Raw genomic sequence first — 72,089 nt, forward strand, 5'->3', positions numbered from 1 at the left:
TCTTCACAAACTGAAAGGTTTGAGGGTAGTACTCCTGAGGGGGAGCTATCTAAATCCTCTCCAATTCAATTGGAGGTTCCTCATGTAGGAACAACTCCCCTCACAACCCTAGCAGCAATTGCCTTTACAGTTGAAGCTAGGAGTACAATTGTCCATGATCCTGTCATAGGGGAGGCAAGCATAGCACATTTAAGTGCTAGTATGTTGCAAGACACACAGGGGTTTGAGGTTGGTGTACATAACAGTAACCCAGTCAAATCCCCTCCAATTCAATTGGAGGTTCCCACTACAAGTGGAGGATAACACACTGTCAAAACCACAGAGCAATCTGTGAGACAAACTGTGACCCTAGTCACATGTATTTCTAATGATTCATTCATCTTACAATCTCAAACTGGTATTTACTCTTCTGATGAAATGAGTATGGTTAGACCAATATGGATTACCTCTAATCATATGATCACAGACAACTCTTTTCAGCCACCTCTTATTTCTGTAAGTCAAACAACAATTGAGCCTTTCATGTGAGAATGGGAGAAAAGATTGAGAGAAAAATAGAAAGTAAGAGAGGCAGGATCCTTTCTGGCAAAAGGAGAGGTAGATGAGTGTCTGTATTTAGTAATCCTTGTGAGGAAACTCTGACTCTCAAAAGTCATGAGACTAGTGCAGTGGGAAGTAGTGAGACTACTTATTCAAAAGAACAGGGAGTTTAGGACCTTTGTTACTGACAGATTTATTCTGCAGATCTAAGTGAAACTCCCATTCTACTTGATAAACTCATCACCACAGATCTAACTGAAGCTTGAAGCTATAGACAGTGTTCTAAATGGACAATGACAGCAGCTTGAATAATGTACATCTAGCTGGATCTTTCTACCTGGAGATAATGTCAAAAAGGGGGAGAATATGCCAAAACAGCTGATGGATGTTGCCAAATAATCTATTTTTCATAGGGGGGGGAGAAGAATAAATCTAAATGCAATTCACAAAAGAAGACCAGATGGGGATGCATTTAACTAGAGTTTTGACATCATCAATCAGAACTTGTGCATAATTCCATAATGGACAAGTTGGGGGAGATTGTAATTTATAAGTGATGATGTCAAAGATCACTGGAGATAACAATATCATTAGTGTCTTTGATCAAATTCTGAAGCAAGCCAGATGGACATCTAATCTAAGGAGGAGATTAATGAACTGTTATTTTTGGTAAACAGTTAAACTTGGGGTTAGTCTTGTTAACAGGCATGAATTTGTGTTAAGCAATCTTCTCACAAATTGGGGGAGATTATTGTAAAAGACATGCATGTACTTTAACAAGACTAAGACATCTTGTCAACCCTAAGTAAGTTGTATTGTTATCTTATTTTGTATTTGTAATACTTAAAGTCTGTAAAAATGCAAAGGAGCAGACTGAAGTCTTTTTCCTGAAACAGTATCAAGCCTAAGGATTCTATCTGGAAGAAGATTAAGAAGATCATGCCTCAGAAGAATTTTGAAGAAGCTTGGAGTTGAATAAATCTGTTTGGAGAAAAATACTCTAAGTCAAGATCTCTACAAGTCACAGATTTAATGTTATAGAGAAGTCATTCGAGAACTCCAGAATGGCTTATCGAGAAGTGAGGATAGCTACTAGAGAACTCAGGAAGATATCGATAAGCCAAATTGAAGAACTGAAGATTGGAGATATCGACAAGTCATTCCTTCACTAGAGAACTCAGAGTTATCGACAAGTCTACATTCAGTAGAGAACTCTGAGTTATCGATAAGTCAAGTTCCACTAGAGAACTCAGAGATATCGATAAGTCTAAATTTACTAGAGAACTTTGAAATATCGACAAGGTGAATTTGACTAAAGAACTCTGAGACATCGACAAGTCAAGAAGCCACTAGAGAACTAAAAGTTATCGATAAGTCAAAGTGAAGATGTGAAGACTAGAGATCTCGACAAGCCTAAAATCTCTTATAGAGAACTAAAGACCTCTACAAGCCAAACTAAACACAGAATACTGGAGAGCTCGATAAGTCAATATACTTATCGAGATGTCAAGTGTATTGTAAACCTAAACTGGAGATCTCGAGGTACAATCTCAAAGTACAAAATTGTAGATCAGTTGAATATCCAAGATAAACAATCAACAAACAATCCAACAGATGGATTGACAAGTCTACAAAAAGCAGCTGGAAGAATGTGTAAGATCAATGGTAAAGATTAACTGACAGAGGAAGATTAAAGTGAACACGGGATGCTAAAGATATGCCAAGTCAGAAATGGAAGATCTGCTTTTCTATAAATAGAAATGACAAGTAACAGTTTAGAAAAGCTAATAGCATGTTTTATTATCCACTGTGTAAACCAGCAGTTAACTAAGTTATAAAGTTAACACTGGTCCTTTAGTTAGTTGTAACAATTTAGATCAGATTTCTTGTAACACTCTCAAATAGAAGCTAAGCTCTTTATCAACAAAGAGCCTAGAAATTTTGTAGCAAAACAGTCTTAATTTTAATATAAAATTAAGTGAGTTTTGAAGATTTGTGTTCTTTATTTTTCTGCAAGTTTAAATTCTGCAAGTTTAAATTCTGCATGAACACATTTCTCTACAAGAATCAATTTACTTTGTTCAACCATAAACATTCAAGAAAAGCTCAAAAACAGTAAAACAAATTCACCCCCTCTGTGTGTTATTCATTTCCTAACAAATATTTAGGAATAGACAAGTTGGAAGGTTACTTGATGTTAATGGTTTATTATATTGTGGTGTTGATAAAAGTTTGTGTGTCCTAGTTTTTTGGAAATGCTAATTTGTGTTTACATACATGTATGCGTGAGTATGTGGAGTGTGACTTGTAATCATGGACGGAACCGGTGATTGGGGTGGTGAAATTTTTTTCGGAATAACTAATATATATATTTTTATTTTTTATATATTAAATAAATTAATAAATATTATTTTTAATAACTTTAATGTACATAATATGCTTGAATTTGTATATCTAAATTCATAATTAATGTAAACATCATTAATTTTAGTACTAAATTCATAAAAAATTTAAATTTTTTAGGGGGCGAAAATTAAAAATATTTTTTTTTGCTACTAAAAATATAAATATGTAATTTTTTCATAAATTTTAATACTAATTTCACAATTAAATCGGAGTGGGGTCAGCCGCCACCTGCCTCCGTCCGTGCTTGTAATGATATTGTTTTATCTCCGTGAGTAGATGACAGTAAAATAACTTTGATTCTGTAGAAAACAGGTACTATCCTTTCCATTTGTTATCGTTTCTAGAGAGTGTCAAACATGTTTTTACTGAAATGGTCATTTAACCTGTTGTAGTTGCTAAACCTCCAAAACAGTTTAACTTTTTTCTCCATTTGCAGTGAATTCTCTCTCACGGTTTATCATATAAATGTTATAAGTCTCTCTCGATGTATATGAGCATGTCTATCAACTATGAACTGTACAGCTGAATAGAATGCAGACACTTCAATTCTACAAGACACGTGTATGAAATGCATGCAGGATGTGACGTGTCAAAAGAAAAATCCAGTAGTCTCTGGAATCTCTTCTCTCTTTGTGGTTTTTATATAATTATTTTTATTTTTTAAATAATTTTATACCAAGTTTGAGAAGTCTAATATTTACTTTCCAAATGATCATCGATATATATTTTATTGTACCGAATTTTTTCATAAAGTATATATCATACATTAAAATAAATTTTAATAGTTTAATTAATTGATGTAATCAGAATTTCGTTATCTACTTTATATAAAATTACATTTAAAAAATCTTTTTAGCTAAATACATAAAAAAATTCTTATATAATGCAAATTATACATTTGAATAAACTCGTATTGTTTTGTATTGAGGTACATATTCTTTAATAAAATAAATTGTACAAACATAACGCCAAACATGTAAATACATATTTATAATATTAAAGTTGGTCAATATTTAATAGTTTTTAAATCTAATTTCTAAATTAATTATTTTGACATTTTTTTAAAAAAATATAGATAGACAAAAAAATATGTTAAATTGCAAAATGAGTTGGATCAAAAAGAGATATTTTATAAAATGTGTGAGCTCTCCGAGATGAGCAAAAATGGAAAACTAAATAAAACCTTCATCCAGGCCCAAAAAACCCCAAAAACTAGACTAGTATTTTTTTCCATAAACCAAAAAAGGCCCAAAACCCCCCCCCAAAAACTAGACTAGTATTTTTGGCCGTAAACCAAAAAGACCAGTAGAGAATCCATGTGGCCATGCCTCTACAAAACCATCCCAATTTTTTCACAATTAACTTGTAAATTATTCTCACCCTCTTATATATATTATTAGTCAAAATAAATATTAATATATTTTAAAGTCTTAAATGTGATTGTATATGCATTAAGTTAGATAATATAAATGATAATTTTTTTAATAAAAATACATATTTTCTGAGACACGTTTTACATTTATATATTTATAACTAACATATGAAATATTTAAAACTTTGGTTTAAACAGTTTTTTATTATTATTATTATTATTATTATTATTATTATTATTATTATTACTACTACTAATACTATTAATATTAATTTTATTATTAATAATATTAGCCAGTTATCTTTTTTGCCACTTATCTTTTTAAATTAAAATATAATCAATTACTTATTTCAACAACATATTAAGTTTTTCTAATTCTTACCAGCTAAAACACCTCTTTTCCGGTCACATTATTAGTAACACAAATTATTATTTTTTCCAACTACAAGTTACTTTTTCTATTTTTTACACCTAAAACACCTCATTTTCCACAAACTTAATAGACTAATATACTAAAAAATTAATAATGTTATTATAATTAATAATAACTAACAAATTATCTCTTTTCATTTAAAACACATTATATTTTCCATTTTTGATAACCAACCCTCTTCATTTTCAAAGATAACATGATCAATTCATTTAATAAAAATAAATTATTATTATTATTATAAATAATCAACCAGTTATTCTTTTAAAAATAAAATTAATTATCAATTTACTCAAATTAATGAGATAATATTAAAAAATTTAACTCAAATTAAATTTAAAAAAAAAATATAACTGAAATAGATCATATATACCAATACCAAAGATAACCAACTCTGTAAACATGCCTGCAAATATTAAAGTTGGCTTAACAACATTTGTAAAATGCTAGAGGTACAAAATAAATTACTAAAATAGTTACAAATGACACAACATGTTGTTTGTCTAAATATAAATGGACCCCAGCAGTTACATTAATAGGATCGATTGAATTTTTTCATTTTGTCACATCACCCATACCATGTCATTTTGAGATAATTTTTTGTAACTTTTTTTGTGCATCTAACATTACTCACTGTTTAAAAGAAGAATTAACAATAGATAAAAAAACATACAGAAGAATCACATATTACATCATTAGGGTTTATCATATCCCCTTCTGATCTCCTCACATGTAGTCAATATTTAGGAATAAACAAGTTGGAAGATTACTTTGATGTTAATGGTTTATTATATTGTGGTGTTGATAAAAGTTTATGAGTCCTAGTTTTGGAAATGCTAATTTGTGTTTACATACGTGCATGTATGAGTTTGTGGAGTGTGACGGAAATGCTAATTTGTATTTACATACACGTATGTGTGAGTTTGTGGAGTGTGACTTGTAATCAGGGACGAAGCCAGAAAACGGTGATTGGGGTGGTAAATTTTTTATTTTTTATATATTAAATAAATTAATAAATATTATTTTTAAAAACTTTAATGTACATAATATGCTTGAATTCGTATATCTAAATTCATAATTATTGTAAACATCATTAATTTTAGTACTAAATTTATAAAATTTATATATTTTTGAGGGGGCGAAAATTAAAAATAATTTTTTTTACTACTAAAAATATAAATATGTAATTTTTTTCATAAATTTTAATACTAATTTCACAATTATAGGAGCTTGGGGTGGCGGCCGCACCCGTCAGTCATCCCCTGCCTCAGTCCCTGCTTGTAATGATATTGTTTTATCGTCTGGTATTATACATGAGTAGATGAGTTAAATAACTTTGATTCCGTAGAAAACAGGTACTACCTCCGTACTTTCCATTTATTATCGTTTATAGAGAGTGTTTGGCACACTTTTACTCGAATGGACGTTTACATGTGTTTGGGCCTGTTGTCAGCAAATAGTTATAATCTACTTGCTAGTAAATATCATGACCTTTTGCAGCCAGATATTGTTTTTTAGCTAAGTTCCTTTTATTGAAATCCCATCTTGAATCTCTGGTATGTTCCATTAACCTATGTTTGCCTAATGTCAATTATTTGATCTGTAACTAGGCTGCAGCTATCCCAGTAAGTAACCAGTAAGTAAATCTTAATCGTTCTTTGGAAATATTCTGAAGATATTTTCTATTTCAGGCTGGTGATTCTGCGCCTGAGGAGTTGGCAACTGCAACTCAAGTCACGGGCTCATACATGCCCATTGCTCGTGAGAAACCAGCTGTGGAGCTTGTCAAGGTTACCGAGGAGAAGAAGCCATTCAATGCCTATTCCAAACTTCGTGCAGAGAGGACACACGAACGTCATCTTGGCGCTACATTGAAGAGAGCTGCAGAAGCTGAGAATGGAGAGAAGAAGTAGAGTGTTCTACAGTTTTAATCTCTTATCCACCCTTAAATGTTTTGTCATCTTACATTATGAATTTTATCAGCAAAACTTGCTTAATTATTATAGGACATCTTTTCATGTCAGTGTTGGAGTTTTGCACGGATTTTGATATTGTGAGTTTGTAGTGATTCCTATTGTCTTTTCATTAAATTACAGTCGATGATTATAAAGTAATAAACTCGCTAAAGTAATATTTTTTCTCGGTCTCAACCCTATTACTTTAAAAAGGTTTAACTGTATCTAATACAATGACAACTTTAAAACCAAAGATAAGAGTTGCGGACATAGAAACTGTAGCGTGCTTTACGCTCCCTAATATTTCCAAAAACAAAAGTTTTTAGTTTAGTAAGTAGATTAGTATCTACCACAACAACATTAGTGTTTAGTTCAGTAAGTAGATTAGTATCTTTTCATTTTATCTGCAGGTGCTTATTTGACGATAGTCGGAAAGTATACAACTTATAACCCAAGTAGATCCTGTTATTATTTTATTTTTGAAGCCTACAAGCAGTCTATTAAATCTTGTTAAAGGTAAAATATGCGTGCTTAATTATCTAAAAAACTGTCAATGTTTCTGGTTTTATTATGACGTTGAATATTCTTCACAGAGAAGTTGTCAAAGTTGGAATTTAATCTTAAACTCATGTTTTGAGTTATTTTGTTTTATTTAGTTTTGATAATATTGCTGGCAATGTGTTTACGGCTGGAAACTGAAATTGCAGCAGTCCATCTTAGTCAAAGTTTGTTTCAGTATTGTTAGGAGAGCCCTGATATTGTGGAAGTCATGGAGTAATTTCAGGAGCACGTTTTCAGCATGATTGAGTAAACTTTGGAGTGGTGCCGGTTGTATTATATATATATTCTTTTGGTTATTAGTTTAAGATGGTAAAAGAGAAATAAAATGTAGTTTAATGAGTGTTTGGCTCTTGTATTGTACTTATATATTTTCATCTTATTTAGTCTGAATTTATCATTTCATTAGTTTTATTTTTAATATGGTATCAGAGCTACCGATCCTTGTGGCATGACAAGGAGTCGGGTGATGCACCAATTTCCCCAGCCAGTTATAGTGGAGGTGGGTTGGTGGCGATTGTCTCGCCAGGTGTATAGTTTTGACCATATGTTCGATAAAATACCGGACTGGGTTCTTTATCTTGAAGTTGGTTTAAAAGTGGGTTTTTTTGTTTAAGGTGGATTTTGGTGTTATGGGAGAGACTCTATTGTGTGTAAATCAGGTATTTGATTGAAGTCCCCGGAATAATATGATGGGAGAGGCTCTATCGCCGAGAGGTTTTGCATGGATAAATTATTGATTGTTTTCTGTGATGATCTCGTTGCTGGCTTGCTGCAGTGGTTTAAGTAGTCCAGGGGATTCAAAGCAAGTTTAGTGTTGATGATCGATTTTTTTTTGTTCCCTATTATCAGACGGAGCACGGTGGTACAGGGAGCCGAGAGAGGATTCAATAAAGAAGGTGATGAAAGAAGTGGATGGGAAGTGCAGAGCGAAGTGCAGGAATGTAGTTGGGTTTTTACAGGAGGTAGCTTGGTCAGGTTAAAGTGGCAGAGTAGAAAAGTCGTGTGCTTGATAACAAATGGTGGTGAACAGATGGGGTTGGCAGAAAACGAGAAAGAGGAATGGACTTTTGGAGTGTGAGTCCAGTTAAGGACGTGTGGAGTTTATGTTGTTTGTTCCGAGAATCGAAAGCCCATGCAGTTATGGCGAAGAGCAGAGCAATTATTCGGAACACGAAATTATGATTCTGTGGAGTTTGTCTATATGTTAGGCCTTGCGTGCGTGTTAGTACGGAGGAAATGGCAAGTTGCAGTGGAGTGTCCAGGTAAGGGTGCTGCAGTGAGGGTTTAGAGAGTTGAGCGAGTGATTTCTTGCATTGCTGATGGAAGGGCAACTTCAGGGATGGAGATCTAGATGTTCTCGATGATCTTAGTGATCAAGGGTAAGACATTTATTCGTGGTTAAATATTGAGGATGATGGGTTACAAGATGATGACTTTATGGGCATTGAAATTCCAATGAATGACCTGTCAACATTGAATCTGATGGTTAGAAGGTGCTTATGTTATATAGACCTGTTTATCATACAGTTTTACAGAGGAAACTTAATCACCATAATATGAAGTGACAAGTTACACAGTTGACCATGTTACTGCCCATTTGGTAATTAGGGTACAAATTTCTTTGGAGACCCCTGCATAAGTTAACGTCTGAACGAACCTTTCAGATTTTGTCAAAACTTGAGTTGATTACTTTAACTCATTAAAAATTAGGGCAACTCTAGGGTATATGCCAGCTGCTACAGATAAGCAAGTGTTGTGGAATGGTTTTTCATAATTGAGGAAGCATGCGAGGTTTGTGCATCCAGAGGTGCGGCCAACGTGCTGCTGAAGTCATAGAAATGGCGGACGAAGTTCAAAACTCGCGGAGTGGAGACATCAAATAAATCGCTGAAGATCTTGATGATATTGTCAACAATGTCAAAATTGGTGCACTAGTCTCCAATGAGGAAGTTTTGAGTTTCGGTAAGTTGTTTAATAACAAGCTTACATTAGACAACATTAGAAGGCCTCGATTATTTAATATGTGAAAGTAATGGAAATTACTCTGTATGAAACATACACATATTTGTATTTCATGCCATGAAAAAGATTGAAATCGATTTAAAAAAATCAGTTAACATACGTGTATCACAAATTAAAAACCTCATTGAGGCTGCGGAGCAAGATTATAGATAGGAAAAGGTTGGTGGGAATGTAGTCAAAAGAGCTTTAAGCTGGTGATAATGGAAATATAGTCAGTAAAAATATGTTTACTTAGGGAGATTTGTAAAAGAGCTTGTTGGCAAGTGGAGTTGTTAGGCTAGTCAAAATGGTCAAGTGATGCAAATGCATGTTGGAGTGTATTGCAAGTTCAGAAATTAAGGGTCGCTGCAGAATTGCACTTGTAGTGGTTGCTCGAATGCAGCTCTTGGCGTTCAGTTTTGAGGAGAATCATGTGACAAGCAGTCTGGTATTTGAGACAATGGATAATTCCAGTTCCTGAAATAACTTTATTTTTGTAAAGAAGAAGTGAGGATGACATGTGCCTGATTTTGGCAAGTGAATGACTTTGGTATGTCATGTCAAACCAGGAGGTTGGGAAGGATGGCACTGTTTGACTACGAGGATTTTTTTTATTTATTATCACTGTTTGCATGGGCTGCTGGCTTAGCGAAATGGTTGGTTCATATTAAAAGGTATCCTTGTTGGGTTGCGGCTGCAAGGTTGAAGGAGGTTGTTGTCCAGGTGTACATTGTTATTTAGGGTCTTCGCAACAAGTCCGGGATGTAGGTGTTTGGTTTGGTCTGGAATGGTGATGCAAATAAAATTTCTGGATATTGTTCTGGAAATTACGGGGCTCCTCCTGGCGGTCGTCACAATGGTTGTAGCAATAGAGGTGCTATAGATGGTGAACGCCCTCGAAAGGTGTATGAATGCCATAATGGATGTGACAGTGGTCCAAGAGGAAGCCAATGAGATCCGAAGAAGCTCTAGCTGAGAAGGCCAAAGGTCGGGTAAGAAGTCCCAAGAGAAGCCTTAGCAACAGCTAAGAGGACCGAAGGCTGGGAAGAAGTCCCTAGAGAAGCTTCAGAAACAGGAGCAGAATTTTTCGATGAAGTGATATTTGCATGGTTGGCATGTAGGCTAGATAATCATTGGATGATTTGGGTTTACCGGAAAAAAACAAGTAATGCTGATGAAGATTGTTAGACGCGCAACAAAATGCCAGACGGGCTGAGTTGAAAAACCAAACGGGTTGAAATCCTGACGGCTAAGTGGAAAGCCAAACGAGCTGATGTCAAGTTTAAGATTAAGGGGGTGATTGTTGGAATTTGATCTTAAACTCATGTTTTGAGTTATTTTGTTTTATTTAGTTTTGATAATATTGCTGGCAATGTGTTTACGGCTGGAAACTGAAATTGCAGCAGTCCATCTTAGTCAAAGTTTGTTTCAGTATTGTTAGGAGAGCCCTGATATTGTGGAAGTCATGGAGTAATTTCAGGAGCACGTTTTCAGCATGATTGAGTAAACTTTGGAGTGGTGTCGGTTGTATTATATATATATTCTTTTGGTTATTAGTTTAAGATGGTAAAAGAGAAATAAAATGTAGTTTAATGAGTGTTTGGCTCTTGTATTGTACTTATATATTTTCATCTTATTTAGTCTGAATTTATCATTTCATTAGTTTTATTTTTAACAGTCAATTGTTTATTACAGAGAAGTTGTGCTTTTGAGGCATAATTTTGTAACCATGCACAGAGAAAAAAATTTATCATCTAAAAAAAGTTTTTCGGAGTTGGGACTTGCAGAAGATCATTATTCTGACGAAGACCTAGTGTAATATCCGTATTTTTATTTTAATTATTATCTATTTAATATTTGTATTAGTTAGAAATAGATTAGAATTAGTAATAATAGTAATTTTTAATACAATTTGATTTGGAATAGAATTAGTAATTATATTATTAATTAGATTAGGGATAGGATTCTATTAATTGTGGGTTTGTGGGCCTATAAATATATATATATACAAGTTATGTCCTATTCTATGTCTTTTTAATTGGAGCCGCTCTTAGAGGCTAGGGTTTGAGAAGACAAGAAGATCTTAGAAGTTTATTCTTGTGTTATTCGATTGATCAAGGTACGAGAATCGATCTTTTCTTCTTCATAATCATATCATGTTCATCTTCTTATTTGTTTGTGCTGAAATTCGTATGTGATAAAATCAGCATCTCGTATCTGTTGTAAAATCCATAACTTATTCGTTTGTACACGGAATTCATTGATTCTTGATTTTCTGGAAAGCTTGTTTCGATACCTACAACTTCCATGTTTACATATTTTGTGGAATCAGCCTCTAACTATGTGCAAATATCCATTCTTTGTGACCCTTCAGATTTATGACGTGAACAGTTTTTCATACCTTCTAAAATTCGTTATAAATCGATCTTATGTCGGAAAATTACTCATGATATCAATCTGGAAAGCTTATGAAATTCTCTTTCATTATATGGTATACCCATTATATATTTAAATCTTTTAAATTGCCTAAATTGCCTTACAAATATTCTGGTGTGTTTATACTTATCAGCATAGTTGTTTCATGTTCAAAAATTCATATCTTCTTCATTATTCGTCATAAAATTATGATCTTTATAAATTATGAAACCTCTGAGAATTCTCTTTCATTGTCTAGTTATAGTCGAAGTGAGATCAGATTGTCTTTATTGTCTAAATTTGCCTTCTTTGTAATCTGTTCCTGAATAATTTCTGCTGTGATACCTGAACTTCAAAAATTCATAACTAATTCGGTATCAGTGCGTTTTTGATGAATCTTATCATTTTGGAATCCTTGTTAAATCTACTTTATTTCTCCAGTTGACCATTATTTCAAATCCTTAACTTATCTGCTGTTAAAATTCGAATTAGTATAAGTTGTTCACTTTCAATCGTATTTCAACAATCCGATTTAATGGTCCATCAGATGAGGTACGGATTTCGTCCCCTTTCTTTCAGTGCTACTCCTTTTATTATTAAATATATCTGATTCTTTCCCTTCATATTTTTATTCATTCCGTTCTTATTCGTTTGATCTCTGAAAATTATTTTAAATCTGTTCTGGAAGTTTTAAATATTTAATCTTGCGAGCTTTAAAATTATGTTTGTTAAATATCTGTTTAGAATATTTGAAATATCTGCTGCAAGTGATTCTTAAAATTGTGAAAATTATTTTATTTGAACCCTTAGAGTGAAATAGGGTATACCGAGTTAACCAGCTGTAGGGGTACTACAGCCATGTCATTGCGGCACCATTGGCATGACACTTCCATGGCAGTGTGATTGGTCATGGCGTATCCTTTTGATAGCTCAGGAGGAGAGCTTTGGCCATTGTGATATTTGTTTCAGGATACGTGGGTGCACCCAGAGTTTGATTTGTGATTTGATTCGACAGTGACGTTGTATATGCCGTACTCGTTAACTGGTTTGTTGCACACATTAGGTACCCTATGATGTGTGTATTTGTTATTTGTTTTGCTCTCGGTATGAAATATCTTAGCCCTCGTTGTTTCAGCCTGTTTTATTTAAACTTGCTGTTTTATATTAAACTGTCAAATGTTCATCTTGTTTTATGTTTTATAAATTTATTCCAATCCGTACTGGGCATTTGGCTCATGCCGTATTCTTCTTCTGGCAGGTACTTAGGGGGACTTTTGGGGTTGTGTGATGGAGAGCTACCCTTTATTTCGTTTTTAGGATTTCAGACTTCTATCATTATTTAGACTTAATTTCTTATTAGAGATTTCAGCATTTATATTTTTGGTTTAGATATTTTGAAGATTTAATATTATTTTTTTTTGAGATTTTAGACTGTTTAATTATTGTTAGAAATATATTAGTGCTCTGTTTGCAGGTTTTGGATTTTAAGTAATATTTCCCTTCTATTTTAAGAAGGGGGTGTTACAGAGATGGCATCAGAGCTTAGGTTCTTTCTTGTAGAAAACCTACTTAGGTTGACCTGTGAGTTTGGGTAGATGATAGGATGGGTGTTCCATTTAATTTCGTTTCATTATGCTCTTTATCGTTTCATTTTGCTTTGCAAGAATTGAAGGAGCAGTTGCAGGAGTTGTTGAATAGGGGATTTATCAGACCAAGTGTGTCTCCATGGGGCGCTCCTGTGTTGTTTGTGAAGAAGAAGGATGGTTCTATGAGATTGTGCATTGACTATAGGGAGTTGAATAAGGTGACTGTTAGAAACAGGTATCCTTTGCCACGCATTGATGACTTGTTTGATCAGTTATAAGGGGCGAAGTACTTTTCGAAGATAGATTTGAGATCTGGTTACCATCAGTTACGAGTTAGGGAGGAAGACGTTTCGAAGACTGCATTTCGCACTCGTTATGGTCATTATGAGTTTCTCGTGATGTCCTTTGGGTTGACGAATGCACCAGCGGTATTTATGGATTTGATGAATCGGGTCTTTCATGATTATCTGGATAAATTCGTGGTGGTCTTCATCGATGATATCTTGATATACTCTAGGAGCAGAGAGGAGCATGAGGAGCATTTACGTACTGTACTTGAAATTTTGAGGAAGAGGAAGTTGTTTGCGAAATTTTCCAAGTGTGAATTCTGGTTGGAGGAAGTGGCATTCTTGGGGCATGTTGTATCTGGTAGGGGCATTGAGTTGGATCCTGCGAAAGTCGAGGCTATTACTAATTGGCCCAGACCTAGCAATGTGACGGAGGTGAGGAGTTTCTTGGGTTTGGCAGGCTACTATAGGCGTTTTGTGGAAGGTTTATCTTCCATAGCTTTACCATTGACTCAGCTAATGAGGAAGGGAATTAAGTTCGAGTGGAATGATGATCGTGAGAAGAGCTTTCAAGAGTTAAAGAAGAGGTTGGTGTCAGCTCCAATACTTGTGTTGCCATCAGGGAGTGGAGGTTTTCAGGTGTATAGTGATGCTTCTAAGAGAGGATTGGGGTGTGTTCTTATGCAACATGGGAAAGTGATTTCTTACGCTTCTAGGCAGCTTAAACCATATGAGGTGAATTATCCTACCCATGACTTGGAGTTAGCAGCAGTGGTCTTTGCTTTGAAGATCTGGAGACACTATCTTTATGGAGAGACTTGTGACATCTTTACTGATCACAAGAGTCTCAAATACATCTTTACTCAGAAGGAGCTTAACATGAGGCAGCGGAGGTGGCTTGAACTTCTTAAGGATTATGATGCAAATATTCAGTACCATCCGGGGAAGGCGAATGTAGTGGCAGACGCTCTTAGTAGGAAGAACTTGGGGAGTGTTGCATCTCTCATTACTCAGCCGCACCTTATTTCAGATTTGGAGCGCTTGGGTGTTGAGTTGTATGTTAGAGGATCAAGTGGTAGTATTGCAAATTTGAAAGTGGAACCGAATCTTGTTTCAAGGGTTAAGGAAGCTCAGAAGAGTGATACAGGTTTGGAAGCTATTAGATCCGAGGTGGCAGGTGGAAAACAAACACAATTTCATTTCGATGATGAGGGTGTGATGTGGTTGGGTAGTAAATTGTGCGTGCCCGCAGACCCGACGATTCGTGAGGAAATTTTGAAGGAGGCTCATAGTTCTTCATTTTTTATTCATCCAGGTTCCACCAAGATGTATAGGGATTTGAAGAAGCACTTTTGGTGGAGTGGAATGAAGGGAGATATAGCAGAATTTGTGGGAAAATGTCTTACATGTCAACAAGTGAAGATAGACCATCAGAGGCCTAGTGGATTGTTGCAACAGCTAGATATACCAGTTTGGAAGTGGGAAAACATTACTATGGATTTTGTAACTCATTTGCCGAGGACTTTCAAGAAGAATGATGTTATATGGGTGGTGGTTGATAGACTCACTAAGTCCGCTCACTTCTTGCCTATTAAAGAGACTACTCCTGTTCATGAGTTGGCAGAGATTTTGCAGCGAGATATTGTTAGACTTCATGGTGTGCCGGTGTCGATAGTTTCTGACAGGGATACGAGATTTACATCGCGTTTTTGGAAGGGATTCCAGCAAGCTTGGGGTACGAGGCTTAATTTCAGTACAGCTTATCATCCGCAGACCGATGGACAGTCAGAGAGGACGATTCAGACATTGGAGGATATGTTGAGGGCTTGCGCGTTAGAGTGGACAGGTGATTGGGATAAATATTTGTATCTTGTTGAGTTTGCGTACAATAATAGTTGGCCCGCGAGTATTGGTATGCCACCATTTGAGGCTTTGTATGGTAGGAGGTGTAGGGCACCATCTTGTTGGGATGAGGTTGGTGAGAGAGTCATCGAAGGGCCGGAGTTAGTTAGAATTACTAATGAGAAGGTAGAGAAAGTTAAAGAAAGTCTGAAGGAAGCTCGATCTCGTCAAAAGAGTTACGCGGACCAACATAGGAAGTTTGGGGGATTTGAGCCAGGTGATCATGTGTTCTTAAAGGTGTCGCCTTGTAAGGGTGTGAAGCGTTTTGGTATGAAGGGAAAGCTTAGTCCGAGATATGTTGGCCCTTTTGACGTTATGGAGAAAGTAGGGGAAGTATCTTATAGAGTTGCGTTGCCACCACAACTATCTCATGTGCATAATGTGTTTCATGTGTCGGTTTTGAGGGGCTACAAATATCATCCATTACATGTAGTTCAGTATCCATTACATAAGATTAAAGAGGATCTTTCTTGTGAGGAGGAAGCTGAGGCTATCTTAGCTCGAGAGGAGCAAGTTTTGAGGAAGAACACCATTCCGTTTGTGAAAGTTTTGTGGAAAAATCATTCGGAAAGAGAGGCTACTTGGGAATTAGAAGAATCTATTCGTGAGAAATATCCGCATTTGTTCGATTCAGGTACGAGTTTTAGTTTCGTTCGATTCCGGGGACGGAATCCTTTTTAAGGGGGTATATATGTAATATCCGTATTTTTATTTTAATTATTATCTATTTAATATTTGTATTAGTTAGAAATAGATTAGAATTAGTAATAATAGTAATTTTTAATACAATTTGATTTGGAATAGAATTAGTAATTATATTATTAATTAGATTAGGGATAGGATTCTATTAATTGTGGGCTTGTGGGCCTATAAATATATATATATACAAGTTATGTCCTATTCTATGTCTTTTTAATTGGAGCCGCTCTTAGAGGCTAGGGTTTGAGAAGACAAGAAGATCTTAGAAGTTTATTCTTGTGTTATTCGATTGATCAAGGTACGAGAATCGATCTTTTCTTCTTCATAATCATATCATGTTCATCTTCTTATTTGTTTGTGCTGAAATTCGTATGTGATAAAATCAGCATCTCGTATCTGTTGTAAAATCCATAACTTATTCGTTTTACACGGAATTCATTGATTCTTGATTTTCTGGAAAGCTTGTTTCGATACCTACAACTTCCATGTTTACATATTTTGTGGAATCAGCCTCTAACTATGTGCAAATATCCATTCTTTGTGACCCTTCAGATTTATGACGTGAACAGTTTTTCATACCTTCTAAAATTCGTTATAAATCGATCTTATGTCGGAAAATTACTCATGATATCAATCTGGAAAGCTTATGAAATTCTCTTTCATTATATGGTATACCCATTATATATTTAAATCTTTTAAATTGCCTAAATTGCCTTACAAATATTCTGGTCTGTTTATACTTATCAGCATAGTTGTTTCATGTTCAAAAATTCATATCTTCTTCATTATTCGTCATAAAATTATGATCTTTATAAATTATGAAACCTCTGAGAATTCTCTTTCATTGTCTAGTTATAGTCGAAGTGAGATCAGATTGTCTTTATTGTCTAAATTTGCCTTCTTTGTAATCTGTTCCTGAATAATTTCTGCTGTGATACCTGAACTTCAAAAATTCATAACTAATTCGGTATCAGTGCGTTTTTGATGAATCTTATCATTTTGGAATCCTTGTTAAATCTACTTTATTTCTCCAGTTGACCATTATTTCAAATCCTTAACTTATCTGCTGTTAAAATTCGAATTAGTATAAGTTGTTCACTTTCAATCGTATTTCAACAATCCGATTTAATGGTCCATCAGATGAGGTACGGATTTCGTCCCCTTTCTTTCAGTGCTACTCCTTTTATTATTAAATATATCTGATTCTTTCCCTTCATATTTTTATTCATTCCGTTCTTATTCGTTTGATCTCTGAAAATTATTTTAAATCTGTTCTGGAAGTTTTAAATATTTAATCTTGCGAGCTTTAAAATTATGTTTGTTAAATATCTGTTTAGAATATTTGAAATATCTGCTGCAAGTGATTCTTAAAATTGTGAAAATTATTTTATTTGAACCCTTAGAGTGAAATAGGGTATACCGAGTTAACCAGCTGTAGGGGTACTACAGCCATGTCATTGCGGCACCATTGGCATGACACTTCCATGGCAGTGTGATTGGTCATGGCGTATCCTTTTGATAGCTCAGGAGGAGAGCTTTGGCCATTGTGATATTTGTTTCAGGATACGTGGGTGCACCCAGAGTTTGATTTGTGATTTGATTCGACAGTGACGTTGTATATGCCGTACTCGTTAACTGGTTTGTTGCACACATTAGGTACCCTATGATGTGTGTATTTGTTATTTGTTTTGCTCTCGGTATGAAATATCTTAGCCCTCGTTGTTTCAGCCTGTTTTATTTAAACTTGCTGTTTTATATTAAACTGTCAAATGTTCATCTTGTTTTATGTTTTATAAATTTATTCCAATCCGTACTGGGCATTTGGCTCATGCCGTATTCTTCTTCTGGCAGGTACTTAGGGGGACTTTTGGGGCTGTGTGATGGAGAGCTACCCTTTATTTCGTTTTTAGGATTTCAGACTTCTATCATTATTTAGACTTAATTTCTTATTAGAGATTTCAGCATTTATATTTTTGGTTTAGATATTTTGAAGATTTAATATTATTTTTTTTTGAGATTTTAGACTGTTTAATTATTGTTAGAAATATATTAGTGCTCTGTTTGCAGGTTTTGGATTTTAAGTAATATTTCCCTTCTATTTTAAGAAGGGGGTGTTACAGAGATGGCATCAGAGCTTAGGTTCTTTCTTGTAGAAAACCTACTTAGGTTGACCTGTGAGTTTGGGTAGATGATAGGATGGGTGTTCCATTTAATTTCGTTTCATTATGCTCTTTATCGTTTCATTTTGCTTTGCAAGAATTGAAGGAGCAGTTGCAGGAGTTGTTGAATAGGGGATTTATCAGACCAAGTGTGTCTCCATGGGGCGCTCCTGTGTTGTTTGTGAAGAAGAAGGATGGTTCTATGAGATTGTGCATTGACTATAGGGAGTTGAATAAGGTGACTGTTAGAAACAGGTATCCTTTGCCACGCATTGATGACTTGTTTGATCAGTTATAAGGGGCGAAGTACTTTTCGAAGATAGATTTGAGATCTGGTTACCATCAGTTACGAGTTAGGGAGGAAGACGTTTCGAAGACTGCATTTCGCACTCGTTATGGTCATTATGAGTTTCTCGTGATGTCCTTTGGGTTGACGAATGCACCAGCGGTATTTATGGATTTGATGAATCGGGTCTTTCATGATTATCTGGATAAATTCGTGGTGGTCTTCATCGATGATATCTTGATATACTCTAGGAGCAGAGAGGAGCATGAGGAGCATTTACGTACTGTACTTGAAATTTTGAGGAAGAGGAAGTTGTTTGCGAAATTTTCCAAGTGTGAATTCTGGTTGGAGGAAGTGGCATTCTTGGGGCATGTTGTATCTGGTAGGGGCATTGAGTTGGATCCTGCGAAAGTCGAGGCTATTACTAATTGGCCCAGACCTAGCAATGTGACGGAGGTGAGGAGTTTCTTGGGTTTGGCAGGCTACTATAGGCGTTTTGTGGAAGGTTTCTCTTCCATAGCTTTACCATTGACTCAGCTAATGAGGAAGGGAATTAAGTTCGAGTGGAATGATGATCGTGAGAAGAGCTTTCAAGAGTTAAAGAAGAGGTTGGTGTCAGCTCCAATACTTGTGTTGCCATCAGGGAGTGGAGGTTTTCAGGTGTATAGTGATGCTTCTAAGAGAGGATTGGGGTGTGTTCTTATGCAACATGGGAAAGTGATTTCTTACGCTTCTAGGCAGCTTAAACCATATGAGGTGAATTATCCTACCCATGACTTGGAGTTAGCAGCAGTGGTCTTTGCTTTGAAGATCTGGAGACACTATCTTTATGGAGAGACTTGTGACATCTTTACTGATCACAAGAGTCTCAAATACATCTTTACTCAGAAGGAGCTTAACATGAGGCAGCGGAGGTGGCTTGAACTTCTTAAGGATTATGATGCAAATATTCAGTACCATCCGGGGAAGGCGAATGTAGTGGCAGACGCTCTTAGTAGGAAGAACTTGGGGAGTGTTGCATCTCTCATTACTCAGCCGCACCTTATTTCAGATTTGGAGCGCTTGGGTGTTGAGTTGTATGTTAGAGGATCAAGTGGTAGTATTGCAAATTTGAAAGTGGAACCGAATCTTGTTTCAAGGGTTAAGGAAGCTCAGAAGAGTGATACAGGTTTGGAAGCTATTAGATCCGAGGTGGCAGGTGGAAAACAAACACAATTTCATTTCGATGATGAGGGTGTGATGTGGTTGGGTAGTAAATTGTGCGTGCCCGCAGACCCGACGATTCGTGAGGAAATTTTGAAGGAGGCTCATAGTTCTTCATTTTTTATTCATCCAGGTTCCACCAAGATGTATAGGGATTTGAAGAAGCACTTTTGGTGGAGTGGAATGAAGGGAGATATAGCAGAATTTGTGGGAAAATGTCTTACATGTCAACAAGTGAAGATAGACCATCAGAGGCCTAGTGGATTGTTGCAACAGCTAGATATACCAGTTTGGAAGTGGGAAAACATTACTATGGATTTTGTAACTCATTTGCCGAGGACTTTCAAGAAGAATGATGTTATATGGGTGGTGGTTGATAGACTCACTAAGTCCGCTCACTTCTTGCCTATTAAAGAGACTACTCCTGTTCATGAGTTGGCAGAGATTTTGCAGCGAGATATTGTTAGACTTCATGGTGTGCCGGTGTCGATAGTTTCTGACAGGGATACGAGATTTACATCGCGTTTTTGGAAGGGATTCCAGCAAGCTTGGGGTACGAGGCTTAATTTCAGTACAGCTTATCATCCGCAGACCGATGGACAGTCAGAGAGGACGATTCAGACATTGGAGGATATGTTGAGGGCTTGCGCGTTAGAGTGGACAGGTGATTGGGATAAATATTTGTATCTTGTTGAGTTTGCGTACAATAATAGTTGGCCCGCGAGTATTGGTATGCCACCATTTGAGGCTTTGTATGGTAGGAGGTGTAGGGCACCATCTTGTTGGGATGAGGTTGGTGAGAGAGTCATCGAAGGGCCGGAGTTAGTTAGAATTACTAATGAGAAGGTAGAGAAAGTTAAAGAAAGTCTGAAGGAAGCTCGATCTCGTCAAAAGAGTTACGCGGACCAACATAGGAAGTTTGGGGGATTTGAGCCAGGTGATCATGTGTTCTTAAAGGTGTCGCCTTGTAAGGGTGTGAAGCGTTTTGGTATGAAGGGAAAGCTTAGTCCGAGATATGTTGGCCCTTTTGACGTTATGGAGAAAGTAGGGGAAGTATCTTATAGAGTTGCGTTGCCACCACAACTATCTCATGTGCATAATGTGTTTCATGTGTCGGTTTTGAGGGGCTACAAATATCATCCATTACATGTAGTTCAGTATCCATTACATAAGATTAAAGAGGATCTTTCTTGTGAGGAGGAAGCTGAGGCTATCTTAGCTCGAGAGGAGCGAGTTTTGAGGAAGAACACCATTCCGTTTGTGAAAGTTTTGTGGAAAAATCATTCGGAAAGAGAGGCTACTTGGGAATTAGAAGAATCTATTCGTGAGAAATATCCGCATTTGTTCGATTCAGGTACGAGTTTTAGTTTCGTTCGATTCCGGGGACGGAATCCTTTTTAAGGGGGTATATATGTAATATCCGTATTTTTATTTTAATTATTATCTATTTAATATTTGTATTAGTTAGAAATAGATTAGAATTAGTAATAATAGTAATTTTTAATACAATTTGATTTGGAATAGAATTAGTAATTATATTATTAATTAGATTAGGGATAGAATTCTATTAATTGTGGGTTTGTGGGCCTATAAATATATATATATACAAGTTATGTCCTATTCTATGTCTTTTTAATTGGAGCCGCTCTTAGAGGCTAGGGTTTGAGAAGACAAGAAGATCTTAGAAGTTTATTCTTGTGTTATTCGATTGATCAAGGTACGAGAATCGATCTTTTCTTCTTCATAATCATATCATGTTCATCTTCTTATTTGTTTGTGCTGAAATTCGTATGTGATAAAATCAGCATCTCGTATCTGTTGTAAAATCCATAACTTATTCGTTTGTACACGGAATTCATTGATTCTTGATTTTCTGGAAAGCTTGTTTCGATACCTACAACTTCCATGTTTACATATTTTGTGGAATCAGCCTCTAACTATGTGCAAATATCCATTCTTTGTGACCCTTCAGATTTATGACGTGAACAGTTTTTCATACCTTCTAAAATTCGTTATAAATCGATCTTATGTCGGAAAATTACTCATGATATCAATCTGGAAAGCTTATGAAATTCTCTTTCATTATATGGTATACCCATTATATATTTAAATCTTTTAAATTGCCTAAATTGCCTTACAAATATTCTGGTGTGTTTATACTTATCAGCATAGTTGTTTCATGTTCAAAAATTCATATCTTCTTCATTATTCGTCATAAAATTATGATCTTTATAAATTATGAAACCTCTGAGAATTCTCTTTCATTGTCTAGTTATAGTCGAAGTGAGATCAGATTGTCTTTATTGTCTAAATTTGCCTTCTTTGTAATCTGTTCCTGAATAATTTCTGCTGTGATACCTGAACTTCAAAAATTCATAACTAATTCGGTATCAGTGCGTTTTTGATGAATCTTATCATTTTGGAATCCTTGTTAAATCTACTTTATTTCTCCAGTTGACCATTATTTCAAATCCTTAACTTATCTGCTGTTAAAATTCGAATTAGTATAAGTTGTTCACTTTCAATCGTATTTCAACAATCCGATTTAATGGTCCATCAGATGAGGTACGGATTTCGTCCCCTTTCTTTCAGTGCTACTCCTTTTATTATTAAATATATCTGATTCTTTCCCTTCATATTTTTATTCATTCCGTTCTTATTCGTTTGATCTCTGAAAATTATTTTAAATCTGTTCTGGAAGTTTTAAATATTTAATCTTGCGAGCTTTAAAATTATGTTTGTTAAATATCTGTTTAGAATATTTGAAATATCTGCTGCAAGTGATTCTTAAAATTGTGAAAATTATTTTATTTGAACCCTTAGAGTGAAATAGGGTATACCGAGTTAACCAGCTGTAGGGGTACTACAGCCATGTCATTGCGGCACCATTGGCATGACACTTCCATGGCAGTGTGATTGGTCATGGCGTATCCTTTTGATAGCTCAGGAGGAGAGCTTTGGCCATTGTGATATTTGTTTCAGGATACGTGGGTGCACCCAGAGTTTGATTTGTGATTTGATTCGACAGTGACGTTGTATATGCCGTACTCGTTAACTGGTTTGTTGCACACATTAGGTACCCTATGATGTGTGTATTTGTTATTTGTTTTGCTCTCGGTATGAAATATCTTAGCCCTCGTTGTTTCAGCCTGTTTTATTTAAACTTGCTGTTTTATATTAAACTGTCAAATGTTCATCTTGTTTTATGTTTTATAAATTTATTCCAATCCGTACTGGGCATTTGGCTCATGCCGTATTCTTCTTCTGGCAGGTACTTAGGGGGACTTTTGGGGCTGTGTGATGGAGAGCTACCCTTTATTTCGTTTTTAGGATTTCAGACTTCTATCATTATTTAGACTTAATTTCTTATTAGAGATTTCAGCATTTATATTTTTGGTTTAGATATTTTGAAGATTTAATATTATTTTTTTTTGAGATTTTAGACTGTTTAATTATTGTTAGAAATATATTAGTGCTCTGTTTGCAGGTTTTGGATTTTAAGTAATATTTCCCTTCTATTTTAAGAAGGGGGTGTTACACCTAGGTCTTCGATCAAGAGTTCATGGAAAATTCAAAAGGCTTAGAGTTGATGTTCTAAGTGGGGTTTGTAAAGCCTATAAAATGGGTCGATCAGACTCAAGAAAAATTGTTTTTGCAGCTAAAATGGGGTTGGCATTAGTAACTGCATCACTTCTAATCTTCTTTGAAAAACCATTGTCGTTTATTGGGACAGCGTGCATCTGAGCTATCCTCGCATTTATGGGGTTTGTTTGAACTATTAGGAGCTACACTTAGTAAGGGATTTAATCGAGTTGTGGGGACTCTGTTAGCTGGAGGATTGGCTCTTCGTAGTGCTCAACTATCCCCAAATGGCTGGAAAATTTTAAGAAGCTGTTATCGTAATAAGCATGTTCATTGCAGGTTTAATTTTCTCCCGTACGCGTGTTATGTTTGAATTAAGGATAGAACTTGGGACCAACACATTTAATCTAAGTACAAAATCAATGAACTATTTAATCTCATATCTGTTCCTTTTAATTAAGTCACAACTGATTACTTGGTATAAAGATTTTCCTTGTTATTGAATAGCTTTTTTATATGCATTCTGGATTTCAAGGTTTCTCTACTACCTATCTTAAACAATATCCGGCAATGAAGTAATATGAATACGGGTTTTGTTATTTCTTGTTGGCCTCCTGTTTGGCAAATCTTAAAATAAATATAACTTGTCATGGGGATTAATTCCGCTACTTGATGCTTCTCCTTCCTATAGGTTGCGTTAGTCGGTATCTGCAGTGTGTCGAATACGAGAGATTTTCTTCTAAAATTCTTACATATCAAGCCTCTGATGATCCATTATGCAGTGGGTACAGAGCTGTTGTACAGTCTTTAGCAACGAGATTCAGAAAGTTGGCACTGCGGGGGCTAATGTGTTACTTGAGCTTGGAACCAAGGTTGAAAAGATGGAAAGATTGAGCCCAGGGGATTTGCTAGCGGAGGTGCATGAGGCTGCTGAAGGGCTGGAAATGGCGATTGATGAAAAATCATACCTTTTGATCAATCCCGAGAATTGGGCAAGTACCAGCATGCCGGAGGAATTTGAGGACCCTAATCATTTACAAGACCTGAAGGATGCTGAAACTAGAAATTTGGTAATTTAAGATCAATCCACAGACCAAGGCACCCAAACATAATTGAAACTTCCTCTGTTGCACAAGTGTGATCATCTGAAGATGTGCTCAGGCACCAGCAATGGCCTTCACGTATAACTTTTATTGGTGATACTGTTCTTAATGAACGCGAAGAAAGGACATATGAAAGTGCAACTGCATTGTCATTGGCTACCTTTACTTCTTTGTTGATGGAGTTTGTAGCAAGGCTTTAAAACCTTGCCAATTCATTTGAAGAGCTTAGTGAGAAAGCAAAATTTACAGAACCATATTATGAAAACCATATTATGGGCAGAAACAGCTGATATATTTGTAGTGCAGAGGAAATAGGTCACAAGGAGCCACAGCTGCAACAAGTGCTGTACAAAACAGGAAAATAAGTTGCAGTACTTAAATTTAAGTTTTATCATCACCATCAAATAAAGAATGATCAGCATAAGCAGCTAGAAGATGTATAAGGTCTTCCAATGTTGTTGGCTATTGTTTTTACCAGGTAAAATAAGAGCTGCAACACGCAAATCAAGAGCAGCGACAAACTATCCTCATCTTCTGGCTCAATGATCACTATCCTCATCAATCTACAAAATAGGCCTTTGAGATGTTCCGCAAAGTAAATGATTCTGATTTACATAGCTTGGCTTACAACTTCTACACTGAACTGAGGTCGCAGTGAAGAACGGTCAGAAGCCCGTTGACGTATTTTGCAGGCATCTACTCTTGAATGTCAGAGTGTCCAATTGTCCGATGTATTTTTTTAGTCAAAAACAATCACACACCCATACTTGTCTTTGACAAGGTTCAAATTCATTCTCAACCGAGTGAGATACGACTACTCTAGATTAAATATTAAATATTAAATAAATTTATTTTATCATTTAAACTATGTATATGAGAACTTGAAAAATAGAAATATAATAATAATTTTGAATATAGCTATTAGTTATAGTTGATACTATTGAAGTACATGTTAGAGGTTCAATAAAATTTTAAATAATCATGATTTGGCTAACCATTTTAGCTAGGAGATGCTCTGATAGGTTAAACACCAAACTGATCAAGAAAAACAAACCTAAAAAATAAGTAATGTAGCTAACACGCCCAAATAACAAAAACCCGCATCCAAAATCCACGTGCAAGAACTTCATAACATAATCATAATCCATGATCACTGTGTACAAAACTTGCCTCAACGTTCAAGCATGGCAAAATTTATATGAAATCAGACTCAACGCTCAAGTATTATAAAATTTATACGAACTCAGCCTCAACGCTCAAGCATGGTAAAATTTATATGAACTCAGCCCCAACGCTCAAGCATGATAAAATTTATATGAACTCACACAAATGTGTTATGTTTGTATATTAATCTTAGGGAGTACAGTTTACCTCATGCAGAATAAAACTTGTACAAAACTCAGAAATGCATGAGTTTCAGTCAATGTTAATTCTTTCTGCTGTTCTATCTGCAGCACGCCAAATGGGTACTATATGAAGGCCTTTTTGGAAGTTAGCATTTTGAAAGAAAAAATAGAGTTTTGACTCCATTGAGACTTAAAACCCTCAACCAAACCTCCTAGAGGCCAGAGTGAGGGAGCATGAAGGGTCAAAGTACTACTAATTCTATTTTTTATATGTAGTTTGATTTTTCAGTTTTTTATATGTTATTTGATTTTTTTAGCACATAATTTTAAGTAATTTGACCGCATGGATGAAAAAGAAATGCTAAATAACCAAAATCGGTTCACAAAATCGTTTCAAAATGCAGGTGACATGTTTTGATTGGTCACCTCATAGTCAATTAGATTGACCCAGGTGCATTCGCATTAATATCTCCAATTAAAATAGCACAAAATGAAACATCACCAATTCCACATCATTTTACAATTATTTTTTGTACCCAATTTTGGGTTTCTAGCACTACTCTAGATAAAATAATAAATTTTAATTTTTTCCTAAATCAAAGCTTTAGTTATATATTTTTATTTAAAAATTATTATTATTTTAAGTATACAGTTAAAGGAGCAAAAAGTACATATAAAAAAGAGAGGGAGTATTTTTGGCAAAAGCAAATGACCTACTTTAGTGTTTTTCCTTTTTTTTAGTGAATTCTTCTGTTCATTGATGAATGATGATAGTTTTGTTATGAGGTGCAATGGAGCTGCAAGAAAAGTCCTTGAATTCAAGAAAGGTCTTTTAGATTCAAGGGCAAGCTAGTTCTTGGCTTGGCAAAAAAATCTATTACATTGACAATCAATTCTTCCAAAAATAGAGTTTATTCTCTGTCGTCAAAGGTCCTGGGTTCGATCATCGCTCATCCCGAAAATTTATGAGAACGGATACTCAGTTGCAAGACTATAAATCATATTCGTCAAAAAAAGAAAGAATTTTGGTAAACATCAGCATAATACCAGAGCACCTTTATAGAAGTTGCAATGAGAATGTTTCTTCATTTTATTCTTGTGCTAATCAAAACACATATTAAGCACATTGTCATATTAAAAGTCATCTGAGATGAAGACAGAAACCGAAAGTATATCAATGGAATCCTATAAAAGATCACAACGCACTGTCAAGGGAACTAATCAGCCCATCTTCAAAAGCATCTCCACAACTAGTACCGCGAAAACTCAAAGATTCATCGATTCCTTCCAATCGATCCTCGTCTGCATCCTCTGAGACTACCTGCAACTTCTGTTTCATTAACATAACCTGATCTTCCAACCAATTCTTCTCCGTCTTGTATTTTGTTGCAATCCGCCTCAGTGACTGAATAACATCTTTATCATGCAGTTGCTTCTCCTCAGCCAATCGACGATACTGTTTAGCCTCCATTTCAACCAAGCTCTTCTCGTTTTGAACGCGTAAAATCATTGCCATTGTTTCCTCAGCAGCTGAGGCAGCCGCCATTCTCTCCTTTTCAAGCTCCAAACAAGCAAGATCTGCCCTGTCCCTCTCAATCTTAACCAAGTTCCTTAACTTCACAACATTGAGTTCTTCTTTGTCATCGAAACAATTAGAATCATCATCGCCACGTCCTATCTTTCGTCGGTTTGGCTTTCTTGATAAGTTCAGTATTCCAGAAATGCAAGATAAAATCTTGGATTTGGATTTTTCAGTAGAACTACACTTAAAACTCAAAATCCCTTCATGATCAAATTGTAATAGGTTAAACGCCAAATTGATCAAGAAAAACAGACCTAATAAACAAGAAACTTCGCTAAAACACCCAAATAACAAAAACCCGCATCCAAAATCTACGTGCAAGAACTTCACCCATGAATCATAGTCCATGATCACTGTGCACGAAACTTGCCTCGAGGCTCAAGCACGGTAACATTTATGAAAACTCGAAAATGTTTGTGTGCATAAATTTATCCTAGAGAGTACAGTTTGCCTCATGGACAATCAAACTTGTACAAACTCAGAAATGTACGAGTATCAGTCAATTTTAATTCTTTTAACTGTTCTATCTGCAGCACGCCATATGGGTAGATTGGAGTACCATTTTTGACTTGCAACAGAGATTCAAAAAAAATGCATTAATATATAAAGGCCGTGTTTGAAATCTAGTTGTCTAGAAAAAAATAGTTTATTGGACCAAACGAGATGTTCCATTGAATAAAACCTCTAATATTGGTATTTGGTAATTAGCCGAGTGAACTAATAGTTGGTACTCACTCCGCTAATTTTGAAAAAACAAATTTGAAATAGTTTTTTCAATTAGATAATTGACATGTGTCTAGTAAAAATACAAACACTACCAAACAGTGTCTTTCAAAACAGCTAAATTCAAAACAGCTAAATTCATTCCGTTTAGTCAAAATAGTTTACTGAATCATCGAGTTAAAACGTCTAATTCAATCCGCTACCATTAGCCGCTAATTTCCAAACAAGAGGCTACCGGTTCGAATCACGGCGGGGCGTGTGACCGCGTGAGTGTGTTCAGTTATATACAAAGAGAAGGCATTTTAATATTTTCACCACCTGATTCATGTGTGTAATATCCGTATTTTTATTTTAATTATTATCTATTTAATATTTGTATTAGTTAGAAATAGATTAGAATTAGTAATAATAGTAATTTTTAATACAATTTGATTTGGAATAGAATTAGTAATTATATTATTAATTAGATTAGGGATAGGATTCTATTAATTGTGGGCTTGTGGGCCTATAAATATATATATATACAAGTTATGTCCTATTCTATGTCTTTTTAATTGGAGCCGCTCTTAGAGGCTAGGGTTTGAGAAGACAAGAAGATCTTAGAAGTTTATTCTTGTGTTATTCGATTGATCAAGGTACGAGAATCGATCTTTTCTTCTTCATAATCATATTATGTTCATCTTCTTATTTGTTTGTGCTGAAATTCGTATGTGATAAAATCAGCATCTCGTATCTGTTGTAAAATCCATAACTTATTCGTTTTACACGGAATTCATTGATTCTTGATTTTCTGGAAAGCTTGTTTCGATACCTACAACTTCCATGTTTACATATTTTGTGGAATCAGCCTCTAACTATGTGCAAATATCCATTCTTTGTGACCCTTCAGATTTATGACGTGAACAGTTTTTCATACCTTCTAAAATTCGTTATAAATCGATCTTATGTCGGAAAATTACTCATGATATCAATCTGGAAAGCTTATGAAATTCTCTTTCAGTATATGGTATACCCATTATATATTTAAATCTTTTAAATTGCCTAAATTGCCTTACAAATATTCTGGTCTGTTTATACTTATCAGCATAGTTGTTTCATGTTCAAAAATTCATATCTTCTTCATTATTCGTCATAAAATTATGATCTTTATAAATTATGAAACCTCTGAGAATTCTCTTTCATTGTCTAGTTATAGTCGAAGTGAGATCAGATTGTCTTTATTGTCTAAATTTGCCTTCTTTGTAATCTGTTCCTGAATAATTTCTGCTGTGATACCTGAACTTCAAAAATTCATAACTAATTCGTTATCAGTGCGTTTTTGATGAATCTTATCATTTTGGAATCCTTGTTAAATCTACTTTATTTCTCCAGTTGACCATTATTTCAAATCCTTAACTTATCTGCTGTTAAAATTCGAATTAGTATAAGTTGTTCACTTTCAATCGTATTTCAACAATCCGATTTAATGGTCCATCAGATGAGGTACGGATTTCGTCCCCTTTCTTTCAGTGCTACTCCTTTTATTATTAAATATATCTGATTCTTTCCCTTCATATTTTTATTCATTCCGTTCTTATTCGTTTGATCTCTGAAAATTATTTTAAATCTGTTCTGGAAGTTTTAAATATTTAATCTTGCGAGCTTTAAAATTATGTTTGTTAAATATCTGTTTAGAATATTTGAAATATCTGCTGCAAGTGATTCTTAAAATTGTGAAAATTATTTTATTTGAACCCTTAGAGTGAAATAGGGTATACCGAGTTAACCAGCTGTAGGGGTACTACAGCCATGTCATTGCGGCACCATTGGCATGACACTTCCATGGCAGTGTGATTGGTCATGGCGTATCCTTTTGATAGCTCAGGAGGAGAGCTTTGGCCATTGTGATATTTGTTTCAGGATACGTGGGTGCACCCAGAGTTTGATTTGTGATTTGATTCGACAGTGACGTTGTATATGCCGTACTCGTTAACTGGTTTGTTGCACACATTAGGTACCCTATGATGTGTGTATTTGTTATTTATTTTGCTCTCGGTATGAAATATCTTAGCCCTCGTTGCTTCAGCCTTACTTATTTTTAAAATTTTTGTTTTATTATAAATGGCTGATTATTTATTTTTATTTTTTTTGATCTCTTGTTTTATGTTTTATAAATTGTATTCCAAATCCGTACTGGGCATTTGGCTCATGCCGTATTCTTCTTCTGGCAGGTACTTAGGGGGACTTTTGGGGCTGTGTGATGGAGAGCTACCCTTTATTTCGTTTTTAGGATTTCAGACTTCTATCATTATTTAGACTTAATTTCTTATTAGAGATTTCAGCATTTATATTTTTGGTTTAGATATTTTGAAGATTTAATATTATTTTTTTTTGAGATTTTAGACTGTTTAATTATTGTTAGAAATATATTAGTGCTCTGTTTGCAGGTTTTGGATTTTAAGTAATATTTCCCTTCTATTTTAAGAAGGGGGTGTTACAGAGATGGTATCAGAGCTTAGGTTCTTTCTTGTAGAAAACCTACTTAGGTTGACCTGTGAGTTTGGGTAGATGATAGGATGGGTGTTCCATTTAATTTCGTTTCATTATGCTCTTTATCGTTTCATTTTGCTTTGCAAGAATTGAAGGAGCAGTTGCAGGAGTTGTTGAATAGGGGATTTATCAGACCAAGTGTGTCTCCATGGGGCGCTCCTGTGTTGTTTGTGAAGAAGAAGGATGGTTCTATGAGATTGTGCATTGACTATAGGGAGTTGAATAAGGTGACTGTTAGAAACAGGTATCCTTTGCCACGCATTGATGACTTGTTTGATCAGTTATAAGGGGCGAAGTACTTTTCGAAGATAGATTTGAGATCTGGTTACCATCAGTTACGAGTTAGGGAGGAAGACGTTTCGAAGACTGCATTTCGCACTCGTTATGGTCATTATGAGTTTCTCGTGATGTCCTTTGGGTTGACGAATGCACCAGCGGTATTTATGGATTTGATGAATCGGGTCTTTCATGATTATCTGGATAAATTCGTGGTGGTCTTCATCGATGATATCTTGATATACTCTAGGAGCAGAGAGGAGCATGAGGAGCATTTACGTACTGTACTTGAAATTTTGAGGAAGAGGAAGTTGTTTGCGAAATTTTCCAAGTGTGAATTCTGGTTGGAGGAAGTGGCATTCTTGGGGCATGTTGTATCTGGTAGGGGCATTGAGTTGGATCCTGCGAAAGTCGAGGCTATTACTAATTGGCCCAGACCTAGCAATGTGACGGAGGTGAGGAGTTTCTTGGGTTTGGCAGGCTACTATAGGCGTTTTGTGGAAGGTTTCTCTTCCATAGCTTTACCATTGACTCAGCTAATGAGGAAGGGAATTAAGTTCGAGTGGAATGATGATCGTGAGAAGAGCTTTCAAGAGTTAAAGAAGAGGTTGGTGTCAGCTCCAATACTTGTGTTGCCATCAGGGAGTGGAGATTTTCAGGTGTATAGTGATGCTTCTAAGAGAGGATTGGGGTGTGTTCTTATGCAACATGGGAAAGTGATTTCTTACGCTTCTAGGCAGCTTAAACCATATGAGGTGAATTATCCTACCCATGACTTGGAGTTAGCAGCAGTGGTCTTTGCTTTGAAGATCTGGAGACACTATCTTTATGGAGAGACTTGTGACATCTTTACTGATCACAAGAGTCTCAAATACATCTTTACTCAGAAGGAGCTTAACATGAGGCAGCGGAGGTGGCTTGAACTTCTTAAGGATTATGATGCAAATATTCAGTACCATCCGGGGAAGGCGAATGTAGTGGCAGACGCTCTTAGTAGGAAGAACTTGGGGAGTGTTGCATCTCTCATTACTCAGCCGCACCTTATTTCAGATTTGGAGCGCTTGGGTGTTGAGTTGTATGTTAGAGGATCAAGTGGTAGTATTGCAAATTTGAAAGTGGAACCGAATCTTGTTTCAAGGGTTAAGGAAGCTCAGAAGAGTGATACAGGTTTGGAAGCTATTAGATCCGAGGTGGCAGGTGGAAAGCAAACACAATTTCATTTCGATGATGAGGGTGTGATGTGGTTGGGTAGTAAATTGTGCGTGCCCGCAGACCCGACGATTCGTGAGGAAATTTTGAAGGAGGCTCATAGTTCTTCATTTTCTATTCATCCAGGTTCCACCAAGATGTATAGGGATTTGAAGAAGCACTTTTGGTGGAGTGGAATGAAGGGAGATATAGCAGAATTTGTGGGAAAATGTCTTACATGTCAACAAGTGAAGATAGACCATCAGAGGCCTAGTGGATTGTTGCAACAGCTAGATATACCAGTTTGGAAGTGGGAAAACATTACTATGGATTTTGTAACTCATTTGCCGAGGACTTTCAAGAAGAATGATGTTATATGGGTGGTGGTTGATAGACTCACTAAGTCCGCTCACTTCTTGCCTATTAAAGAGACTACTCCTGTTCATGAGTTGGCAGAGATTTTGCAGCGAGATATTGTTAGACTTCATGGTGTGCCGGTGTCGATAGTTTCTGACAGGGATACGAGATTTACATCGCGTTTTTGGAAGGGATTCCAGCAAGCTTGGGGTACGAGGCTTAATTTCAGTACAGCTTATCATCCGCAGACCGATGGACAGTCAGAGAGGACGATTCAGACATTGGAGGATATGTTGAGGGCTTGCGCGTTAGAGTGGACAGGTGATTGGGATAAATATTTGTATCTTGTTGAGTTTGCGTACAATAATAGTTGGCCCGCGAGTATTGGTATGCCACCATTTGAGGCTTTGTATGGTAGGAGGTGTAGGGCACCATCTTGTTGGGATGAGGTTGGTGAGAGAGTCATCGAAGGGCCGGAGTTAGTTAGAATTACTAATGAGAAGGTAGAGAAAGTTAAAGAAAGTCTGAAGGAAGCTCGATCTCGTCAAAAGAGTTACGCGGACCAACATAGGAAGTTTGGGGGATTTGAGCCAGGTGATCATGTGTTCTTAAAGGTGTCGCCTTGTAAGGGTGTGAAGCGTTTTGGTATGAAGGGAAAGCTTAGTCCGAGATATGTTGGCCCTTTTGACGTTATGGAGAAAGTAGGGGAAGTATCTTATAGAGTTGCGTTGCCACCACAACTATCTCATGTGCATAATGTGTTTCATGTGTCGGTTTTGAGGGGCTACAAATATCATCCATTACATGTAGTTCAGTATCCATTACATAAGATTAAAGAGGATCTTTCTTGTGAGGAGGAAGCTGAGGCTATCTTAGCTCGAGAGGAGCGAGTTTTGAGGAAGAACACCATTCCGTTTGTGAAAGTTTTGTGGAAAAATCATTCGGAAAGAGAGGCTACTTGGGAATTAGAAGAATCTATTCGTGAGAAATATCCGCATTTGTTCGATTCAGGTACGAGTTTTAGTTTCGTTCGATTCCGGGGACGGAATCCTTTTTAAGGGGGTATATATGTAATATCCGTATTTTTATTTTAATTATTATCTATTTAATATTTGTATTAGTTAGAAATAGATTAGAATTAGTAATAATAGTAATTTTTAATACAATTTGATTTGGAATAGAATTAGTAATTATATTATTAATTAGATTAGGGATAGGATTCTATTAATTGTGGGCTTGTGGGCCTATAAATATATATATATACAAGTTATGTCCTATTCTATGTCTTTTTAATTGGAGCCGCTCTTAGAGGCTAGGGTTTGAGAAGACAAGAAGATCTTAGAAGTTTATTCTTGTGTTATTCGATTGATCAAGGTACGAGAATCGATCTTTTCTTCTTCATAATCATATCATGTTCATCTTCTTATTTGTTTGTGCTGAAATTCGTATGTGATAAAATCAGCATCTCGTATCTGTTGTAAAATCCATAACTTATTCGTTTTACACGGAATTCATTGATTCTTGATTTTCTGGAAAGCTTGTTTCGATACCTACAACTTCCATGTTTACATATTTTGTGGAATCAGCCTCTAACTATGTGCAAATATCCATTCTTTGTGACCCTTCAGATTTATGACGTGAACAGTTTTTCATACCTTCTAAAATTCGTTATAAATCGATCTTATGTCGGAAAATTACTCATGATATCAATCTGGAAAGCTTATGAAATTCTCTTTCATTATATGGTATACCCATTATATATTTAAATCTTTTAAATTGCCTAAATTGCCTTACAAATATTCTGGTCTGTTTATACTTATCAGCATAGTTGTTTCATGTTCAAAAATTCATATCTTCTTCATTATTCGTCATAAAATTATGATCTTTATAAATTATGAAACCTCTGAGAATTCTCTTTCATTGTCTAGTTATAGTCGAAGTGAGATCAGATTGTCTTTATTGTCTAAATTTGCCTTCTTTGTAATCTGTTCCTGAATAATTTCTGCTGTGATACCTGAACTTCAAAAATTCATAACTAATTCGTTATCAGTGCGTTTTTGATGAATCTTATCATTTTGGAATCCTTGTTAAATCTACTTTATTTCTCCAGTTGACCATTATTTCAAATCCTTAACTTATCTGCTGTTAAAATTCGAATTAGTATAAGTTGTTCACTTTCAATCGTATTTCAACAATCCGATTTAATGGTCCATCAGATGAGGTACGGATTTCGTCCCCTTTCTTTCAGTGCTACTCCTTTTATTATTAAATATATCTGATTCTTTCCCTTCATATTTTTATTCATTCCGTTCTTATTCGTTTGATCTCTGAAAATTATTTTAAATCTGTTCTGGAAGTTTTAAATATTTAATCTTGCGAGCTTTAAAATTATGTTTGTTAAATATCTGTTTAGAATATTTGAAATATCTGCTGCAAGTGATTCTTAAAATTGTGAAAATTATTTTATTTGAACCCTTAGAGTGAAATAGGGTATACCGAGTTAACCAGCTGTAGGGGTACTACAGCCATGTCATTGCGGCACCATTGGCATGACACTTCCATGGCAGTGTGATTGGTCATGGCGTATCCTTTTGATAGCTCAGGAGGAGAGCTTTGGCCATTGTGATATTTGTTTCAGGATACGTGGGTGCACCCAGAGTTTGATTTGTGATTTGATTCGACAGTGACGTTGTATATGCCGTACTCGTTAACTGGTTTGTTGCACACATTAGGTACCCTATGATGTGTGTATTTGTTATTTATTTTGCTCTCGGTATGAAATATCTTAGCCCTCGTTGCTTCAGCCTTACTTATTTTTAAAATTTTTGTTTTATTATAAATGGCTGATTATTTATTTTTATTTTTTTTGATCTCTTGTTTTATAAATTGTATTCCAAATCCGTACTGGGCATTTGGCTCATGCCGTATTCTTCTTCTGGCAGGTACTTAGGGGGACTTTTGGGGCTGTGTGATGGAGAGCTACCCTTTATTTCGTTTTTAGGATTTCAGACTTCTATCATTATTTAGACTTAATTTCTTATTAGAGATTTCAGCATTTATATTTTTGGTTTAGATATTTTGAAGATTTAATATTATTTTTTTTTGAGATTTTAGACTGTTTAATTATTGTTAGAAATATATTAGTGCTCTGTTTGCAGGTTTTGGATTTTAAGTAATATTTCCCTTCTATTTTAAGAAGGGGGTGTTACAATGTGCCTACTCAAAACAGAAATCTATATATTCTTTATAAGCCATTATTGTTTATTGTGTGTGCTAACTGCTGAGTTTGTCAGTTTGTTAAATGAAGTATTAGTAAAAAAAACTATGCTGCAATACGAATCTTTATAATCTAACAGGTAACAGCTCATGTAATTATGCTGATGTAGCCAAGAATCAAAAGGTGCAGAAGAAATGGTCGTTTACTTTTGTCCCACAACATCGATAATTTCCGACAACTTTTAACGTTTGATTAAGGTATAAAATGCGATATAGTCTGATCTCAATCCGGTGAACAAAAAAATTATTACTGATCTGGGAGAAGGATGAATGCAGCTTAAATCTGGATTTTTATCAGGAAGACTACATAATAATGCATACATGCAAACTACTTCGAAAATGTGACAATCAGACACTACAAGTTCAGATACAAATTGTATCTGAACTTGGAAAAGAATGAGCTATATAACCAAGGGAAAAGAGATGCAAATAGTTTAAATAACATAAACCATAGCAAATACTTAAGGAACCGAGTGATTTTCAAGTTCAACGAGTACAATCAGTTTTAAAAAGTGAAGGGGGTGTATTCAGTTCAAGACGAGGAGTATAGCTTGGCCAATTTTAACTGCTAACGACTCTTGAGGACCCTGTACGAGAATCCGAATATGTACTTGTGGTAGTTGAATAATTCAACGTTGGCATTGTAGATGCAATACTAGGAAGTGGAGCTTCAAAGTTCAGCACTTGAATCGCTTGCCTTATTGAAGGTCGGAGCTTGTGATCAGGATGAGCACACCATAGCCCGACAATCAACAAGCATGTCAATTCTTTTTCATCAAAGTCTGCAGACAGTTTTGGATCAGCAGCTTCAAGAATCTTTCCTTGTCCATAAAGCTCCCATACAAACTCAACAAGTAATACCTCGCCTTGTTTACCTCGAGGGTTGATAGGTTTTCTCCCTGAAGCTATTTCTAAGGCAACAATCCCGAAGCTGTAAACGTCTGTTTCCTTGCTGGCTCTGCCTGTCATGACATACTCTGGTGCCATATATCCCATTGTCCCTGCTAGAAGTGTTGTTTCAATTTCCTTTCCATGATCTACAAGTCTAGCTAACCCGAAATCTCCAAGTTTTGCATTGAAATCTGAGTCCAACATTATGTTACTTGATTTAACATCCCTATGGAGAACACATTGTTCCCATTCTTTGTGCAGATAGAGCAATGCTGATGCCAATCCACGAGCAATGTTATACCTCATCATCCAAGTCAAGAACATGTTGTCCTTGAAAAGATGGGAATCTAAGCTACCATTAGGCATAAACTCGTAAACAAGTAGAAGTTCCTTTTCTTCATGGCACCAACCGATTAGCTGCACCAAATTTCTGTGTCTTACTCGACTGATTATCTTTACTTCTGATGCATACTCCTTTATTCCCTGTTTAGATCCCTTTGATATCCTTTTCACAGCAACATAGGAGTTTAATTGACTCAAGAAACCCTTATAAACCCCTCCGAAACCCCCTTGTCCAATCTTTTCTGCTTCTGCAAAGTTCTTTGTAGATGTAGATAGCGTCTCGTATGAATACTTCTTTGGTCCAGTTTCATTTTCAAATTCATAAGGAACCATGGGAACATCCTTTTCCATATTGTTAACTGCTTTCTGATTTCTTTTCGCCTTGAACCAAAGAAAAGCCGCCCCTGTGAGCACAATGCATGCTAGGACACCTACAACCAACCCGACTACTACTACTTTTTCACTGTTTTTCCTTCTTGGACTTGAACTTACAGTTACCTTAGGAGCAATTTCTGGAGGGTTACTGGTGACAGTATTGATACGTATGTTTGAACTAAAATTCCAAGAATTTATGGTATGTATTTCTGAGGTAAGTCGTCCTGTTGCAGCTGAAAAGCCAAAAATAACTTTTTCTGGTAAACACTTGCTCAGATCAACTTCATACCAAAGACTCTCTATGGAAGGCTTGCTAATATTATCCAAGAAAGATGTGAACAGAACAGTTAAGTTCTTGGCCGAAGAATTATAACTAATCCAAGCTCTATTTATAACACCATCTGGAATGCGATTATTCCATCTCACAGTTTTAACAGATGTCACTGAGTTAATATCTATACCGACATGATCATAGGGAGGGTCTCTAGGGTCCTTGGGATTAACGTGAGTATCAAACTCCACTGCTACAAATTGAGTAATCGGTAAGTTGGCACTCTCGTTAACATATACAAGGCCAAGGCCAGCACCTTGTTGCTTCCAAGGCATGGTGAAACCAACTGGTGCAAGGAAAAATGTCATCCCATCTGAATAATCATCTAGACCTTGTGAGTTGATTTTGAATGAAAAATTGGAAGAGAAATCTGCAATGCTCCCGGATTCCTTGTCCCATAGATGCATTGCCTCAAAATACGTGGCTATGCCAGAACTTTGATTTAAACCTCTGTCATTCTGGTTGAGGGTCAATTGGATTACAGGACTAGAGGCTGTAGCATTACCATCATAGACTATCCCTTTGGTGTTTGGATTAAAAGTAGAGTAGCTAAACGAGATTTGAGCACCACAGGAGATTATAGAGTAGTGAAAAATGATCAAGAAAGTATGGTACTGAATCTTGATCTTCAGTAGATGAAAGCAATTTCTAAAACTGCAGAAAAGCATTATTTTTTTAGCTGGATCAAGATTCTTGCACCAAGTTCAGTATATGTTTGCACGAAGAATATATCAACCTAATGTAATACCAAAAAATCTAACTACTAAAAATTAAATCTTTAATCTGAGAAGTGGCCTGCATATTTTGGTATCTTCTGCAGTGGCCTGCAGTTATGACGAATAACCAAGTCTTCTACTTGCGTCTTTATAGATAATAATAGCAATAATAATTCGATTCAAATATACGGACAAAGGAAATGATGAGAGTTCCAGTCAGACTTTGACGAATATCTGATGATTTAATGCATACAGATAACGAAAGAATGGTCATTTAACTATATTAACGACGAAAATTGCCAGGGAAGATAAGATATCTCAATCAGCTAGCATAATCTCATGAAGGTAAACTTTAGAATTGACAGCAGAATCCAGAATATGTAGACGAAGCACGAAAAGACAGGCAGGCAAGGCCAACAATATGAATAATGTAGTATAGCATATCTGATGAGAAAGAACATTACCTCTCAAGCTAGCAGCCGTGCACACTGAATACATATCATCACCAGGGGCGCATCCAGGATCTAAACTCCAGGGGACACCAACCATATTTTGTGAATGCGTCTTTATATTTTTCAATTTTCGGGAGGCACTTTCATATATTTTCAAAAAAATTAATGATAAAAAAGTAAAAATTTTATTTTAGGGGAGACAAGTGTACCCCGTGCCCCTTACTAGATCCTTCCCTGATAACACCATCAGAAATTAACAAACTTTCAGAAACCTTTTAATTTATCAACTTGAAGTTTATGTGAATTTTGCACTTCTACGTTCGAGATCACCAGGAGATATCTGCATAGATACATTTTGGCAATTAATTTGAACTTCATCGACAAAACAAAGATTACTGAACCTTAAACAATTTTATATCAATACAATAAGAAAGATTTAAGCTCCGTTTCAATTGCATCCGCTTCTAATACTACATAATTATAATATTTTTCTTCCAGATTTGTCCACAAATAAGAGTCTCAAAACAGCACCTGCAGACTGCAGTCCATCGCCACCATTTTCCGCTTATAATCCTACACAGCAAAACATACTTTCTTCAAACCTCAAAAAAGAACAGAGCAACAAGAAAGAAGAATGGTTGAAAATGTTAACTATATGATCCTATATTGGGGCCTTCCTCTAATACCTTAAGATTTTAGATGAGCTGGTTACTCAACATGGTATCAGAGCTTAGACTGGTGGGAGGATTAAGGTTCGATTCAAAAGCTATCAAATTAAAACTTAATGCCATGCCAGCCAGTAGTATGTGGTTGAAGTGAAGCAATGCGCCATTTCAAATGGTCGCTATGAAAAAATACATGTACAGATCTATGGCAACTACCATGAATTGCAGATGAAGAGAGTGACTGGAGCTACGTAGAGACCAGAGGATAGAAAGCCACTGCCTACAACTACAAGCCTTTACATGTAATGGGAAGTTCTTAATTTGCAACTGGTATCAGCAACTAAAGATACAATGCTAATAAAACTAAAGTTTTTAGTTCTCTAGAAACATTTGCAGCTCCATCATTGTTCATTAGAGGCCTCAGATATTCTGAGAATAATGTGAAGATTTCTACTCCCAAAATGCATTAGAGCATCTTCAATCCTAACAGGATATTATATCAGTCTATTATATCTAACATAAAATATGTATCACTTTAATGTTAAATCCTGTTAGTTATAATTTTAGATAACGAAAGACAGACCACTAAATCTATTGAATCATTTACCATATGTAATCCTAATTCTAGCTCATTTTAATTATGTCATTTATTTATAACATGAGCATCCTATATTAAATTATTTTTTCAATAAAACTAAAGTTTTTAGTTCTCTGGAAACATTTACAGCTCCATCATAGTTCATTACAGGCCTGAGATTTTCTGAGAATAATAGGAAGATTTCTACTCCCACGGTGCATTAGAAGATGTTGGTCTTGCATCATAGCATATTTCAGAAATACGAACAAGTGTATGACACCGATTCCTATCGGGCCTCGTTGATTTTTTGTACATATTTCATTTTACTTTATCTTATCGCGTAATAACAAAACGTCGTATAATAATAAAATAACAAAATATTTTTAACCGTTAATTTATCGATTCAAAAAATAACGAAAAAGAAAATATTATCCTTTTCGAGGGGTACAATTATTAACGAGACGAATTCAACAATTAGACGAAACAAAGCCGCACAAATCTTCGAGAGATAGACCGACAAGACGGTTAACAACATCAATACAAATATTATCTGTAGACAATTGTAGGCAGCTGGAGCATTTCTCATCAACTATCCTCGTAGCTTCCTGTTCTTGCCACGTGTCCTAAGGCCACATCTTGTATATTACTGCCACGTATTCAAATTAGAGCTCCCTGTTACTTTCGCTTGAAGAAATAAATAGATAACTCCAGAAGTCACACAAAGCCAAACATATAAACTAGCTAGTTTTACATCTACTTGTGTTGTTATCTTCAATCAACATCAATATTAGTCTCTGTTTAATTTGTATAAAAATTGAAAGATGGGTAAACATAGTGAAGAGCCCAAGTATGCTTATCCTTATCCTGCTCCTCAAGGTACTTGAATAATCCACATCATTTTTCAAATTTTTCTTCATTCTTATAACTATTTGTTTGCTCGATTTTACTCACATTCTACTGATACGGGAGTCTTGATTATGTGTTGAATAGTTGAATATCCGTAGTGTTACTTCTTTTTATGTAAAAGTTCCTATTTTAGTATGTAGTAGTATTCCTATTATTATTGGTTTTTCTCGTTTTTCTTAGGATTCTAGTGATACGGGAGTCTTGATAATGTGTTGAGTATTCGTAGCTTATATCAGCTATAAGTGTCCGACACGGATACGTGTCCAAGTATTGTACTCAGCTATATTTTGAAAAATATACATATTTTTAGTCTAAAATAAGTGTCCAAATCCGAGTGCACATGTCTGAGTATCAGAGTGTTCGACACAGGTACTCGAAGGTAAAATGAAGAGTCCGAGAAATATAGTTCGTAGCGTTACATTTTTGTGTAGAAGTTGCTATTTTAGTATATGTAATTCAGTAATTGTGTAGCTTATTTTGCCTAGTTCAAAACATGAGTGTTTAAATTACTCGGACTCTACTGATACGGGAGTCTTGTTTCAATATTTTGACACGTAGGAGGGAGTTATTACCAACAAGGGCATCCGCCTCCTCCGGTAATGGCGCCACCTATGTACATGTCTGCTCCTCCTCCTCGGAAGCGTTCTGGTCTTCTTGAGGGATGGTATGTTTATTTCTGTAGTCCCCTATGACTTTTTAGTCAAGTTGTTTTGAAATTCTGGTTCCGTAACTGATTCCTTGTATTTCAGTCTCGCGGCTTTATGTTGTTGTTGCCTGATGGACTCGTGCTGCGATCCGGACCTCATGTTCATGATGTAGCTTGATGGATACAAGGCGTAACAATTACACTAATTTAAGTGAGTTTGGATATGCAGTATGTACCAAATTGGCATCTCTGGTTTATGGAATAAAATTGTTATGTTTATTAAAATAAGAGATAAATGCACTTTGCACCCTCAAACACAATTGAAAAAACAATTTTGTACCAGAACTTTCGAAAATACAACTTGTACCCCTCAACTTCAACTTACTAATTCAGTATGCACCCTTTTGCAGATTATAATTAAAATAATAAGGGGTGAAAAGGGAATTTTATTTTAAAATGTAAATAAATTTTAGTTGGAATTTCAAAAATAAGTTAAAATATTTATAAAAATGATTTCTTGTATATTAAATATTAATATTGATCAGAATATTTTCATTAAATGCACTTTAAAATCATAATGATGTCAAAGACTTTAAAATGAAATAATTACATTAAATTAAATATATATATATATAAAAAAATATTTTGAATTTAATTTTGGTAGAATTATATAATTTTTGGCATTAATAATATTACTAAAATTCAAAACTCAACTATATAATATTATTCAAAAAAATTAAAGATATTATTTTATAGCTATAATAATAAATTCAATTTTTATTATAATCTGAAAAATAAAAAAATTAGTTTAGTTAATATTTTACTAAAATTCTCATTCTACCCCTTACTTTTTTAATAATAACGGTCAAAGAGGTGCTTTCTGAATTGACAGGTTGAAGTTGAGGGGTGCAAACTGAGTTTCCAATAGTATTGATACACATTTGTTTTTGAAACAAAATTATAGGGTGCAAAATGCAATTTTCTCTTAAAATAAAGAGAGACCTAAAATCTGTGATTTTAACATGGGTAATGCTAAAGTATCGAAATTAAATATAAAAAATAGTGACAAACTCTATTTGCCGTTCACTCGTTCGGTTATTAAATTCGGCTTAGTTTGCTGCTTTCCATATTTTGTATGGAACGTATGTTACTACTTTTTTTGACTAATTTGGCTTATATGCCTTATAATTGAGTATTTGTCTTAACAAATTTCGGGGTGAGCGATAATCGAACCCAAACTCTGATACGGCACTCAGCGAGAATCGAAGTCAAATACTGATAGGATAAGAGATAAATCTTTGTTTTTGGCCCACCGTACAGGCTACTTGCCGGCCGGAGAAGTCAAAACTACCGTTCTCATTCCGTCAATTTCGAAGCTTAAACAACCGTTAAGCATCAAATTTATTATTTAAACAAACTTCTAATTTTTCTAAATTCAAACAAAAACACGAGGATTCCAAAAATTGTCGCAAAAATGTGAAATACAAGTATCACAATCACTTTTGAATAATAACATGGAACTCCGCCTGGATAGCGCGTCCGTGAAATTTATTTATTTCTACTGAGAAAAATTTATAAAAAAAATTGGTATTGAAATTTGGCACTCGAACATCCCTTTTACATTTAATTTAATTTGACAAAATTAAGAGGAGTGTATTCAATCAAGATTTTAAAGGATTTTTAAATTCATGGGTATTCAATATAAATTTTGAAAAAACTTCAAAATCCGGAAATGTTCAATTTAAATTTTAAAAAATTCATTAAAATCTGAGTGTATTCGGTTTAGATTTTAAAAAAATCTATCAAAATTTCAGGGTATTCAATTTAGATTTTAAAAATTCAACTGAAATAATATGGTATTAAAAATCCATAAATTTTGTTTTATTTTAAAAATATGTGGATTTTGATAGATTTGGTAGTACATTTTTAATCTTTTGAAATCTCACCAAAATACATAAGATTTTAAAGGATTTCTAAAAAAATTCAGAAAATCATAAAAACTCTGCCAGATTTTTTTAACATTTAAAATCAACGAAAATCTTGTAAAATTTATAAATTATTATCAATCTTTCAAAATCTCAAATAAATACACTCCTAAATCTTGATAATAATGAAAAATGATAATAAGAAAAAAAAATCAGGGATCACCCCTCTCCAAATTCAAAATGAAGATTATTTTCATACTTGCCAAGAAGCAAAACATAAGCTTGAATGAATTCGAGGTTCATAAACAGAAATCGTAAACGTAAAAGAAAGCTGAATCTATGATATACACAATACAAATTCAATTGTACAAACCTTAAGATACATACATGTATACATACAAGAAGATGCAGATCAATCAACCAAACTCCGCAAGATCTAACATGCAGTTACAAAGGTTTTTGTAAGAACATGATGAGAAGATCTGATCATCTCATCTCCCCAACTTTTCTCTGTGTATAAATTTACAGTACATGTATGTATAATAAAGGCAGTCCACCGTTTTTGAATTTTATATAACGTGCCGTCTAGACCTAGTGAGTGCTCATGGTAGTTGTGGTGGATGGGGACCACCTTCACAATAATGGTAGAGCAAAGCCTAGGGAAAATATTTTTTTTTATTTAATTATTAATTTTTTTTAAAACTTAGCATGTAACTTACGTTTTACTTTTTGGAATCACTAAACTTATGTATGTATTGAATTATACTCATTTCATGTAAATTTGATTTTTTATCGTTAACACAACCAAAATATAATGTACATGTTACGGGAATTTGGACAACCCAGAAACTCGACGATGTTCCAATGACTGACAGCTATTCGGTCAAATTTAATTAATAGTTAAATTGACTCAGTTTTTTATAATTTTTAGTCCAAATAACTCAATACAAACTTAACAACTGGTATATAGTAACAATAATCATTACCAAACTGCTTCTCGACGATTTCGTCAAGTTCAAAAAAAAATCATGCGAGAGTAAAATTCGGCAATCCAAAAATTATACAAAATTCAATAAAACTTGATACGTATAAACCAATACACTTTTATAAGGCTACTACACTAACTTAAATTTAACAAACGATCACTCAATCACCCGAAAAAATGAAGAACACATGTGGGGTAACTATTTCGACGAACACAAAATTATAATCCAAAAATTACGAAAAAATACATACAAGATCAAAGTTGAACGATTTATGCAAGCATAACTCTAAAATATGTGATTGACTAACCAAGATGAAACCCTAAATTAGGTCGAATTTGAAAATTTGCCCCAATCAATCTTTGTTATGAAATTAGGTAGAAGATTTCACAACGATTGATTTGATTACTTAAACTCCAAATTTCAACTCTAAATTCACTTTCAAATTCGAATTTGATCTTCAAGATCACCGAGAACACTTAGGTTTTTTTTAAATACATGTTATTTCTAATGAGTTTTGTCTATGCAACCGGTCAATTTTAACGTTTTTTAGACAAAATAACAGAGTGATTTAAAATTAAAAAAAATGTTACATTATTGCTCGCAAAAGTAAAATATTTAGTTCAGTGATTAATTTCCAAATATATATAGTTGAGTGATAAATTATTCGTCAAAAAACAAGCAACTTATAGCAAATAATTGACTAACTAGAATGATTGCTTAAAATATTGAAGGAATGTTTAATTTGGATTTGAAAAAATTGACGAAAAATTTAAGATAAAATATGATACAATGCATATTTATCACAAGCAACGTTGTTGGTAAATGATTCAAGTTTTTCATTTGGATTAAATGATTGAGTATGCTAGAGACACAAAATAAGACACGCATGATTATTATAAAATGATACTTCTCGGTCTCGCTGAGTTGTTTATGTATACTGTTTGTACATATTTCGAGATTTCAATAAGGTACATTTTTATAATTTTTTTTTTAAAAAAATTTGAATAAAAGTTTAAACATAAAACTTTTTTTCAGATTTTTTTTAAAAAAAAATTATTATGGAAGTATACTTTAAATAAGCATTGAAAAGCGTGTCGAAAAATAACGTAAACAATACAGTGAGACTGAAGGAGTACAAAACGATGTGACAATATAATAAAATGTAATTAGTCCTATTAATGTAAATGTAGGTGTTTATTTATGAAAAACAATTATCATCAATCCTAATTGATTTGTCCAATTTGACTTTTGTACCATGTAACTCCGTTGATATTTTTCAAAACTCCGTTTTGTGAATAAAAATTTAAAAGTTGAAAAATAATTAACAAAATATTCCGTAAATTACTTAAATTACGCATAAAAGTTAAACCAGACGTATAAACTGAAAAGCAACAGTACAAAAATCATCCTTCTATCTTTCATTCTGGCCCACTATATAAAGTTACTTGCCGGCCAAAAAGTGCCGTTATAACGCCGTGGATCCAAACCTTAAGCCACCCTTAGCCCACCAAAATTTATGGATCAAAAACATTTTCAAACCAAAAAGATAACAAAAAACCATGGTTCATAAACACAAATTGTAAAAAAAGAAAGCTAAAATTCAAAGATGATACATACACTTACAATCATACTTCCTCTCTCGTCCTACCATCGTTAACTTTGTTCAAATTCTCCCTGTCGATTTGAACAACCGTTAACAATCCAATGAGACGGAGAGAGTATATACAAACCTTCGTTAACGTTGTTCAAATTCTGTCTGTCGTAATTTGAACAACCGTTAACAATCCAATGAGACGGAGAGAGTATATACAAACCTTTAACATACACACATACAAGAATGATCTAGCTCATTTTATCAACCCCAACTCCAGATCTGCTACAAAAAATTTGCCATCTTGAGAGAGAAATGAAAATGAGAAGTAAATATGAAAGAGAATATGAGATTTGGTTTGATAATTTCTAAATGTTGAACAATAATTGTAGTACACCTTGTTTGAATTTTATATCTGCCCACAATTGGTGTAAACGGTTGTTGGGCTGTCATGTGGGCCCTACCTTATAATAAATACATTTGGAAACAAACAAACTGTCACCCACATGTTTATTTCATAATTCAATAATGCCTTTTTCCTTTTACTGCCTCAAAGCATCTTATTTTTACTTTATTATTCACTGTTAGCGTATCTGTATTCATATTTACGCGTTTTGTACCGTAGAAATTGACTATTCCGAGTGAGCATTTACCGGTTCAGAACCGAGAACGAAACTGAACCGATTAAAAATTATGGTTTCGGTTCGGTTCTTAATTAATTCTGGTCCGATTTAATTTTTGTTTCTCCAGAAATTTTGGTTCTCGGTTTGTTTCCAATCTATCGTAGTCCTCCCTCAATTTTTATTTCTAAGTTCTGTGGTAGTATAGTTAAAAAATAATTTTAAAAAAATTTTCTTTTAATAAATTAAAATTTTAGTTGTTTATTTTTATACATTAAAAAAATTAAACATTTACAATTTTAACTATACAATTAAATGACTTAGAAATGTGTGCAGAAAAATCAAATGTCATATATTAAAAAAGAGGAGTACTTCATAACCGGCGAAGTTCTGGAATCGTAACTAATTGATTTCACTATATTAACAAAACTTAGTTAATATTTCATAAATTTTAATATATCAACATTATTTATAATGTATTTAAACATTAATTTGTAAAGATAATCAGATGTCAAAATCTAATCAAATTCTTTTTAAGAAAATGCAACCAAAAGAATTTCAAAAAAATCGTGAAATTGTTAGAACACTTACTATAGTTACGTAAATATTTTAGTACATATTTCAAAATTTCATTATATATATGTAAGGAGAAAATTTTCAAGAATATATAAGTTGTATTAATCATTTGTTCTTGATAATTTTTTATCAAATTTACAAAGTTTATGTTTTTTATTCACAAAAGAAATTGTCCAACATAATATCAAAATAATAGCCATACATTTAATCCTTTTAGCTCTCCATAAGTTTAGATATATAATGAAAATATATTCAGCGTGTTTTAATAGAATAATGGTAAAAATAAATCCCAAATTCTATACTATTTTCTCGCTATTATCCTCAAAATTTATATTCAAATAGAAAAATAATTAATATTTAATAATTGTAAACATAAGCATTTTTTGGAAAACAAACTCAATTTTGTACTTAAATTTAGTAGACATCCATTTTTACTGTCCGAACAAGAACTGAAGTACGCTATACACACGGACAAGTAGGCCCCACAAGAGCATTGCTTACGAATCAAGGTTATATTTTTCCACATCATCCTCTTAAAGGCCCACACTTCAATATCAATAAACACTCCACTCTTGGAACTTCCACTTGATCATTCAACCACAATCCGCCACGTGTCCTTATAAACTCATCTCAGCCGTTGATTACATGTGGTAACGGGCAGAACTCAGGACACCAAACAAACTCATATTCACCGTCCGATCAAAATTGATGTCAATCCAACGGCTGAGAAGCTGCCCGTAATGCTCACGGGCAGATCTGATTTCCTTTAAGAAGCCATCCCCCAACCTTTCATTCTTCGCTCATTACACAAACCCTAGTCTCCCCAAACACGCCTCCACATATACTTACACCTATAGACACAAAAAAATATTATAAATTTTTGTGTTCTATACGACGTCGTTTTCGGGTTTTATCATCGGAATTTCAATTTCATGTTTTCGTCGCCGCCGGAATTGGACCCGAGAGTCGCCGGAATTGGTGAGATTCATGATTCATGGCGTCGACGGTGATGAGTAGCCGGAATGAATCCAGCTGGGGACAATCACTTGGAAAGTTCATGACGAAGACGATGCCGATGACAAACGCTGACTCTAACCCTAACTCTACTACTAATCTTAAACATCTTTCGAAATCTTCGAAGAAGAAGAAACAGTTTAATCCGTTTAACGGGCGTGATGAGTCACCGGGTGTTACTCAAACGGCGCCTGAAGATGCGTATTCGTATAATCAAAGAACTTTGGAAACGAAGTCACGAAACGATGATGGTTTCAATCATGCAGCTGGTGGCTTTGTGAACATAGCCGTATCGAATTACTCGAAAGCGGAGCTGAGAGAAGTTAAGAAGAAGCTTGAATTGGAGCTTAAGCGAGTTAGAGAGCTAAATGATCGGATCGAGTCGAGGCAATTGCAGTTGCAATTGCCTCCGAGATCTAGTCATGAGTCGAATCAGAGTCAATTTCCTCCGAGATCTAGTCATGGTAAGATGAAGAAGCTTTCGGGTCAGAAGCGGATGTTACCACTCGGTCCACCGCTAATTCAGAGTCAATTGGAAGAAAATGTGGTGGCTCCGAGTGCAAGGATAGATGATATTGAAGAGATGATGAAGTCGTGTAAACAGATTTTGATGAAATTGATGAAGCATAAGCATAGTTGGGTTTTTAATAAGCCTGTTGACGCCATGGCTTTAGGTCTTCATGATTATCATTTGATTGTTAAGAAGCCGATGGATCTTGGGACGGTGAAGATGAATTTTGGGAAGAATTTTTATTCTTCCCCGGTTGAGTTTGCTTCGGATGTGAGGTTAACGTTTAACAATGCAATGTTGTATAATCCGAAGACGGATGAAGTTCATCGGATGGCAGCTCAGCTTTTGTCTGAATTTGAGACGAAGTTTGGTCCGATCCAAGATAAGTTGAACCAGATTAGTTCTCGTAAAGAACGGAGTGGCGGGTTTGTTAATGTTAATAGTGAGTTACAAGGGAGTTCGTGGAATGAAACTGTGATACCTAATTCCCCACCGAGGCCGAAGAAGCCTAAGACTAGTTTGGTGAATTCGATTCCACAGAGGAAGGTTGAAAGGATTCCACCTGAGCCATTGCCGAAGCCAATTCAGTCTAGTAGTTCTAACCCCTCGAATTCGAATCCCCGGTTAGCTCAGTCACCAAGGATTCCTCAACCGATGCATAATCCTTCACCAGTGCATAATGCTCCACCAATGCGTAATCCTTCACCAATGCAGAAGCCAAATCTGTCTAGTGGTTCAAACCCCACGAATTCGAATCCGAGATCAGCTCAATCACCTTTGCCAACTCCATCTCCGGTGAAAGCTCAGCCGACTAAGCCAGCTAAGCAGGCTGGGGCAGTAAAAGGGGCTTCTACGACGAAGCTACCGAAGCCCAGGGCTAAAGATTCAAATAAGCGAGATATGAGTATGGAAGAGAAGCAAAGGTTAGGAGTTGGGTTGCAAAATTTACCCCAAGAAAAGATGCCTCAGTTGGTGCAGATTATAAGGAAGAGAAACGAACAATTAGCTCAAGAAGGCGATGAAATTGAGCTTGATATCGAGGCACTTGACACTGAAACACTTTGGGAGCTAGATAGATTTGTGACTAATTGGAAGAAACTAGTGAGCAAGACAAAAAGGCAAGCTTTGATGGAAAACTATTCAGCTGTTCAGACAGTCACTACGGATACAGATGAGGTAATGTCGGCCGCTTGCTCTTCAAATTGGTCACATTGTTGATGCCTATTATCAGCTATGCTGATTGCTATATTTTAATTGTTTTGCAGGCTCCCGTTAGTAATAGAAATGATGGAAGTGCGAAAAAAATCAAGAAAGGAGATGGGGATGAGGACATTGACATTGGTGATGAAATGCCGGAAAATAGTTTTCCGCCTGTTGAAATTGAGAAGGATGATGGTGGGCATGGTCAGGATAATGGGATTAAGAATGGCCCTGGAAATGGTAATGCAAGTAGTAGTTCGAGCAGCTCTGGTAGTTCTAGCAGTGATTCGTCTTCTTCAAGTGGTATAAGCAAATATCTTGTTGTATGTTTGTGTATTAGATGTAATGTGATTGTGATTGTAGTTGAGGAACTTATTTACAATGCATATGTTAAACAGATTCAGAATCAGGGAGTTCTTCAGGTAGCGATTCAGACGCAGATGAAGCACAATCATAACATACAAGTTTGGTCTGGAGGCACAAAGCATTGTCTTGACAATGAAATTTGATCGAAAAGACACAGATGGCACCAGAATGCCAATTTAATCAGTAGTATCTTGAAAATGTTGTTAGTGGTTGTTTTCAGAGGTACAAATTGTAACAATGTATGTTGTATTTGTCATGATAATACTGTTATTTGGGTTACAAACTGAGCCAATTTCCATTTTATAATTTGCAGAGCATCTCTTGAAGTTGGTGATGAGTTGCTTTTCATTGTTACTGGAAGGAGGAAATTGGGAAGTGGAGTATGAAACATTGTTGAGTTGCAGTCTTGGATTCTATTTATGTGAATCCCTTGAAGATTAGTAGACTAGGGTATTAGATTTTTAGTTGGTACTCTTAGGTTCTTTTGTACAGATTATTCACACTATCTAAATGTAGTACAAGTTCTTGATCCTTGCATTTCACTTGAGTTGGATTTTGTTTCTCAATTGTGATAATTCAAGAATAGAAAAACCCAAATACCCAAATGTGTATATAAAGTTTGGTTGTTTGGTGAGAGCATCTTTCATCTTTCTTTACATCTTTCTAAAGAAAAGAGGAAAAGTGCAAACCAAAAGAGTTTGGTTTGGTATGAAGGTGGAGAAGATGGTGAGAATAATGAAGTGGAGACACATGTAAATGATAGTAGTAGTAGTATTGTAGTAAGGTTGGAAAAGATGATAGAAGCCAACAATAATATAGCAAAAGTTGTTGCTCTCACATGCTTTGTGCTTTAAATGATAAAGTTCCCACCATCTAGCACTCTGTGAACATGGGTCATCCAGACAGCTAACCTATTTTCCAGCTGTTAGCCAACTGGTAATCTGAAAACTCTTGAGATTATGGTGGCCATCAATCCAAAGTGTATAAATGTCGTGGCTTGTTTTTTAGCCAACTGGTAATCTGGATTGTTTTTTAGCCAAATAATATAACAAATTAGAAAATATTTTAATTAAACAAGCAGTAAAATTCCCACTCGGGTCACGGGATTGCCTCGCGTACACGAAATACCGAGACAGGATTGTTCGGACTGTATTAAGCATCCTATGAAGGGAGCAGCTTGAGTGGTCAGTTATGTGATGAAAGGTATATATAGGTTTTTCAATCGAAAAATTCTGGTTCAACATAATCTTGGAGTTGACCTCATTCAAGTCAGTCTCCTTTTAGTAATAGTAGTGTCTAGTGCTACTTATATTTATCTGTAACTTGCGTTTGTTTAATTTGTCAAATGGGTATTTGAATATTGAGTATCCTCATGTTTCCCCCACTTCTAGAATCTATTACTCATAAACAGCTCATGGTGACAGTGACAAACCTGTATTACATATTTAACTACTCAAACAATTGTACACACACATACCATACCACAGAGCAAGAGGACCAGAGGACTTAAAGATATGAGACAAATAAAAAGTTCAAACAATTAGAAGACTAAATTAAAAACATAACCCTTTGCTACATCTTAAGGCCCCTGCCTTTTCTAATATGCTGATGGTGATTATAGTTGCGTTAGTCCTGGCATCAGCTGTGAATTTCGCGTTCCGCTTTCGACTTGATTCTTGGAGACCAATCAAGGATCTTCCTTTCGTTGTTTATCGGTTTTTAATGCATGATCTTCCATCTTGAATATCCGATTGTAGTTCAAAGGATTTCAATGCAATTCCTTTGGAGATCAATGTTTCAAGACAGTGTTGCTAAGGAATCCGGAAAAAGAGGATCAGCAGGGCTTAATCGTATGCCCAGAGTTTCTGCAGACGACAACTTGATCAAATAGCTTTGGTGATCATTCAGAAACTTATGCTCTGTTTGATATTGCTGTTAAAAATTATTGTGTTGTTGAAAAAAGTGTTGTTATAAAAATCAGTTGACCTCTGTCCCATTGAATTCTATACGTTACTTTTCGGCACGTTTTTCAATACTCATTTAAAACATAATTCCACAATATATTTTTTTAAAAAAAAAATTCTGAAAAAAAGTTTCATGTTTAAACTTTTATTCAAAAAAAAAAGTTTGAAAAAAACATTACAGAACTATATTTTATAGAGGTCTCGAAATACGTGCAAACAGTGCATGTATAGAACTCCACGGGACGGAGGGAGTAATTTTTTTGATATATATATGTATTGATACAAAAAATTAAAAATAATGATGTTCTTGGTAAGGTTTGATGATGAAATTACATCTGTTTCCCGCAACAGTTGAAAAACAGTTTTTTTTAAAAGTATGGGGGACATACTTTCTCTAATAACAGCTTTTAGGGCAAAAGCACTTTTTGGAAAAAAAACTTTTAAATTTTAACAAACAGTTTTTTAACTGCTTTTCAGCGAAAAACTGTTGTTGCTGTCTGCAAGAGCAATACCAAACACACAGTTAGATTGCTTTCTCTCGAGTCTTGATGCATCTGTAAGATGAGCTACACCCTGCATTTGCATGCAACTGTGCTACTGAGAGTGATCCTTGCCAGGTATTATCAATCATCAAGCAGGCTCTGTACTCAAATAACTGGATGCTAAATTCTATATTCCTTTACCAAGGCCCAAAAAGATTGTGTGATATCATCTTCATGCAACACTAAGAATAAACAGATTGAGGACTGAGAATAACCTGCCCGGGATGTATTAAAATGAACTGTCTTTCTAAGGGGCACACAATAAACACTAAATTTTACGAGTTTGGTGCATTTTTATTGGTGGAGTTGTTGTAAATGCAGGGGTCCATCAATATTTATGATTAGAGGATCAATCAAAATGCACCAAACTCATGAGAGTTAATACTTATTGTGTGCTCTTGGCCACACATTAGAAAACCCATAAGACGAAATAAAAATTGACACAAATATTGGTCAGCAGAATATATTTAACAAGCATGATAGGAGTCAAAATTAGCAGCTTCAGAGGCTTCAGCAAGGAGTCAAAATTAGCAGCTTCAGAGGCTTCAGCAAACCATTCTTAAAGAAGCCAAAGTGAGCTATATTTCAAGACAGCCCCCCTAAACCCCAGTATTATCAACATGTACAGAAAATTTAGACATTCAAAATAAGAATTGTTATATGAATTATCAACCCCAGACCTCGATATACATTCCTGAAAATAATTTTGGATCCTTTTTCAATGTAGAGCAAGTAAGCAATCCACATTGCATTATCAACTGACATTTGGAACAAAATAAATTTTCTTCATGGATGTGATTACCATACAAGTAGTAACACAAGGCCTTATCAAGTAGTGAAACTACCACACTTATATTATCAAGTTTTAAATACAAAAACTCCTAAAAACCATCTAACTAGTTAGGTAACTATAAATATCGTAAGTACCGACTCCACAGGGAAGATGTCTGCTAACATCTATTTCTTCACCTCTTCATAATCAGCCTCTGGTGCTTGATCACCGCCCTGAGAACCTCCAGCTGCACCACCACCTGAACCACCTCCACTCATATGTTGTCCGATCTTTGAAACGGCTTTGTTTGCAGCATCGATCTTGGCTTGGATCTCCTGGACACTGTCACCTCCTGCTACCTTTCTCAAATCAGCCACTGCAGCCTCAATTTCAGATACAACATCAGCTGGAATCTTGTCTCTATACTCATTCAAGCTCTTCTCCACGCTGTAGGCAGTTGTATCAGCAGTGTTTCTAACATCAATAAGAGCCTTTCTTTCCTGATCCTTCTGGGCATGCATCTCAGCTTCCCTGACCATCTTCTGAATTTCGTCATCAGACAGACCCCCAGAGGATCGGATAGTAATCTGTTGCTCTTTACCCGTGGTCTTATCCTTGGCAGATACAGTGACGATACCATTGGCATCAATATCAAATGTGACCTCTATCTGAGGCATACCCCTTGGAGATGGAGGAATGCCGACAAGGTCAAACTCACCTAGCAATTTGTTGTCAGATGCCATCTCACGCTCACCTTGCAGCACCTTAATACCTACTTGAGTTTGGTTGTCAGCAGCAGTTGAAAACACCTGAAACGAGAATTTCGAAGTCAGCATCACGCAAAAAAATATACTTGTACCTACCCAGAGATAATTTACGCAGATAAAATACAGACTACAGAGATTAAAGCTAAAGAACAACAGAAACATTGACTAAAAAAAGCAGGGTTTAAGCAATCTAGTGATACCTGACTTTTCTTTGTCGGGATAGTTGTGTTCCTAGTGATTAATTTGGTAAAGATACCACCTAGTGTCTCGATACCAAGTGACAGAGGAGTGACATCTAGTAGAAGCAACTCCTTAACATCACCTCGAAGTATACCACCCTGGATTGCAGCTCCCATAGCAACTGCCTCATCGGGATTCACCCCCTTGCTAGGGCTCTTGCCGAAGATTTCAGAGACTATCTCCTGTACCTTTGGAACTCTGGTCATCCCACCGACAAGAAGAACCTCATCCACCTCCTTGGTTGATATGCCAGCATCTTTCAGACAGTTCTTGCATGGGGACCTGGTCCTTTCAATCAATGAATTCACCAAAGCCTCAAATTTTGATCTAGTTAAAGTAATATTTAAATGCTTTGCACCAGACTGGTCTGCTGTAATGAAGGGCAAGTTGATTTCAGTTTGTGAGGTAGATGAAAGTTCAATCTTTGCTTTCTCAGCTGCTTCACGGAGTCTCTGCAGAGCAAGTTTGTCCTTAGACAGGTCTATATTGTCAGTTCTCTTGAATTCGTTCACCAAGAACTCTAACAAAGTGTTATCAAAATCTTCCCCTCCCAAGAAGGTATCACCATTTGTGGATTTCACCTACATGAAAGAAATGTCAGCACACAGTAGATCAAATATATAGATATAGACATAGGACCAATTTGCATACCTCAAATACACCATTCGATATTTCTAAGATGGAAACATCAAATGTGCCACCACCAAGGTCAAAAACGGCAATTAGACCCTCTTTATTGTTCAATCCATAGGAAAGTGCAGCTGCAGTAGGTTCATTAATAATTCTCTCGACATCGAGACCAGCAATACGCCCTGCATCCTTGGTGGCTTGCCTCTGTGCATCATTGAAGTATGCAGGAACAGTAACCACAGCTTTGGTCACCGTCTTACCAAGATAAGCCTCTGCGGTTTCCTTCATCTTAGTCAGAACAAAAGCACCAATCTGGCTTGGTGAATACTGTTGACCATTGGCCTCAACCCAAGCATCACCATTGGGAGCTCGAACAATTTTATAAGGAACCATCTTCATTTCTTTCTGTGTTTGTGGGTCATCAAATCGTCTGCCTATTAAACGCTTGGTCCCAAAAACTGTATTTGTAGGATTGGTCACTGCTTGACGTTTGGCTGGTGTACCCACCAAGAGCTCTCCTTTATTGTTGAAAGCTACCACCGAGGGTGTGGTTCGAGATCCTTCAGCATTCTCGATCACTTTTGCAGCCTGAAAGTAAAATGGTTCAGTGAACACATTCACGTCTGTCCTTCAAAGGCATACAGTACTATAGTTTTTCCAACAAGTAAAAGCCTACCTTTCCCTCCATGACTGCAACACATGAGTTTGTTGTACCCAAGTCGATTCCAATGACATCATTACCAGCAGGTTTTGTGCTATTTATAACAAATAAAATGAGCCATGGTCCAACGGGAGAGAAGAAAACAGAAAGTATATTAAAAAAATACAAATTTCGAAATAGAGTTACCTGAATGGTCTGACCAGACTGGCCCAATTATGTGATGTAGCCCATGAAGTTTTTGAACTTCCGGCTACCTGCAATCAGGAAAAAAACGATATAGTTAACACAAAACTAACTCATCAACCCGAAAATAACCATCCAACTAAAATAAATTGTCCACATACACCAAATTACAAACATAGTTCAGCCTCATAATACAAATAAAAGAAACCAAATTTCTTGCAATAAACATAATATGTATCCTAACGACGACTAACAAGATTAAAAAAGAAGCAAGCTACAACTAAACAAAGATTAACACCTAATATTACAAAGACAAAAATAAGAAAAAATTCCTCTTCTAGAGATGCAAACAGTTCCGACAATCACATAAAACAGAATTGACATTTTTTTTCGTCTCACGTTTCTTACCATAACTCTCACAAACAATTAAACAGAGAGAGCAGAACCATAAAGGGACAACAATGCCCACACACACTCATTATATGTTTCTAAATTCTAAAACCTACACGATATCTTTTTATTTTGCTTACCTCGTAAAAATATGTACTATACATAATAAAACCATCTCATTTAGCTCGTCTTTGCTCTAATTATCACTTTATCGATAACTTTCAATATCAACATAATCAAATAACAGAAATTCAAAAAAACATCATACAACGCAACAAATAACATGACGTCATCAAACAAAACGATCACAAAGCCACAAAAACAAACAAATAACACAAATATATCGAAAAATCCCGCAACTTCATTCAATTAAAAAGAGTAACAAAAACAAGTAATACATAATTCAAATCAAAATCAAAGTAATTAAAAATCAAAGCACAAAAATCATTTAAAAAATAAAATGATTTATCATTTAACAAACAAAATGATCACAGACTAATATATATAAGAATTGAAAAAAAGTCAACAAAGTGTTGCCGGAGGTCAGGAGTTCGACTCCTCGCGTGTGCGTGCGTAATTAATTAGCAAAAAAAAGGAGACATACAGATAGAAGAGCAGAAGAGAGTTGTCTACGACGAAGAGATCTGAGCAACACAGCAGCGGCCATGACTCAATTTAATTACACACAGTTCGTGTATGTATAGGTTTTATGGGGTTTAGGGTTTATGAAATAGTAAGATGATGAAAAGGGGTTGTGTGTAGGTGGCGTTAATATATTAGCTGATGATGTGTTGCTTTCTAGATCCATCCACTCTCTTCTATTCCTTTTTTTTTAATTTAGTTTGGATTAATTTTTATTATTCTATATCAATTTAATAAAAAGAATTATGCAAAATTTAAGGGGGACGAACTAAAAGAGTGTATTTAATTGGGATTTTAGCGGATTTTCATAGTTTTTTCTTTTGGGAAAAATTAATTAACACGTTATTTAATTATTCGGTTTTATCCTCAATTGTATTAATTAGTGTTTTTAGGGTTATATCGAATTATTCGATTACAAGTTATACGTAGTATCATATTTTCAACAATGTCTCGATTTCTTTGCAGATTCAAAATACTATAAGGGGTTCAGCAAATTTTTAATTACGGTGTTCGGTGTTAATTGTAATTAAGAGATAAGATTGCGGCTAAATCTTGGATATAGCAAAGAGTGGAATTAAGAGATAAGATTGCGGCTAAATCTTGGATATAGCAAAGAGTGTGGCCACGAGACATTAAGAATCAAGGAGGAAGATGGTTGTTACGGTGTAGGTAAGAGCATCTGCAGCGCTATTTTTTCGGTGTCCAAATCCCTCCTCGGACAGTGTAACTTGACCTTGGGCTGCCTTTTTGCATCGGAGATAATTAAAAAACCGGGCCCCATGCCAATTGTTAAAATTGTGCTAAAATATACAAAAGTAATACTAAATATAGAGATGTAGGGCAGCCCAGTTGTGATATCCCGTATTTTTCAGAATTATTATTATTATTTAAATATGTTTATGTGATTTTCCGATATTGAATGAATAAAATTGTGGATATTTTATTCTTGTTTGATAAATTCGTATATTTATATGGACCAGTATGCTAATTGTTAGTTGTCCCGATCCTGTCAGTTATTATTAAAGTATTTAATTACTTATACTATTTTCAAAAGTTTGATTTAAAAGTCGGTAGTTTTATCGACATCGGTAAATTGACTTCATTTTATAAGTTGGGGATCAAGTGGATATTTTTATCCGCATCAAAAGCATATTTGGTTTTTATTAAGGTTCGCCTTCGTAACGGGTGAATTGTGAAAATATTTTACAATAATATTTTACGACTATTTTGTTATGTGTTAAGTGAATAATTATGTGTTTATTATTATTTTAAATGTGTATGGTCATGATTTAATACGTGGTAGAATTGTATGTGGTCCCGTAAGGACCGACATATTTTTCAGATATTTGTTACGTGTTTAAAATGCATTTAAATGAGATTATACGCAACCTGGACTCGTGTCAAAGTGCGTTTATTACGTGGTACCTGTTGTATCCCGTCTTGCGTGCATATAAAGAGTTCTTATATTCAGAATTTCCTGTATTCTCTCAAGATAGAAGCCGAGTTCTTATTTTTTTAAGAACACGGAATTTGTAGCAAGACCAACTTAATTAATACAAATTAAGTGAGTTTTGAAAATACTATGCTTGTTAATTTATTTCTGTTAATACAATATCTCTGCAAAATCTAAACCGCTTTATTCACCTAAAATCCAAACAAGTTTGAAAAAGCTAAAAATCCAAGAAACACATTCCCCCTGTGTTGCATTCAATATATAACAAGAGGTATAGAGCAAATTCTGAAAGTAAATAGATAAAGATCTTGGAAGAGTGAGTGCACAAAAGATAAGCAGTATTAAGATACCAGCCTTTGATAAAATTAACTATACACTTTGGAAGAAAAAGATGATGTTGTTCATAAGGATGACCAATTCCATGTACATCCAGATTCTCAAGAATGACCCTTTTATCCCCGTGGAAATGGTTGATGAATCTACTGATGGAGACATGGTCATTCCATCTCACTATGCCCCTAAAGACCCCTCAAAATACACAGAGCCTGAAAAGGAAAAGGTTTTTCTGGATAGTGGCTTGCAACTAATACTGATAAAGTCACTTGACAATGTTATGTACAACAATATTGTCAACTGTTACACAACCAAGCAGATTTGGGAAAAGATTGAAATTCTGTGTGAGGGTACAGAGGAAGTAAGATCTAATCAAAGGAGAATACTGGTGTCTCAGTATGAGGGTTTCATGGCCAAGCCTAAAGAAGGAATTACTGAAGTTTTTGAAAAATTTAACAAATTGATAAATGACTTGCAATTTCATGATAAATATTATGAAGCTGAGGAGGTTAACCTAAAATTTTTGCTAGCTCTTCCTGATCACCTTCAACATAAAATATCATTTATTAGAGAAGGAAGAAACTTGAGCGGAATGACACTTGAAGCCTTGTATGGGATCTTGAAAACTTATGAGCTTGAGATGTTACAAAGAAAGTCATTGAAGGAAAACCAAGGACATGTGGTTGATGGATCCAGTGCCCTAATTGTCAATGACAGTGAAACAAGTGAAGATGAACAAGATGCTCAAACTCCAGTCATTCATGTTGTGAGCAAAAGAACAAGGGACCTCAGAAATAAGTTGTTTTGGAGCTAGAGGAAGATGAATACTACACCCATGATGAGCTAGATGAGATGGATCAATCAATGGCTTACCTGGCTAGATAATTCTCTAACATCAGGGTTAAAAGCCAAGGTTTTTCAAGAACAAGGGACAGTCCTCAAATAGCAACAACTGGAAACCAAAAAATCAGTTTAACTAAGCTAGCAAAGGTGGCTACAGAACTGGATTTGTTGACAGATCAAAATAAGGTGCTTTAACTGTGATGAGTTGGGCCACTTTGCAACTGAGTACAGGAAGCCAAAGAAAGTGAAGAAGGATAAAGCCTGTCTGAAATTGAAAGCAAAGTATGAAGCTCTCTTGAAGAAACAACAGGGAAAGGCTTACATAGCTGAAGACAAGAGTTGGGATGTCATTGATGAAGATGATGATAATGAAGAATTTGGAAATTATGCACTTATGACTCTTGAGCAAGGATAATCATCCTCATCAAAATCATAGGTACCAAATCTAACTACCATTGATTCAAATACAAGCCAATATAAAGAAACTGTTGAAAAGATGAGTGAAGAGATGTTTCATATCCACACAAGCATGGTGGCAGCTACTGAGGAAGTCAGTAGACTGTCAAAGACAAATGAGAAGTAAGAATTGGAACTACAGCTTGTTGAGCTTGAAACTGTCAAGCAAGAAAATGAATATTTGAAAAACAAGCTCAAGTGTGCAAGTGAAATAGAAGTTGTGTTGAGGGAAAAATTGGAGAAGAATGAGGTGAAATTGAAGTCTTTCAGAAATGCATCTCAGTTGGTTGGACAATATCATGAGAAGAATAAATCATGTGCTAATATAGCTATTGGTTTGGACGATGATGCCTTAGATAATAACAAGAAAAATGAAGGTGACAAAGGTAAGGAAATTGCATATCAAGATGTCTGAGCTATGCTGAGAAAAGTTGATGCACCTTTGTTCAAGGCATGTGAGGTTAATTTCAGTGTGGTTGAGTTGGTCATCAAGAAAGAACTTGCAGATGAAGATAATGAAAAGAAAAATGAAGAAACCACTCCTACTAATGAAATTAAGAAGAAGCCCATGACCAATAAAGTTTCTAAGACACCAATCAAGGAAATCAAGACTGAGAATGCAGGAAAGAAGAAGAAGAACAGAAATGGAAAAATTGGAATGAACAAGAGCACCAACTTTACATTTATTGCAGATGCTCCCAGGAAACAATGTCAAAAGTGTGGCTTAACCAATCACCTAACTCACCTTTGTAAAAAGGCTCTTAGTGAGCCAAAAGTGGGAGCATGCAAATATAAAGAAGTAAAGACAAAATATCCCTATTCTTTCTGTGATAAATTTGATTGTATTCCTTGCAATATGAAAGTGATGACAAGTTGTCATAAATTGAGAGTATATCTCAAAGAAGTTAAACTCCGGTTTACAGCTAAAAAGGAAAATGCAAATCAATCATTGAACACATTTCTTTCTGAGTCATCAAATTCTACTTCTGTAACTTCTGTTAAAAAGAAGAAAGTACCCGACTCTGCTTGGGTAGCTAAACACACCTAATCCTCATTGTGTGCAGGGCAAAATGAAGAAATTCATATGGATCATTAACAGTGGATGCTCCAAATATATGACAGGTGATAAGGCCCTGCTATCACAATTTGAGGAGATGGCTGACCCATTGGTGACTTTTGGAGACAACAACAAAGGGTTCACAATGGGATATGGCAAGTTAATTTTTGGGAATGTTGTCATTGAAGATGTAGCACTGATAGCTGGTCTTGAGGTGAATCTCATGAGTATCAGTCAATTCACATATAAAGGATTCAAGGTTTCATTTGGCAAAGGAGACTGCTCAATTATCAGCAAAAACACTGGTATAATTGCTTTGAAATAAGCAAGAAAATAAAGCTTGTTTGTTGCAGATCTATACTCAGCAAATAAGGATGGTATATGTTGCTTCTAAACCAAGGCATCTATTGAGCAAAGCAAACGGTGACACAAGAAACTATCTCACCCGAATTATAAAATAATTAATACCTTGATGAAAAAGGAATTAGCGAGACACATGCCAAATTTGAAATTTGATGAAGATGAAGTTTGTGAGGCTTGTCAAAAAGGCAAAATGAAAAGGTCCAGTCACAAAAGCAAAACTGTTAATTCCATAAGTGCACCACTGCAACTTATTCACATGGTCCTGTTTGGACCAGTTAATGTCTTATCTATTTCTAGAAAGAAATATGCACTTGTGATGGTGGATGACTACTCAAGGTATACATGGGTAGAGTTTATGCACTCAAAGGATGAAACCCCACACATCATTATTGAACACATTAAAAAGATTGAGAAGCAAGCTGAAGTTTAATATTGTATGAAAAGATTGAGGAGTGATAATGGCACATAATTCAAGAATGCAATTTTAAATAAATTTTGCAAAGACAAGGGTATTGTTCAAGAGTTCTCAGCTGCAAGGACAACTCAATAAAATGGGGTGGTTGAAAGGAAGAATAGAACTCTAGTTGAGGCTGCTAGAACAATGCTGCAAGATGACAATTTGCCAACAAGTTTTTGGGAGGAAGCTGTCAACATTGCATGCTACACTCAAAAAAAATATCTCATCAACAAAAATCTTGGAAAGTCACCTTACTCAATTCTGTCAAAAAGGAAGCCTATTGTGAAGCATCTGCATGTGTTTGGAAGCAAGTGCTTTGTTCTAAAAGACAACTCTGAATATGCGGGAAAATTTGACTCTAAAGTTTTTGAAGCTATTTTTCTGGGATATTCATTGGAGAGAACTGCCTGTAGAGTTTATGTGCTTAAATAAAAGAAAATTATGGAAAGCACGGATGTGAATTTTGATGATGACAAGTGTCCAGGCTTAGAATGCCTTGATGAAAATGAAGCTGAAGCCCTTAAGTTTGAAAATCTAAACATTGATAGTGATTCTGAAGATGAAACTGAGATCAACACAAGCAACAAAATGAATTGAGAGTCAATTGGGCAAGTGAATCATGAGAATGAAAACTCATCTCACACACTTGAATTTGATGGCACAAACTCAGGGGGAGAAAGAGGAGAAAGTTTTGCAAGTCATGCCAATGGTGAAGAAAATGCAGAAAATTCAAGTTAACAAAATCATATTAGGAAATGGGATAGGAGTCACACAAGAGATGCAATTATTAGTGATCCAAATGCTGGAGTGAGGACTAGAAGTGCAATTGCAAATGAATGTCTACATGCATGTTTTCTTTCACAAATTGAGCCTAAAAAAACTGAGGAAACTCTACTTGATCCTGACTGGATATCTGTCATGTAAGAAGAGCTAAATCAATTTGAGAGAAACAAAGTTTGGAAGTTGGTTCCTGCCCCAAAGAACAGAAGTATAATTGGAACAAAGTGGGTGTACATGAACAAAATTGATGAAAATGGAATTGTAACAAGAAAGAAACAAAGTAAGGTTGGTTGCAAAAGGCTACTCACAAGAAGAAGAAATTTATTATGATAAAACTTTTACTCCAGTTGCAAGACTTGAAGCAATAAGGATCTTTCTTGCATTTGATGCACACTCAAATTTTAAAGTGTATCAAATGGATGTAAATAGTGCATTTCTTAATAGTGAGTTGGAAGAAGAAGTTTATGTGCCACAACCACCTGGCTTTGAAGATCCAAAATTTCCAGATTTTATTTATCAACTGCTAAAGGCTCTCTATGGATTGAAGCAAGCACCTAGAGCTTGGAATGACACACTGTCAAAATTTCTGCTAAAACATGGATTCACTAGTGGAACAATTGACAATACTCTATTCTACAAGCAACATGATGGTGATATGATCCTAGTTCAAGTATATGTGGATGATATCATTTTTAGTTCTACAAATGAAAAACTATGTCAAAGATTTTCAAGACTCATGCAAAGTGAATATGAGATGAGCATGATGGGAGAATAAAGTTACTTTCTTGGACTTTAAGTCAACCAAAGAAGTGATGGAATCTTCATCAGCCAAACCAAATATGTTAAAGATTTATTAAAGAAATTTTGAATGGTGGACTGTTCACCTGCATCAACACCTATGTCTACAGCTACAAAGTTGGATGAAGATAAGAAAGGAAAAAGTGTAGATATTTCAGGTTATAAAGAAATGATTGGATCTTTGCTGTACTTAACTGCTAGTAGACTAGACATTATATTTACAACATGCCTGTATGCAAGATTTCAAGCCAATCCAAAGGAATCACATTTCATGGTTGTGAAGAGAATTTTCAGATACTTAAAGGGAACACCAAACTTGGGATTGTGGTATCCTAAGAGAATTGGATTTGAAGTTGTTGGATACACAAATATAGATTTTGCTAAATGCAGGGTTGACAGAAAGAGTACTGGTGGAAGCTGTCAATTCTTGGTCAAAGTCTTGTATCTTGGTACAGTAAGAAACAACAATCTGTGTCAACTTCCACAACCGAGGCTGAAGACATAGTTGTTGGAAGTTGTTATGCTCAAGTGTTTTGGATTAGAAATCAATTAATAGATTATGGCCTAGTGCTACACAAAATTCCAATTATGTGTGACAATACTAGTGTTATATCTATTATTGCTAATCCTGTTAATCATTCTAGAACTAAGCACATTGATGTAAGGTACCATTTTATTAAAGAACATGCTGCAAATGGTACTATTAAGCTCATTTTTGTTCCAACAGAAAAACAATTAGCTGACATTTTCACTAAACCTTTGGATGAAGCAACTTTCACTAGACTTGTTGGTAAAATTGGAATGTCTTCATCCTAAAGGCAAGAACTCATCTAATATGTTTCACCAGATTAATTTTTAATAAATCAAAATTAATTTGATTTAATTAGAAATTAACTGGAAAATTAACTGGAATATGATTTATAAATATTTCAGAATTCTCTATATATTTATTTTTCAAAATTCAAAATTCAACTTGGAATTTTTCAAATTCTAAGAAAAATTATTTAAATGTTAATTTACATTTTCAATATATAAAATTAATATAAGATAAAACTAAAAAGAACAAAAGTATATAGAAAACTGAGTTCACGATAAGTATAACTGACTTCTCGACAAGTTATTTTGAGACTTTCAATAAAGTTCCCGATAAGTCTTTTTCTTGACTTCTCGAAGGACTTCTCGACAAGCCTCATTATGACTTCCCGATAAGTCTTCTAGAGATCTCGACATATGTTGATTCATCGAGTTCTCTACAAGTATACATTTTAGACTTCTCGATAACTTAGAACTGAAATAATTTAAGTTAATAAAGTATTTTGGTAAAATACTTTGATATAAAATCATTCTAATTTTATTTTGATGTATTCAAATAAAAATTAGAAAAATTCAGTCCATTCAGGACAAACTGGGTATTTATTTGACATCTCGATAAGTCACTATCTAGTTCTCGACAGGAGTCAGGACATTGATATATAAATATGTATCTATTCTCTCACGTGACTTCTCGATAAGCAAATCACAAACGTTTATTCCTACTTCTCGACAAGTCACTTACCTTATTTTATAAATACCCAGACATCTCGACATAACCCCTCTTTACGTTTTCGAGATCTCAATTGACCTAGTTTTTCCAACCTTAACCGCTCTCTCTCATTTTGAGTCATTTCTCTCTCAAATTTCTTACCCACTCAAATTCAAACACTTTCAATGGCTTCAAACACTGTTAGAGCTGTTATGCCTAAGGATGGTACTAACTATCTAGCTTTCACAGATGCTAATCAAGCTTCTGACAGTTTCAAGAGCTTTGTTAAGTTTTTATCCGAGAATTACTTTGCAGGTGCTTTGACTGCTAATCATATTCTGTACATGGATGTTCTCAATGAATTCTGGAATTCAATTGTGGTTAGGACAGTTGTGCATGAGACTCAAGCTGTATGGTAAACTGCCCAATCCAAGGCCAATAAGTGAAATTTGATAAAAATGATGTCAACAAGGCACTGGGAATCCCTACTGACAGCATGGTGGAGGTACCTACTCAACAGGAGTTAGCTAAATTTATGGACTTCATAAATTACAGTGAGAAGATCAACCTTGCTAGCTTGAACAAGAAGCATCTGAGGAGGGAATGGTCATTCGTGTTTTACAATAGTGAGAGCCTTCACCTGCAGGAAGACTGGGTATGACAATATATCCAGAGTGGTTCAAAATCTAATATTCTCCATGGTTCACAACATGCACATTAATGTGGGGCTATTGATCCTGGAAGAACTCAGCACAAGGCTCACAATGCCTTTGACCACAAGAGGCAAGAAAATTTTCTTTCCTAGGTTTATATGTCTACTTTAAATCATAAAGTTACAGACATACATTTACTTATTGGTATTGATAGAACTAAAATAGACAATTGTAAACAAGTGTCCAAAATATTATTTGGTTCACTAATTATAAAGAATAAGGTACTAGTAGGTCTGAGAATCACTGACTTTGTGTTAGAAAGATTCAGGACCTACCCATATTCTATGCCTGACATGAGGTCTAGTGTCATAACTAGTTCAGTTATGGCTCTTGTGCTCGTGGAAGTACAAACACAAGAACACCAACATGGGCCTTCCACAACTGTGACCCTTTCTTCATTGCCACTAGAAGCTAGGAAACCAACCACTTCATCCTCTCAACAGGGTGGAGTGAGTAAAAAGAAGAGAAAGTAGGAACCCTTAACTATTGTAAATGAGAGTGGTGATGTTCAAATCCAACTAGAGTCTACCCTGGTCAAAAAGCCAAAGAAGACAAAGAAAATTGAGCTGACCACTCATGGAGCTACCTCTGTATCCTCCCAAAAGGATGAAACTGTAAAAGATGGAATTAAACAGACTATAGAGACATCCTCTCAACAGTGTATCTCTATTGAACAAAGCACTCTCCCTAGTGCAATTTGTAAGGAGTCTGCACCCCAACTTGAGCACTCTCAAGTTGATGAAAGAAGAAATAAGGTTGGCACACAAATTGAGAGCACATCAATTGAAACTCCCTTATCTATTCAGGGTGGCTTCCAACACTCAATGCTAACATCACTAATCTCATATCTCAAATTTCTTCTACCTATAATGAAACACTTGAATCTACTTCTCAAGTATTGTCAAAATCAAGTGACACAGTTCAAGAGACTGTGATCACCACCCAGGAACCACAATTAGATGGTGAGAGGTACTAGCTGTGGTAGACCTTGATGACACCATCAAAATAACAGGGGTTTCATCAGTTTTAACTGGAGACCCTGTGGATGTTTCTCAAGCACCTTAATGTGCTAAACAATCTTCAAAGATTGATAGGTTTGAGGGTAATACTCCTGAGGGGGAGCTATCTAAATCCTCTCCAATTCAATTGGAGGTTCCTCAAGCAGGGACAACTTCCCTCAAAACCTAGTTGAAATTGCTCTGTCAATTGAAGCTAGTAGTAAAATTGCTAATGATCCAACTATTGGGGAGGCAAGTATAGCACATTCAAGTGCCAGTTCTTTACAAGAAGAACAAGGGTTTGAGGCCATGCTACATGACTATAACCTGATCAAATCCCCTCAAATTCAAATGGAGGTTTCTATTATTGGTGAACAACACATTGTCACAACCATAGTTCCAACTGTAAGTTCAACTGTAACTCCAGTCACAGGGTTACCTACTACCTCCATACCCTTCACCTCAAACCAAACATACATTTCATCTACCTCCAACACTACTCAACAACCTTCTCACCTCATCTCTCAATGGCTGCAGGATGCTCAATCTCAACCTATTATAATAAATGATCTCCTTGTAGACCAATTAGTCGGCCTTGCAAATATTACCCCACAGTTACTCAAAACTGACATGTCCAATCGGGTTTATCAAGCTATCTTGTTGACATATAAAGATGATGTTGAAGAATAGCAGAACATGATTGTTGATGAAGCTGAGCAGGATGGGAATGTGGATGCTTGGTTATCTAAGGATTTCAGTTTGGATATGGATGAGTTCTTGGCTAGATTCATAGAAGAATATGTCACCATCTTAGGAAGCAATGCCAAGGCTCTTAGTCTATAGGAAGTATATGATGCTATCACGGATGTCTATGTTAGTGTAGGTGCCCTAGAGGCAATACATTATTCTTTTAAATCTTTATGTCAGTTGATCATTCAATAAATGTATTTATTATGACCTTAATTACTGCGATATTTTGTTAGCATAATAAATGTCCTTAGAATCATGATACAAATTGTATAGTTTAAGTACATGACTTGAACTTGAGATTATATAATATATCATATTCTTAAAGGTCCCTAGTCGAGTATTATTATATAGGACAATAATAATACATAAATAGACTAGTATGTTGTTTGACAAGATAACCACATCTCATTGGTTATAAGTATGGGGATACTAAAGTCAATACATAGGTACATGTGAGAGTACATGGTACTGGACAGACCCACAGTGAGATTCTTCATGTTTAATAAAGTCATAAGAAAGACTCACAGTGATAATGGTGTAACGATCCTTTGACTTGAAATCATTATATTTCTATACGAGGATTAATATACTTTGACTACATTAAAAGTTACTTTTAATCGGGTGATGATAAAAGTGGACATCGGGTATATCATGAGTCGTATGAGAAATATGAATGATAGATAAATGATTTAACCCTCCTATAATTAGGAGAGATATTATTGGCCTCTTGATTGAGTGAGATTATAAAAGCATGGCCATGCTCAAATAATGATTTGTCTTGATAATCTACTCATGGATCAAGTAAACCCGGATTAAATGTTGAAGAGGATGACTAAATACATGCCTCGAGTTTAATCTATAATATGTATGGTTAAAGGGATTATATTACACGAAAAACATTAATCACGAAAGGTTTTATCTAATCACGATTTAATTATTGTTTAATTGGGTAACAATGATGTATTACTAGATACCGCTCATTGTTTATAATTTTATTAGAGAATAAAATTATTGCCAATTAAATAATAGTCTATAGGGTCGCACAAATAGAGCACTTAATGGAATAGTTAATTTAAATTATGGATTTAAATTAATTGATGATTATTTGAATTTTATTATAATTAAGTAAGACTTAATTGAGATAATATAAATTCAAATTAAAAGGAATGTTTTTGCCCATAATAATTAAGTATGACTTAGTTATTAATTAAATAATAGAAATTCGTTTTTATTATTTAATCCAATACCTACTAGGGTTGGGCTTTGTTGTTATGGGCCTTTTTAATCAGACATTATAAATACATAATGATAGGTTAAAGAGGCTTGTACGTTTTTTAGAAAACCCTAGCAGCAAAGAGAGGCAATTCAGATCGTCAAGAAGGAGGCTAATACATCCATTCCGTAGTCAAGTTCGTGAGACGTTCTTGAAGGTGCTCGTGTGGATACCATAGAGGTGTTTCTCCGAGAGGTAGACACAAAGCGTGATAGCTAGGATCTCCGTTGAGTTCGTGAAAGTTAAGCTCTTGAAAGGTATGATTCGTTATCTCCATAATCTGCCCATAATTATACATGGATCCTGTTTTTGGGTTTCGAATTTTTTTTGTTTTATTTACGTTTATCCGCTGCGTTTTATGCCTTCGGAACCCAACAGTCTATAAGGCACAACTCAAAGCTTTTCATCTCATTGGTAAAGAATTGGAAAAGACACTGGATATTCATCAAGACAAGATCATGAGGTTGGTGATAGATAGGATTGATCACCTTGTGCCATCTCAGATTGAGATCAAAAATAAATTCAACAAATTTGCTGAGAAAATGGCCAAGTTTGATATGACTAGTATGGAGATCAGCATGAAAAACTTAAAGCAATCATTTTTGGTTCTTCATAAAGTTGTCCAACAACAAATCACTAGCAACAATGACACAAAGGTCAAGTTGGAGCAACTTTACAATGCTAGATATGAACCTTCAGCCTTCTTGATGGGGGAATCAAAGAATCTGTTCAAGCCACTTTTGGTGCTCCTCTCTCATCCAGCTCACAACAACCAATATCCACCTCAACCAATCTAAAAATACAATCTCTACAACAACAAGTCTCCACACTTCAAGCCTCCAATGATTCTCTTACAACACAAGTTCATGTTCTCACTAATCTGGTGCAAGGTCAACAACAGGATATAAAGTCCCTAGTAGACTCCCATAAACACCTACAAATGCAAAATTCTGTTTCTCTGGGAACTATTATGGGTGCTTTGAATATTCCTTTTCCTGCCTTACCAGAAGCAATTAGGACTGAAATTCCTACTCCTCACATCTTGCCTGCTAAAAAGACTAAGGGGAGATAGAAACCAGACTGCTAAGCTCATCATCCAGCCAAGCCAAAGCTCGGAAAAATCAAGTTGATGTTGGGATAGAGAGACTTCAAAAAGCAGCTGAGGGACCCTGTTTGGATAAAGAATTTGATGAATTACTCAGGGCTCTCAGGTTTTCTCTAACCAACAACTTTTTCACCTACAAAAAGACTTTGGACAAAAATATCAACTTTCTAAGGGTGATTATGGTGACAAGAGATAACTTTGCAGAGAGGAGGATTGTGTACAACATAAATGACTCTAGTGTAGACAGATGTATGCAGGTGTCTCTCAACTATCTCATATCCAAAAGAGCATCTGAGTTGGACATCCTAATCAACAAAGTCAACAGGGTGATTCCAGAAGACACTCTCTTGCTAAATGAACTTAAGAAGGCTCAAGTAGCTGCTTTTCCATAAGCATATATCCAACCTAGCAAGGGAGTGACCTACATCTGTTCATCAACCAAAAAGTGCAGACATTTCATGATCGCAAAACACTGTGTCAACCTGAGGCTGATTATGACACTGGAGACTGATTTGAAGACACAAAGGAACAAAACTCTAGAAGATGATGAAGTAATCAAGATATTGGGACGATACTTAAGAAATGCTGATGACATGTTGCCTAGAGCCCAAATTAACAATAAAGATGATTTTGATGATGATGAGCAGAAGAAGAATGAGCACAAATCTTCTGGCTCAAATCCAAGTCAACCTTCTAAAGCAACAAATAGACTCTCAACAAAGGCAGCAAGGTGTATGAGAAGAGAAAAAGAAATGAAGATAAAAAGGATGATGGGAAGAAAAAGGGAAAAGATGGAGAAGGGGATTCAAAGAAGAAAACTGTCCAAAAAATAAAAGTTTTACAAATCCATCCTATTTAAACCTCCAAGCCAAGCCAAATAGACTCTCAACCAATCCAACTTCAAAAGCCTAAATTCCTACTCAAACAAACTGCAAACACCTTACTCAAAATACCAATCAGATCCAGCCAAGTAACACTAAAGAAAATCATAAACCTACCTTCATATAAGCCTCCAACCAAAACTTATTTCAAGACTGTTGGGAGAAAATCTAAGAAAATGCAAGCTGATGCTGGTGTCATCTGGAACTGCTTTAATCAAGATGGTTTTCTACCTCTAAACATGAGCATAACAGATGATGACTACTCTCAACAACTATCTGAAGAAATAGTCAAAGTTTGGGTTGTCTCTTTGTTAGAAGTAAGAATCTACTATTTGGATGGCTCCTTCATTTTGCTTAGCAGGTAAGTAATGGAAACGTTCTCAACCACGGAACTGAAGTGGGTGATTAGCTTGATGAAGGACAATGATACAAGTACAAGGATGTGAAAGGCTGTGATGTCTGAAAGGCTGTGATGTCTGAAAGGCTGAGAGAAAGGAATGAAAGACATGCTAGGATAAAGGCTGAGAAGGAGGAAAGGGAAAGACAGTATGCCATGGAGATAAAGATATTTGAACAAAGATCAAATGAACTCAAGACAAGGGGGCTGAGTAGAGTATCAAAAGATGGACATTTTTTAAACATTCAAGTTGACAGATTTTTAAGGTCCATAGTTGGTTACCTCAACAATTACTCACTGGATGAATGACTAAAGCTGGTAGAAGCCTTAAGAGAAACATAAATAATTGAAGAACTCCAAGTGCTAGTAAATCTCAAGGACCTCCTTAGGAAAGAACCATGTTATGAAAAATTCACTTAGTATCTGTAATGTTTGAACTGATGTAACTACTCAATATATAAAATTTGTATTTGTCAATTTTTTTGTATTTTATTTTATCTTGGGGTTAGTCTTGTTATCATGCATGAATTTGTGATAGACAATCTTCTCACAAATTGGGGGAGATTGTTGTGCAATACATGCCTGTATAATAACAAGACCAAGTCATATTGACAACCCTAAAATTTAGTTGTTTGATAATCAATTTTGTATTCTGTATTGTATTT

At 35.3% G+C, this 72,089-nt stretch overlaps 4 protein-coding genes, 1 long non-coding RNA gene and 1 pseudogene across 5 annotated transcripts; 2 read left to right on the top strand and 4 right to left on the bottom strand.

Moving 5' to 3' along the window:
- Window positions 1-24,073: 24,073 nt before the first annotated feature.
- On the top strand, window positions 24,074-24,777 carry LOC141666372 (aluminum-activated malate transporter 4-like; annotated as a pseudogene).
- Window positions 24,778-27,028: 2,251 nt separating this feature from the next.
- LOC141666373 (uncharacterized) lies at window positions 27,029-27,763 on the bottom strand. Its single transcript, XM_074472361.1, has one exon. The coding sequence runs from the start codon at window positions 27,761-27,763 to the stop codon at window positions 27,029-27,031; it is 735 nt and encodes a 244-aa protein (XP_074328462.1).
- An 8,425-nt stretch (window positions 27,764-36,188) lies between these two features.
- Window positions 36,189-39,438, bottom strand: LOC141667892 (L-type lectin-domain containing receptor kinase IX.1-like). The gene has a single exon (XM_074474532.1). It carries the CDS (start codon window positions 38,369-38,371, stop codon window positions 36,326-36,328), a length of 2,046 nt encoding a protein of 681 aa, XP_074330633.1. The 5' UTR covers window positions 38,372-39,438; the 3' UTR covers window positions 36,189-36,325.
- A 4,467-nt stretch (window positions 39,439-43,905) lies between these two features.
- On the bottom strand, window positions 43,906-46,769 carry LOC141668682 (uncharacterized). Its single transcript, XR_012553145.1, has 2 exons — window positions 46,391-46,769; window positions 43,906-46,250 (listed from the first exon to the last, which is right to left on the bottom strand). It is a non-coding gene; the product is annotated as an uncharacterized LOC141668682 (long non-coding RNA).
- Window positions 46,770-48,149: 1,380 nt separating this feature from the next.
- Window positions 48,150-51,093, top strand: LOC141668683 (transcription factor GTE7-like). Its single transcript, XM_074475668.1, has 4 exons — window positions 48,150-50,064; window positions 50,154-50,391; window positions 50,487-50,676; window positions 50,768-51,093. The coding sequence occupies exons 1-3, from the start codon at window positions 48,358-48,360 to the stop codon at window positions 50,543-50,545; spliced, it is 2,004 nt and encodes a 667-aa protein (XP_074331769.1). The 5' UTR covers window positions 48,150-48,357; the 3' UTR covers window positions 50,546-50,676; window positions 50,768-51,093.
- A 2,591-nt stretch (window positions 51,094-53,684) lies between these two features.
- LOC141668684 (heat shock 70 kDa protein, mitochondrial) lies at window positions 53,685-57,359 on the bottom strand. The gene is made up of 6 exons (XM_074475669.1): window positions 57,208-57,359; window positions 56,217-56,284; window positions 56,046-56,124; window positions 55,391-55,957; window positions 54,700-55,320; window positions 53,685-54,541 (listed from the first exon to the last, which is right to left on the bottom strand). The coding sequence occupies exons 1-6, from the start codon at window positions 57,268-57,270 to the stop codon at window positions 53,918-53,920; spliced, it is 2,022 nt and encodes a 673-aa protein (XP_074331770.1). The 5' UTR covers window positions 57,271-57,359; the 3' UTR covers window positions 53,685-53,917.
- Between the last annotated feature and the right edge of the window lie 14,730 nt (window positions 57,360-72,089).

The sequence above is a fragment of the Apium graveolens genome, chromosome 6 (assembly GCF_009905375.1).
Source record: "Apium graveolens cultivar Ventura chromosome 6, ASM990537v1, whole genome shotgun sequence".
NCBI classification, from domain to species: domain Eukaryota; kingdom Viridiplantae; phylum Streptophyta; class Magnoliopsida; order Apiales; family Apiaceae; genus Apium; species Apium graveolens.

What these genes read in the sequence shown, in the direction of transcription:
- LOC141666373 (XM_074472361.1), bottom strand. Translation starts at nt 27,763, where the DNA reads ATGGACTATGATTCATGGGTGAAGTTCTTGCACGTAGATTTTGGATGC.
- LOC141667892 (XM_074474532.1), bottom strand. Translation starts at nt 38,371, where the DNA reads ATGCTTTTCTGCAGTTTTAGAAATTGCTTTCATCTACTGAAGATCAAG.
- LOC141668683 (XM_074475668.1), top strand. Translation starts at nt 48,358, where the DNA reads ATGGCGTCGACGGTGATGAGTAGCCGGAATGAATCCAGCTGGGGACAA. An exon ending in TCACTACGGATACAGATGAG is followed by an intron (nt 50,065 to 50,153) that starts GTAATGTCGGCC and finishes ATTGTTTTGCAG; the next exon opens with GCTCCCGTTAGTAATAGAAA. An exon ending in TGATTCGTCTTCTTCAAGTG is followed by an intron (nt 50,392 to 50,486) that starts GTATAAGCAAAT and finishes TATGTTAAACAG; the next exon opens with ATTCAGAATCAGGGAGTTCT.
- LOC141668684 (XM_074475669.1), bottom strand. Translation starts at nt 57,270, where the DNA reads ATGGCCGCTGCTGTGTTGCTCAGATCTCTTCGTCGTAGACAACTCTCT. An exon ending in TCTCTTCTGCTCTTCTATCT is followed by an intron (nt 56,285 to 57,207) that starts GTATGTCTCCTT and finishes TCCTGATTGCAG; the next exon opens with GTAGCCGGAAGTTCAAAAAC. An exon ending in TTGCAGTCATGGAGGGAAAG is followed by an intron (nt 55,958 to 56,045) that starts GTAGGCTTTTAC and finishes TTTTACTTTCAG; the next exon opens with GCTGCAAAAGTGATCGAGAA.